This window comes from Salvelinus alpinus, chromosome 22 (genome assembly GCF_045679555.1).
Source record: "Salvelinus alpinus chromosome 22, SLU_Salpinus.1, whole genome shotgun sequence".
Taxonomy (NCBI): Eukaryota; Metazoa; Chordata; class Actinopteri; order Salmoniformes; family Salmonidae; genus Salvelinus; species Salvelinus alpinus.
In genome coordinates this window covers 18,235,658-18,301,589 of record NC_092107.1, presented here as the reverse complement: position 1 = coordinate 18,301,589, position 65,932 = coordinate 18,235,658, and the positions used below count along the sequence as shown (strand labels likewise).

General features: G+C 42.3%; 2 protein-coding genes and 1 long non-coding RNA gene across 3 annotated transcripts; 2 read left to right on the top strand and 1 right to left on the bottom strand.

The window, feature by feature from the left end:
- Positions 1-6,323: 6,323 nt before the first annotated feature.
- LOC139549168 (gem-associated protein 7-like) lies at positions 6,324-7,685 on the bottom strand. The gene is made up of 2 exons (XM_071359328.1): positions 7,558-7,685; positions 6,324-7,341 (listed from the first exon to the last, which is right to left on the bottom strand). The coding sequence occupies exon 2, from the start codon at positions 7,322-7,324 to the stop codon at positions 6,938-6,940; it is 387 nt and encodes a 128-aa protein (XP_071215429.1). The 5' UTR covers positions 7,325-7,341; positions 7,558-7,685; the 3' UTR covers positions 6,324-6,937.
- Positions 7,686-33,972: 26,287 nt separating this feature from the next.
- On the top strand, positions 33,973-34,663 carry LOC139549789 (uncharacterized). Its single transcript, XR_011669937.1, has 3 exons — positions 33,973-34,031; positions 34,292-34,449; positions 34,535-34,663. It is a non-coding gene; the product is annotated as an uncharacterized lncRNA (long non-coding RNA).
- A 375-nt stretch (positions 34,664-35,038) lies between these two features.
- Positions 35,039-45,626, top strand: LOC139549167 (uncharacterized). Its single transcript, XM_071359327.1, has 8 exons — positions 35,039-35,212; positions 35,316-35,347; positions 35,701-35,807; positions 36,406-36,506; positions 37,066-37,295; positions 43,222-43,550; positions 43,802-43,858; positions 44,000-45,626. Exons 1-8 carry the CDS (start codon positions 35,090-35,092, stop codon positions 44,278-44,280), a joined length of 1,260 nt encoding a protein of 419 aa, XP_071215428.1. The 5' UTR covers positions 35,039-35,089; the 3' UTR covers positions 44,281-45,626.
- The last annotated feature ends 20,306 nt before the right edge of the window (positions 45,627-65,932 follow it).

Sequence of the window (65,932 nt, the reverse complement as noted above, 5' to 3'; positions counted from 1 at the left end):
AAACGACAGTCCATCATTACTTTAAGACATGAAGGTCAGTCAATCTGGAAAATTTCAAGAACTTTGAAAGTTTCTTCAAATGCAGTCGCAAAACCCATCAAGCCCTATGATGAAACTCTCGCCACAAGAAAGGAATACCCAGAGTTACCTCTGCTGCAGAGGATAAGTTCATTAGAGTGACCAGCCTCAGAAATTGCTTCACAGAGTTCAAGTAACAAAATCAACGGTTTAGAGGAGACTTTGTGAATCAGGCCTTTATGGTCGAACTGCTGCAAAGAACCCACTACTAAAGGACACCAATAAGAAGAAGAGACTTGCTTGGGCCAAGAAACACGAGCAATGGAATTAGACCAGTGGAAATCTGTCCTTTGGTCTGATGAGTGAGATTGTGAGATTTTTGGTTCCAACCGCAGTGTCTTTGTGAGACGCAAAGTAGGTGAACGGATGATCTCCGGATGTGTGGTTCCCACTGTGAAGCATGGAGGAGGAGGTGTGATGGTACTTTGCTGGTGACACTGTTAGTGATTTATTTAGAATTCAAGGCAGACTTAACCAGCATGGATACCACAGCATTCTGCAGCTTTACGCCATCCCATCTGGTTTGCGTTTAGTGGGACTATCATTTATTTTTCAACAGGAAAATTAACCAACACACCTTCAGGCTGTGTAGGGGCTATTTGACCAAGAAGGAGAGTGATAGTGCTGCATCAGATCACCCGACCTCAACCCAGTTGAGATGGTTTGGGATGAGTTGGGCTGCAAAGTGAAGGAAAAGCAGCCAACAAGTGCTCAGCATATGTGGGAACTCCTTCAAGACTGTTGGAAAATCATTCCAGGTGAAGCTGGTTGAGAGAATGCCAAGTGTGCAAAGCTGTCATCAAGGCAAAAGGTAGCTACTTCGAAGAATCTAAAATATGTTTTGATTTGTTTAACACTTTTTTGGTTATTACATGATTCCATATGTGTTATTTCATAGTTCTGATGTCTTCACTATTATTCTATTATGTAGAAAATAGTAAAATGAAGAAAAACCCTTGAATGAGTAGGTGTGTCCAAACTTTTCACTGGTACTGTGTAGTGTAGATTGAGACTGCAGTCTGTCTGGGGAGGGGGCTGGTGGGCATGAGTGCGTGTGTGAGTTAAATTATAAGGTCTGCCTTTTGAAAACCCACTTTTGATGATGTGAAGAGAAAAAAAGATGAGTACAGGAAGGAGAGTAGAGGGGAGAATAACTGTACTGTAGTGTAGCAAGGACTGGAGGATAAGGGGCTTTGGAGTGAGGAGGAGGGACTGAGTGTCGGGAACCGTCCTCCCTTCCGTTCTTGTGGGAAGCTTAATATCAGTGTAGCGCTCCAGTCACAGACACAGCGTTAATGACCACAGGAAGAAAAACCTTTAAATGTATGCGATTCTGCCCCTGATTAAATAGCTTTTACGAGACTGCCACTTCTCAGTGCCAGGGCACTTTCCCTTGTAGATAAATTACCAGACATCTCCTTCGCAACTCTGTTAAAATAACCTGATTTAGTCATTTAAGGGCATGCAAGAATGTCTAGGGCATTCTTGCTCATCGAACAGGAATGTTATTCAACATAACATGTTGAAAAAAAGAGCCTTTGGCATAGCATGGTCAGTCCTGGGCCATCGCCCACACCGAGCTCCAACAGGAAACCATTTCTCAGATATTGCCTGTCTACTTCCTGTTTTTGTCTAATTAAAGGATTATTGCAGCGAGATCCTGACAGCCTGGAATGGTCCGTTAATACTGTTGGACCTGTTGTTTTCTGGCCTGGACATCTGCAATGAGGTTCAGGAGTGGTTGGGAGACCAAGGAAGGTCCCAACATGACTGGAAATATGAAACGTATTTACCTTCCCCTGGCCTTTGAACATCCTAAATGTGTAGAGGACAGAAATATGGAGGACTCCGTTTAACCCTTTTGGAGGGTTGGATGAACCCATTGTCATCATGCTTATCCACAAACTTAATAAAATGCCAGCTTTGCTTTCCTGCCCTCCTCTGATTGGCTGGGGAGTGAACTTCATTGCTTGTGAAGCGATTCAATCATCAGTTGGGAGCTCTGTTGGTGGGTCATCAGCATCATAGACAGTCATTAGCAGCATCTTCCTGTGTTTAGCCCTGTGGGAATGGGAGTGGGCCAGTTAGGGCTCTCTAGGCTTTGATGTAGATAAATGAAGATAACTTTAATCGCTTACTAATTAGTAAACCCCCTTCTTCATGTTTTCCTGTCTAGACTGAGTACATGCGATCCCCTCCCATCCTTCCCTATAAGGTCACTCAGGAAGCAAAACTATGTTCCCCTACTTTACTATGATGTGTTGGAAAGCAGTTAGTGAGCTGCTGATATGCTCAAACCGTAGACCGTATATAAACACACTCAAACCTAGGGAAGAAAGAGAAGTTGGAATTTCAAGTCATTTATGATTCAGTCTAAATAGTTGAACATGTTTCATATACACAGCCAACGTACTCAGACTCTACTGATCGATGCAATATTTCCTGGGAGATGTTGGGTTCAGGAATACATACTCTGTACAGATATAGTATTATATGGTATATTATAAATGAGCAGGCTTGAGACCTCCTGGTATGAGTGGTATTGTTTGGGTTTGGGGCCCAGACGTCTACTTGCCTGGGTCTATCTGCTGGCATGGTCCCCTGCCTGGGTCTTTATCTCCCTGGCCACTTGAGCCGGGGAAGTGAGCCTGTCCCTCACAATCACTGGAGCTCCTCCAACATACCCTCACAGGCTAGTCAAACAAACCTGGGGAATGCCGCCTAACCGTGACTGAGTCAGTCCCCCCTCTGTCTGCCGCACAGCGACACAATGGGCACATTCCAGTCAACATCCCCGGCGGCCTAAGGAGCCACCTTCTCAATCTCCTGTATGGAGAAACCAAACAACAGCATGTATGATAGAGGGCGCTACGACCCAATCACCACGGTGTTTTTCATATTATTCTAATCATGTCGTTTTTTGTTGTTGTTGGTACTTTTACCCCTTTTTCTCCCCAATTTGTGCCATCTCATGTACACCGAACGACATTCAGATGTGAGCTCAACACAGCCCTACGGTGGATTCAGAGTGTAAGACAAAAATGAGACACATTCAAGAGCTGACAATGCCCTGGGTGTTACAGTAAAAAGCATACATGCTTTGCTATCTTATTTAACCTGTATTTATCCAGATTAGCCTCAATGAGATCTAATATTTTTTTTTCACCTCGTCCACGACAGCAGCAGGGTGTAGTCTGAAAAATGTATCTCTATATGCTTTGAGTCCTCGACCTCATGCCTTATGTCAGCCAGTACTGATGAGTAATAATCGGAATAATTTCTCAACCCCAGCGCTCCTAAACCAAAAACAAAAGACTGAATCGGTGAACCCCTTATGAGGCAGTCATAGAAGGAAAACACATACATTCCTTAGAAGTAACTGCCCAACAGTTTTAATGGAGGAAATTATGGGCAGGGTATGATTAAGTGGATGTGGCCATCTATTTTTGTAAGTTATCACAGACACTTGACAGGAAGTGAGAGGGCCACAAACAGGAAGGAGCGTAATGTGCTTCCTGTTGGCTGATGGTGTGACAGGGCAGATTCCTTGTACCATCGTGACAGCCCCTCTCCGCTTGTAACACCTGCGCACAGGGATGTTTTTCCACTTGAATCAGAGAGAAGCAGACTGCCAACAAAGAGAAACTCAAGAGTAGATAACATTGAGAAACAGTGTGCCCACTATGCAACAAATGAGGCAGACCACCAGATTCAGTCCAACGCACAAAAAGAGGATTTTCATAGTGACTATTCAACCTCTTCTCACTCATAGACAGTAAACACACAGCAACTAGATGTAACGTCTAGCTCTATTGTCGATACACTACTGCAACAAGATTAACACTCAGACCACGTGTTTCACTGAGCTTGAATGGGACGCACATCAAGGAGAGAGTGCGGGCTGGGAGGGAGTTGAGCGCTGCTGTTGCTGCCTGGGAATATGAAATTAACATTGGTCGTCCTTGAGGGCTTCCTGATTTAATCACAAGGGCCCAATAACGTCACAGGATTTCACTCATACTTTAGAGGGGGGGCTGGACGGTTATGACTCACCCTCTCATTGTTGACTGTCTCCACAAAGCGGTGGGTATCATTCAGGCACAACAACAGAGGGAGACTGTGCACTGCACACCGATTACCTAATGCATTCCAATAAAATGATTTATTGGAGACCCACACAAAACGCACCTTTTAGGAAGATTAAATATTACTGATGCCTCGTCATAAGAAGGGCGTTTCGTGAGGATGATGAATCCTGACCACTACTGATAACTCATCAGGTCTGTTTCAACGGACAAACGTGTAAACTAAGATATTATATTAATCCATACACAAAGTATGTAGAGATTTGACCTTAAACACAGTCACTTATACTTGTTTAGCTCACTGTAGGCTTTCTTATTCATTTGTGAATATTCTATTTGCAGTCTTAAAGATTGGGCAGTCGAGATCATTTAGGCTAGGTCTACCTTCTCATCCATATTAAATTTAGAAAACCAGAGGTTGCAATATAATCTGTGCTGACTGGCACAATACTGAAAGGTAGGCCTACATGTCAGGGTCTAATCAAAATATATACAGTGTGGAGAACAAGCATTTGATACACTGCCGATTTTCCTACTTACAAAGCATGTAGAGGTCTGTAATTTTTATCATAGGTACACTTCAACTGTGAGAGACGGAATCTAAAACAAAAATCCAGAAAATGACATTGTGTGATTTTTAAGTAATTAATTTGCATATTATTGCATGACATAAGTATTTGATCACCTACCAACCAGTAAGAATTCCGGCTCTCACAGACCTGTTAGTTTTTCATTAAGAAGACCTCCTGTTCTCCACTCATTACCTGTATTAACTGCACCTGTTTGAACTCGTTACCTGTATAAAAGACACCTGTCCACACACTCAATCAAACAGACTCCAACCTCTCCACAATGGCCAAGACCAGAGAGCTGTGTAAGGACATCAGGGATAAAATTGTAGACCTGCACAAGGCTGGGATGGGCTACAGGACAATAGGCAAGCAGCTTGGTGAGAAGGCAACAACTGTTGGCGCAATTATTAGAAAATGGAAGAAGTTCAAGATGACGGTCAATCACCCTCGGTCTGGGGCTCTATGCAAGATCTCACCTCGTGGGGCATCAATGATCATGAGGAAGGTGAGGGATCAGCCTAGAACTACACGGCAGGACCTGGTCAATGACCTGAAGAGAGCTGGGACCACAGTCTCAAAGAAAACCATTAGTAACACATTACGTCGTCATGGATTAAAATCCTGCAGTGCACGCAAGGTCCCCCTGCTCAAGCCAGCGCATGTCCAGGCCCGTCTGAAGTTTGCCAATGACCATCTGGTCTAAACTCCACTCGCCGTGTTTGGAGGAAGAAGGATGAGTACAACCCCAAGAACACCATCCCAACCGTGAAGCATGGAGGTGGAAACATCCTTCTTTGGGGATGCTTTTCTGCAAAGGGGACAGGACGACTGCACCGTATTGAGGGGAGGATGGATGGGGTCATGTATCGCGAGATCTTGGCCAACAACCTCCTTCCCTCAGTAAGAGCATTGAAGATGGGTCGTGGCTGGGTCTTCCAGCATGACAACGACCCGAAACACACAGCCAGGGCAACTAAGGAGTGGCCCCGTAAGAAGCATCTCAAGGTCCTGGAGTGGCCTAGCCAGTCTCCAGACCTGAACCCAATAGAAAATCTTTGGAGGGAGCTGAAAGTCCGTATTGCCCAGCGACAGCCCCGAAACCTGAAGGATCTGGAGAAGGTCTGTATGGAGGAGTGGGCCAAAATCCCTGCTGCAGTGTGTGCAAACCTGGTCAAGACCTACAGGAAACGTATGATCTTTGTAAATGCAAACAAAGGTTTCTGTACCAAATATTAAGTTCTGCTTCTCTGATGTATCAAATACTTATGTCATGCAATAAAATGCTAATTAATTACTTAAAAATCACACAATGGGATTTTCGTTTTAGATTCCGTCTCACAGTTGAAGTGTACCTATGATAAAAATTACAGACCTCTACATGATTTGTAAGTAGGAAAACCTGCAAAATCGGCAGTGTATCAAACACTTGTTCTCCCCACTGTATAAAAAAAAAAAAAACATGACACTGAAAGACGACGTGACAACTGAACGTGAATATTTCATTCGGTGTGGAATACGACAAGCTCGATACTACCACCCCTTTATCTACAACATATAGCCTACTTAATGAACACATTGTCAAATTCAATGCAAGTGACAGAATGTTTATTCAAAGTAAAAAAAAAAAAATGCATATGCCCATTGGTAAACATATCTCAGCAACAGATCTTATGAAAAGGAAGACAAGAACCACATTGTCCTGTAATCACAAAATAATGGCAAGATTCAAGTTTCCAGACAATTATATCCAATTTCCACCTGAAGACATGTTTGTTTCCATCTCTTCCTAATGAAATGGACTGGACAGCTGAGTCAGAGAACCTGGTGGTATGGGTGCCCCCCTGACATACCGGTTGTAAAGACAGTGCTGACATCTCCCTCCAGTGGAGGTACATTGAATTGGAAACTACGAAACAAAAATCATAGACATATGGTATATCAGTGTTCTCAATACCTGGCTGGCCACATAAACATAACATATGGCAGTGACAAGTCTACCTCTTACTCAAAGTAACAGAATAATACATGGTAACATCTTACTACATATTCACCCAGACAGAACACTGTGTAGCAATGGAACTGTTATCATTGACTCCCCAAAACCAAATTAGAAATAACAGTTCAAATCAGATTCAGTTTGTTGGATATCTACTCAAAACCAGCACAAATAAGTGAACAGCACAAATTGGTGAAAAGCACTGTTCAGAGATCAAACGAGTATGAAATGACATCCTGGCACCTGAGCAGAGCTTCTTTCTGCACCCCAATGGGAGTCTGTAGTTCGGAAACTTGGAAGTTGAGCACGTCAATGTCCGACGCTCCAAACTTCGCCTCAACCTTGACTCTCTCGTACATGTGGAATTGCACCTGCTTATTGGTCATGGCTATGAGCGTTCTCAGGAAGCTTTCTCTCAAAGCCGACCGTGCACGCTGCTCTTCTCCAATTTCGACAGAGTCAGTCCCTGTTTCAGTCGAAGCTGAAATAGTAGTTGGACACAGCGCGACGAAACGGGGTGAGTTCGGGTCGAATCCGCGGCCATTCGGATCAGGTCCTCTCGGGAGGCGAAGCACTGTCACGAGCGTACTCATTTCGAGTTTTTGTCGCTCTGCAATCACAAATTACGACAGATGTTGGCATGATGTGCAAACAAAGTTAGTAGATTAAATTGAAGCTAAAATATAACGACACTAGTTAGCCGTGTTTACTCTGTTTTAGTTGACTGTGTTGACATTCACTAGTTAGCCAGCATGCTATGTAGAGCAAAGCTAGCTAGTTTATGTTCATAGCTAGCAAAGCGAAGTCACTCGTATTTAATACTTACCGACTCAGAGTAAGCAGATTATCTTTGAAGTTGGCCAAAGAGAACGTTTTATGAGGTTCGTTTGAGTATGCACGCTGTACATTTTGTTGTCCCTCTGTTAAATGTGACCGGAAAATGTAATGTATTTTATCTTTGGTTCCGCAGTAGGCAACTCGACACAATCTTTGACACTGATGCCGCCTAGCGAATAAATGAGGGAGCACTCTAAAGTCGATGTGCACTGTACACCAAGGTAGTAGGCAGGCTGTGACTGTAGTTAGGCTGCTGGGGCAATGTGATGCATTTAGCTAGCCTGTTTTACTGTAATGTTTGTATAAAAAAGAAATCACTCCTCCTACTTGATTGATCATACTACTGGATCAATGAGCTTGCTCCACTGAGAAATGATGAGTCAAATTGAATTAGACATTGTTGAATGTTAAATAATGTGGGCTATGTTCAGATTCAGGTGACTATAAAAACGATGAAACATTTGAATGTAAATAATTGCAGCTTATAACGAGGGGGGCTTCAAATTACTTTTCAAAGTGTGTGTGTGTGTGTGTGTCTTTTTTGGCCTCACCCGTCTGAGCGGTCGCCTGTGAATGCCCTCACCCGCTAGTACGCTGAAGCTGATTCTTAGGTTTTGATCGTCTACTACAGGACGTCTGGTAAGAATAGGCGGATGCACTTTCTGTCTCCGTTCAAGGCTTTTATTCTTCTATCTTCAACACCAAACACACACACACACACACACACACACACACACACTACACAGTACCAAACAAACCAAATATTCCTACATTCCTATGTCAAACCATAGGGTCAGATATACTGTATTGGTTAGTTAACTGCTCTTATTTTAACATTTGTTTTCCCGATTTAAATTAAAGATCTGTGGTACTGGATTGTTCATAGGCTACATTTGGTCAACTGTAGTGGCCTAAATGCAACAGTGGCCTAAACGCATTAGGCTGTTCAAAGAAATGTACTTACTGTTTATGTCTCAAATTACCACAATCCAGATGGCCTGAGCATCTCTATCTGATTTGAGTAGGCATAGGGTAACCCAGTGGTGCATTAGATAGGAATGGAGGCTGTGCATAACGTAACATCATTTCCAGACTCATTCTCCCAATGGTGTAAATGAAGAGGCACTATGGTGTCATGTTGTAATTTATAAAGGTATTTGACTTCAACCCAAAGGACCAGAGTTCAATAAACCACCATCCTATCCTGACAACTTACACTGAACAAAAAATATAAACGCAACATGTAAAGTGTTGGTCCCATGTTTCATGAGCTGAAATAAAAGATCCCAGAAATGTTCCTTATGCACAAAAAGCTTATTTCTCTCAAATTCTGTGCACAAATTTGTTTAACATCCCTGTTAGTGAGTATTTCTCCTTTACCAAGATAATCCATCCAGCTGGCAGGTGTGGCATATCAAGAAGCTGATTAAACAGTGTGATCATTACACAGGTGCACCTTGTGCTGGGGACAATAAAAGGGCACTCTAAAATGTGCAGTTTTGTCACACAACACAATGGCACAGATGACTCAAGTTTTGAGGTAGCATGCAATTGGCATGCTGACTGCAGGATTGTCCACCAGAGCTGTTGCCAGAGAATTTAATGTTAATTTCTCTGCTATAAGCCACCTCCAATATCGTTTTAGAGAATTTGCCAGTACGTCCAACCAGCCTCACAACAGCAGACCATGTGTATGGTGTCGTGTGGGCAAGCGGTTTGCTGATGTCAACGTTGTGAACAGAGTGCCCCATGGTGGTGGTGGGGTTATGGTATGGGCAGGCGTAAGCTAACGACAACAAACACAATTTGAATGCACAGAGATACTGTGACGAGATCCTGACGTCCACTGTCGTGCCATTCATTCGTCGCCATCACCTTTGTTATGAAACATTCATGAAACATTATGTTTCATGATAATGCACGGCCCTATGTCTCAAGGATCTGTACACACCTCCTGGAAGCTGAAAATGTCCCAGTTCTTCCATGGCCAGCATACTCACCAGACATGTCACCCATTGAGCATGTTTGGGATGCTCTGGTGTCGACGTGGATGACAGCGTGTTCCAGTTCCAATATCCAGCAACTTGGCAGAACAATTGAAGAAGGGTGCGGCAACATTCCACAGGCCACAATCAACATCCGGATTAACTGTATGCAAAGGAGATGTGTCACGCTGCATGAGCCAAATGGGGGTCACACCAGATACTGACTGGTTTTCTGATCCACACCCCTACTGGCATGTGTATATTTTGTAAATAACCTCTTGAACCAGTCTTCATCCTCACCTGCACTGTTAAGTAAATACCAAATACAGTATTTTTGCAGCTGATCTGTTGTTCCACTCCTCACGGTCACCACTATCTGGCCAAGTCCAGGGCCCCGCCTATCTTCTTAAAGTCTGACTTTAAACTTAGCCCTTACCTTAACCACACTGCTACCCTTATGCCTAACCCTAACCTTAAATTGAAGAACTACGAGCACATTTTTGTTGTCATAATTTCTTACAATACAACCAATTTTGACTATGAAGCTTGGCCATGTAGTGGATTTTTTTTATTCTCACCACTCAAGAAGTTAGATACAGTAGTTCAAATATATTCACTATGTAAGCAAATTTAACTTTCATTGCATTATCCAGTAACCACATCCACTTTTAATACACATCTTAATTTTTTTATATATATTTTTTCTTTCTGGCATATGGTGAAGAAAACAAATAACTAAAATGCTCATATTTGTATTTATTTATTAAGTATTCCACCAAGAAGATAGAAATGTACCTTTCACCAATGACAGTATTTGCTTTTACATCTTCAGTATGAGGCCTGGGATGGACACCATGGGATTTTCTTTGCCATGTCTTTTTCAGCAGCTTTTCTCTTTCTTTCTCTCTCTGTTTCTTTTCGTTATAGATCCTTGCCACCTCGTCCAGGTGGGCTTTCACCCTCTCCTTGTTCTTCCTGACTTCTTCCTCACTATCTCCTTTCCTAGCTCTGAGCAGCTCTTTCACTTTGTTCTTCTCCAACATTTCTCTTTCTTTCCTCTCCTTTCACCCATGCTTTGCCCTGACTCTGGGCAATTTTAGTTTCCATCTGAAAGAGAAAGTCCATATACAGTGCCCCTTGACTTTTTCCACATTTTGTTACGTTACAGCCTTATTCTAAAATTGATTAAATTGTTTTTATCCCTCATCAATCTACACACAATACCCCTTAATGACAAAGAAAAAATTGGTTTTTAGAAATGTTTAGAAAAGTATTAGAAATAAAAACTGAAATGTAATATTTACTTAAGTATTCAGACCCTTTACTCAGTACTTTATTGAAGCACTTTTGGCAGTGATTACAGCATTGAGTCTTCTTGGGTATGACGCTACAGGCTTGGCACACCTGTATTTGGGGAGTTTCTCCCATTCTTCTCTACAGATCCTCTCAAGCTCTGTCAGGTGGAATGGGGAGCGTTGCTGCACAGCTATTTTCAGGTCTCTCCAGAGATGTTCGATCGTGTTCAAGTCCGGGCTCTGGCTGGGCCACTCAAGAACATTCAGAGACTTGTCCCAAAGCCACTCCTGCGATGTCTTGGCTGTGTGCTTAGGGTCGTTGTTTTGTTGGAAGGTGAACCTTCACCCCTGTCTGAGGTCCTGAGTGCCCTGCAGCAGCTTTTCATCAAGGATCTCTGTACTTTGCTCCGTTCATCTTTCCCTCAATTCTGACTTGTCTCCCAGTCACAACTTGATTGGAGTCCACACTGTCAACTGTGGGACCTTATATAGACAGGTGTGTGTGCCTTTCCAAATGGTGTCCAATCAATTGCATTTACCATAGTTGGACTCCAATCAAGTTGTAGAAACATCTCAATGAAGATCAATGGAAATAGGATGCACCTGAGATCAATTTCTAGTTTCATAGCAAAGGGTCTGAATACTTATGTAAATAAGGTATTTCTGAATGTATTTTTTAATACATTGGCCCAAAAATTTCTTTTTGCTTTGTCATCCTTTTTACAACCCAGGGGCATAGGCAGGGGTGGGCCTGGGTGGACACAGGCCCACCCACTGGGGAGCAAAGCCTAAGTATGGCCCTGTTGTGTTTTAACAGGGTATCACACACAGAGATGTTTTTCCACTAGAGAAACTCAGAGTAGATAACATTGAGAAACAGTGTGCCTCCTTTGCAACAAATGAGGCAGACCGCCAGATACAATCAGGCCCGGATTAATGCAGTGGCTTACAAGTGCCAACGTGTTCTTATCCCCCAATCCTGATGACTGGACATTGTTTTTTCTGCTTCATATATCCAACGCAGAAGGTTCCCGTAATGCTTTAAACAAAACAGTAAGGGCACCAAACAGAGATGTGGGAACACGTTTTCGCACGTATGCACATACGGATTTGGTGTCCACAAACATTTGGGCTGTGCTGAAGACATCTACAGTTGAAGTCGGAAGTTTACATGCACCTTAGCCAAATACATTTAAACTCAGTTTTTCACAATTCCTGACATTTAATCAGAGTAAATATTCCCTGTCTTAGGTCAGTTAGGATCACCACTTTATTTTAAGAATGTGAAATGTTAGAATAATAGTAGAGAGAATGATTTATTTCAGCTTTTATTTCTTTCATCACATTCCCAGTGGGTCAGAAGTTTACATACACTCAATTAGTATTTGGCAGCATTGCCTTTAAATGGTTTAACTTGGGTCAAATGTTTCAGGTAGCCTTCCACAAGCTTCCCACAATAAGTTGGGTAAATTTTGACCCATTCCTCCTGACAAAGCTGGTGTAACTGAGTCAGGTTTGTAGGCCTCCTTGCTCACACACGCCTTTTCAGTTCTGCCCACAAATTTTCTATAGGATTGAGGTCAGGGCTTTGTGATGGCCACTCCAATACCTTGACTTTGTTGTCCTTAAGCCATTTTGTCACAACTTTGGAAGTATGCTTGGGGTCATTGTCCATTTGGAAGACCCATTTGCGACTAAGCTTTAACTTCCTGACTGATGTCTTAAGATGTTGCTTCAATATATCCACATAATTTTCCAGCCTCATGATGCCATCTATTTTGTGCTGTGCACCAGTCCCTCCTGCAGCACAGCACCCCCACAACATGATGCTGCCACCCCCGTGCTTCACAGTTGGGATGGTGTTCTTCGGCTTGCAAGCCTCCCCCTTTTTCCTCCAAACATAACGATGGTCATTATGGCCAAACAGTTATATTTTTGTATCATCAGACCAGAGGACATTTTTCCAAAAAGTACAATCTTTGTCCCCATGTGCAGTTGCAAACTGTAGTCTGGCGGTTTTATGGCGGTTTTGGAGCAGTGGCTTCTTCCTTGCTGAGCGGTGTCATGGCAATTTCCTGTATTACCAAATGATGAGAGAGCAAACCACACACCAGTCAGAGTTATACTTCACCTTTAATAATAATTAAGCTTTTGCAATAGCATTTGACTTTCAACATTTCAGTATCTCTAATGAAAAGTTGAGAGTGCCCAACATAATGGCAACTGAGATCTTTTATAGCAAAAATCCACCCCCTAGTCGACATGACAAACCACAGATAATAGGAACTGCTTCACAAATAAATACTTTTACTTGAGAGAGGAGTATCCCATAGCTAGACAGTATTCGCTATAAATTATCGTTCAGTTTGGTCTCCTAAACAAGGTTCTAATCTCATACTTGGTACTTCACAGAGTACCAAAATATTACCTCATCCAATGGCATATATCAATTGGCAATTCTAGATACTCCCATCTCAAATACACCCAAACCTGGACAAACTCACTGAAGACACTGAGCCTCTTAGGTCATATACTAGGTCAAGAAAAGGGCAACCTCAGAGGGGACATACAATGGTTCCAGACACTGCCATACTCCTTCCCCCAATGTGAAAAGGAGGGAGTGACTGGCGTACAGACATTGTATGAGATAACTAACTGGTTCCCCATTAATCACGCCATCCCTTCACATGGTTTAGGAATAGTTACAGACACATTCCCATAAGAAGACAATGTTCCATTCTGTCCTCCTCCCCTTCTGATATTCTACATAGCACCACATGGTTTAACAGATACATTGACATATGAAGACAAGCCTGACCTCTCCCCTCTCTGGGCCCCAAGTGACTAAGCCCTAGCTGAGAAGTGATAACTGCAACTGCCAACCCTATAGTCCAAAGGGAACCATTCTAATGACAAGTATCTCACAAGCATATGATGAAAATAAAACATCTTATCTATGTTACCCAACTCATTCTGATTCATCCCCAACAGCAGCCTTTCAGGTTATGTCGATATAGTACTCGTTTTACTGTGGACATAGATACTTTTGTACTTGTTTCCTCCAGCATCTTCACAAGGTCCTTTGCTGTTGTTCTGGGATTGATTTGCACTTTTCGCACAGAAGTACGTTCATCTCTAGGAGACAGAACGTGTCTGCTTCCTGAGCGGTATGACGGCTGCGTGGTCCCATGGTGTTTATACTTGCGTACTATTGTTTGTACAGATGAACGTGGTACCTTCAGGTGTTTAGAAATTGCTCCCAAGGATGAACCACACTTGTGGATGTCTATAAAAAAGATTCTGAGGTCTTGGCTGATTTCTTTTGATTTTCCCATGATGTCAAGCAAAGAGGCACTGAGTTTGAAGGTAGGCCTTGAAAAACATCCACAGGTACACCTCCAATTGACTCAAATTATGTCAATTAGCCTATCAGAAGCTTTTAAAGCCATGACATCATTTTCTGGAACTTTCCAAGCTGTTTAAAGGCACAGTCAACTTAGTGTATGTAAACTTCTGACCCACTGGAATTGTGATACAGTGAATTATAAGTGAAAATCTGTCTGTCAACAGTTGTTGGAAAAATTACTTGTGTCATTGTCACGATCGTTGTAATCATTGGACCAAGGTGCAGCGCGATATGGTTTCCACATATTTAATTAGTGAAACACACAAAAACAATAATGAATAAACGAAACGTCAATGGAGTGCTAACATGCAACTACACATAAACATTATCCCACAAAACACAAGTGGGAAAATGCTACTTAAATATGATCCCCAATTAGAGACATTGATAGCCAGCTGCCTCTAATTGGGAATCATACCAAACACCAACATAGAAAACAAAACTAGAACCCCACATAGAAAATATAAACTAGACTAACCCCCCCAGTCACGCCCTGACCTACTCCACCATAGAAAGTAAGGACTCTCTATGGTCAGGACGTGACAGTCAAGCACAAAGTGGATATACTAACCGACTTGCCAAAACTATAGTTTGTTAAGAAGTTTGTGGAGTTGTTGAAAAACGAGTTTTAATGACTCCAACCTAAGTGTACGTTAACTTCCGACTTCGACTGTATATTGGTCCGCTAATACAGGACTAGCAAAGGCCCAGTGCATTACTTTTGTGAATTTTTAAAAAACTAAATGCATTTGAGAGTTTACCAGCATTTGTAACTGGAGTCTGATAAATATCTGTACAAAACAGATCATCTGGTCGTGCTTGTGGAATATAATTATACTTGCTTGATGTATGTTTTACAGTTTCTTGAAATACTTTGCAAATGCAACTTATTTCTATGTGAAGACAACATTCCTTTTCCATTTTAGTAGACACTCTTATCCAGAGCAACTTACAGTAGTGACTGCACACATTTTCGTACTGGTCCCATGTGGGAATCAAACCCACAATCCTAGCATTGTAAGCACAATGGTCTACCAACTGAGCCACATCACATCATCATGAACCACTTGATGTCTCAATGTGCTCAATTACTGTAGTGTGCATTGTTCTTCTTCATGGTGATGGGAAGTCTACAGGTACAAACCTAGATGACCAGCCTATGTACAATCCGGTAAAGTACAGTACATTAACATTAAGTGGTTTGTAAGGATGGTAAATTAATACTGCACAAAATGTGGTCATTTTCCATGTTATTTGATCAATAAAAATATTTTATTTCATGTGGTTGTTTTGTGTCTTTGCCCGTAACTGTTTGAGGACAGGGTTTTGTTCTTTCTGGATTCTATTAGAATGACAATCACAGAGAAAGGGACAGGGCAACTCTTACAATTCCAACTATTGAATCTTGCAAGATACTGTTCTAAATGATACAACTACTTTTTTGCCAAAGTGGAGATGCTGAATAATTTTTTGGGGCCTGCGCTACAGAGGTCTATAATCTTCTGCAACTACTAGTAAAGGCCCAGTGCACTACTTTTGTGGAAAAAATTATATACTATTTTTTTATTCAGATTTTTCAGGTGGGGCTGCAGCACCCTCAGCACCCCTACTTCTAGTGGCTATGTCCACATCTTAAATATCATTATGACTTTATTATAAAGGGGTTTTTCTTCAACAGTGAATGTACCAAATATTTAATTGCATCTTGGTGCACAGATTTGTTTACGGGGGGGATCTATGATTTCTTAATCCGGCCCTGTGTCACGCCCTGACCTTAGAGATCCTTTTTATGTCTCTATTTTGGTTTGGTCGGGGCGTGAGTTGGGGTGGGTGTTCTATGTTTTCTATTTCTGTGTGTTTGGCCGGGTGTGGTTCTCAATCAGAGGCAGCTGTCTATCGTTGTCTCTGATTGAGAACCATACTTAGGTATCCTTTTCCCACCTGTGTTTTGTGGGTAGTTGTTTTTGTGTCTGCACCAGACAGGACTGTTTCGTTTCGTTCACTCGCTTTGGTGGTTTGTTACTTAGTGTTCAGTTTTATTAATAAATCATGAACACTTACCACGCTGCACTTTGGTCCACTTCTTCATGCAACGATGACCGTTACACCCTGCATTACAATCCACGTCACACAAAGCACTTCAATAACATTCATAATGGGATTTATGTCTTGTGTCTTGTGATGTATGTCTTGTGACTTGGAATCTTACTTGTGATACTCAGAATTACTTGTGGTTCGAAACAAACAGGATTAGCATTAATTGAATAGTATTGTTAAATGTCACATCCTTATGAAAATTACATTAATAACACACATTTGAATGTAAAAAAAATGCAGCCTATAATGAGAGGGCCTTCAAAATACTTTTCAAAGTGTGAGTATGTGTTTATTTCTAACAGTGTCACTCACTACTTTGTGAGTGAGTGCATTGTTTGGGACAAACAATAGGGGTTTACATGCAACATGTGGTGATAGATTTATAGATAAATATATGTATTTGACAATTTAAAACACCTTACAACCAGATATGAGGATTAAGCATTTAAACTCATAGAGGATGACACAAACATTTTTTGGGAAAAGTATTTTCATGGTCGTCCTCTTAAATAAATGGTTTAAAAAGGCACGAACATCCACATAGTAGGCCTAAACTACACAGTAGAGCTAGCCATTCTAGGCATACTTGGGTTACACATATAACACAACAAAAGAAAGGACAGGACCACATTGTCCTAGCCATAGAGCAAGACTCCCTCAGTAGATATGCGATCTCAGGCTCCTAACGTGAGTTAGATGATGGTTTGATGATGATGATGATGCCAGGTGACGCCAGATGCTGGTGACGCAGTTGGCTCAGCATCTCTGTAGCCTGTACTTCGTGCTCCTCCACATGTAGCGCCCACTTGGGTAATGCCTCTGCTGCTGCTCCAGTGCAACAACAAAAAAGCCCATACCACACACACTCAGTCCAGAGCAGTAGTCATCCTCACTTTGAACTCTATGCCATTTCCATAATGCAGTCAGGTCTTATTGATCAAGAAGCAGCTGGTGCTGAGATGCATCTTTTAAATTCAAACATTAGCCAGGGGCTAGCTACAATGGTTCCACAAGCAACGGTTTTGAGCTTATGCCGCGACCGTTTGTGGTAGATTGTGGTAAATTGCATCATTCTGTCTTGTGTCTTGTGACTTGGAATCTTACTTGTGATACTCAGAATTATACTCCGCTGTCCTCCCTCACGACGCCAGGACAGCGGAGTCAATCACCACCTTCCGGAGACACCTGAAACCCCACCTCTTTAAGGAATACCTAGGATAGGATAAAGTAATCCTTCTCACCCCCCCCCCCCCCTTAAAAGATTTAGATGCACTATTGTAAAGTGCCTGTTCCACTGGATGTCATAAGGTGAATGCACCAATTTGTAAGTCGCTCTGGATAAGAGCGTCTGCTAAATGACTTAAATGTAATGTAAAAATTCTATCATTGCACCACACTATCACAGGGGGAGATGCTGATCTATCAGTAAGTAGCCTTAACTGTTGCACAAATTGGCTATCTTTTTGTAAATGAATGGATGTGTGAATGTTTCAGTCCGAGAGTCTTACTCTCTGGCACTAGAGTCCTGCATCAGGCAAAAAATAATAATTACTATTGAGCAACTACATGTTGACTAACAATTTTCAAAAAATAGGCACAGTGTGCTTTTGGTTTCTCTCCCTCTTAAAACAGAAATAACTCTAAATTACCAACTGGCTTTATTTACCACAGTGTGAAAGAGTGATAGACCATCTATATAAAGTGAGTTTCTGAAACAAGGAGTCCTTCTTTGCTGATGTGAAGAAGAAACTGAATGAAAGAGAGTCCAGCGAGGATAAGGGGAAAAAGGTTGCCCATATTTTCAAGTCCTGAGCTACTTCATAAATGTACTAGTTTATTTTGGCAATTGAATATATTTGTTTAGGCTTGGCCTATTTAGGAGGCTATTACGAAACATAAAGCTACATTTGTCAGCATAAAGCTGAGTGACTCACTCATTCGTGGCTTTGGATTTAAAAATAAATAAATACCAACAATCTTACTGATAGTCTTTAATAAAGAAATGTTTTGACCAAGTTAATCTGATCATGTGTGTGTTCAAATATTTGTGACTTTGTGGTTACAATGAAGAATGTAAATGAAAATGTAGGATGTAAATAATTTCTATTGTAATACTTCTGAGAGCCGATCCATTACCCAACAAATGAATATCAGTTTATTTAGTCTAATTGTTTTTATGACTAAAGACAGTAGGTTATTTTCCTCTTTTCCTGCATTAATTAATTTGTCTGCATGTCTATTCAACATTTGGCTAAAAAGAAACCACGCCATGAATTAAGAACAGATATATTTTTTTTGTTCACAATGCAATGCGGCACATTGACATAAATATACTAAAATAATAACTGAATTTCTTAAAATTGCTGTGCAGGAAAGGGATATCATCCACCGTGCCTGGTCACAGGCTCGCAGCTGGCTTCTCTCTGAAACCAGGTGGACAGTAGGCCTTTTGAAGCGATAGAGGAAATCAACAAGATCCACAAGTATTCTTTCACAATAGCTGGCCTTATGTAATCTGTAAGGCACAAGTATCCTATTTTTAGAAAATTGCCAGTCCACATGTCAAGTGTAATTGCGCCATTGTATTTACCCAAGTTCTCTCTCAACTCCGGGAGCACCCGCCAGCTGATTTGTTTATGCCTGATGCAGGACTCTAGTGCGATAGGAGAGAGACTGACTGATACATTCACACCTCCATTCATTTACAAAAGGATAGTCTAAGAGCTCGGCTAGGTGTAAAAAATCCCCCAATTTGTGCCACAGCTTAGACTACCGATAGACAATGTTGTCAGTCAGAGTTGAGTCCTATTGTAAAGTGTAGCGTCATGGCCAAAAAGGGCAAACTTGCAATGTATTCGATGCTTAAGTACTCGGAAGTTTTACATTTCTAACTCAATATCACAGACCAGATTTTCCCTAATGAAAAACGCATCAACCCCTACAAATATGTGAATTTATCGACATAATAATTCAAACTAAATGAGCTGTAGCGAGAGGAGAGACTGCATGCTAAAGACAATCAGAAAGAATGTGTCTTTAACGCTGCCTTATAACTTATTTGGAACGAGGAATGAGGGGTTCAGCCCTATGTTGTTCTTGCTTCTGTTGCCTATTTGAGTGTTTGTTTAATATCCTACTGATTCTGTGATCACCAAGCCTTATGCAATCGCAAAATGTTGGATAAAGCAATTTCAAGTTTTTAAACTTTGCTATGCTGTATTAAAGGCTTTACTTTTTAAAAATTAGAACAGACTCCCTGGTTTTACTTCTACTTTATTTAGCATTATTTACACTGTTCCAAACTAGCAGATAAATTATATTGTAATCTAACAGCACCTGTTAGTCATGCAACAGTATCTCTTGCGCTTTTGACAACGATTTCACACGAGGCCTAATTCACATGATATGCCTAAAATAAATGTATTACAATTCAATTCATGAGTTTTTGATTCTAAGAGAAAGGTTATATTCCATTATATTCTTAAAATATGTGTAGACTGAATATACACAAGTGATGTCTGCTAAATTAACAAGCTGATGGTGAAGCCATGAAGCCTCCTCTACTAAGCACAGATAAGAAAATCAAGACCTGATATATAATGTAGGTGTTTAATCTATTACATTTACTTGTGGAATGTTACCGAATAGATAACAATAGAAATCATAATCTGGTGACATTGTTAGAGAGTCAGGCAGAGAATGGATTGAAAGTGCACACACAATAATGCTGTGGGCCAGGTGTAAATGGTTTAGTAGCCTTTCCAATAAATTGGAATACAAAAGAAGCCATCCCCCCGTGATGGGCACTCAGCAGGACAATAGACTCTTGCCGAGTTAAGGGACTTTAAATGCATGTCACTTCCGCCATCTCTTTGCAAAGTCCACCACATGCACTGTTTTGTAACCACATCTGGATAGATCCATAACGAATTACCATAGGAATAAATATCACTGAATAACAGAAATATTGGAATAAAGTAGGCTAATGCAATTGAAGGCAACAAATTGTTGCTTACTGGAACACCCAAAGTCATCCAATTGTTATAATAGGATTTGGAGCAATAGCCTACCCGTGTGTGGTCAACTATTTCAGCACCGTTTCACGCTGCTTTGAGACAAGCATGGGGGCTGGTCTTGATAAATCAATCAGATTTTTATTTTTGTTTGGGTATTGGTTAGACTACAATTAGGGTGTGGAAATGTTAGGATTATTTGACTCTTCACTTGCAATCTCTTAGTAACCTCGGCCAACTCCCAACCGGTCACGCTGTACAGCGCCATATATTCCTAATGGAAAGCCTGAGGCCTACATAGGCTACTGTAAAATGCATTTTTGTTTTTCTTGGAATAGAAAAACCATAATATTAATCAATTTAATGAAGCTACATTTATAACAGTATAAACAGCACAACAAATAAAATAATAATTTCCAAACAAATTATAATCAATCCCATACAGTCTGTTTTAGGTTTTAAAGTCTAGTACAGCCAATATAAAAAAAATAGTAAAATGCATTTGTGAATTCAATCGCTTTAGCCGACATGTTGCGGTTGTCACGATCGTCTTGCGGAGATTATCTTCCGGCGCCGAAAAGAGATGGCTGCCTCGCTTCGTGTTCCTTGGAAAATATGCAGTATTTTGTTTTTTTACGTGTTATTTCTTACATCGGTACCCCGGGTAATCTTAGGTTTCATTACATACAGTCGGGAGGAACTACTGAATATACGATTAACGTCAACTCATCATCGTTCCTACCAGGAATATGACTTTCCCGAAACGGATCCAGTGTTCTGCCTTCCACACAATACAATGGATCTGATCCCAGCCGGCGACCCTGTGCGACGCCGAAAAAGGGGAAAACGTGGCGGTCTCGTGGTCAGGCTTCGGAGACGGGCACATCGCGCTCCACTCCCTAGCATACTACTCGCCAATGTCCAGTCTCTTGACAATAAGGTTGATGAAATCCGAGCACGGGTAGCATTCCAGAGAGACATCAGGGATTGCAACGTGCTCTGCTTCACGGAAACATGGCTAACTCAAGGGACGCTAACGGAGTCGGTGCAGCCAGCTGGTTTCTTCATGCACCGCGCCGACAGAAACAAACATCTTTCCGGTAAGAAGAGGGGCGGGGGGGTATGCCTTATGATTAACGAGAAGTGGTGTGATCATCATAACAACACACAAGAACTCAAGTCGTTCTGTTCACCTGATCTAGAACTCCTCACAATCAAATGTCGACCGCATTATCTACCAAGGGAATTCTCGTCAATCATAATCACAGCCGTATACATTCCCCCCCAAGCAGACACATCGATGGCCCTGAACGAACTTTATCTGACTCTTTGTAAACTGGAAACCACACACCCTGAGGCTGCATTCATCGTAGCTGGGGATTTTAACAAGGCTAATCTAAAAACAAAACTCCCTAAATTCTATCAGCATATCGATTGTGCTACCAGGGCTGGAAAAACACTAGACCATTGTTATACTAATTTCCGCGACGCTTATAAGGCCCTCCCCCGCCCCCCTTTCGGAAAAGCTGACCACGACTCCATTTTGTTGATTCCAGCCTACAAACAAAAACTCAAACAACAAGCTCCCGCGCTCAGGTCTGTTCAACGCTGGTCCGACCAATCTGAATCCACGCTTCAAGACTGCTTCGATCACGCAGATTGGAATATGTTCCGCATCGCGTCCAACAACAATATTGACGAATATGCTGATTCGGTGAGCGAGTTCATTAGGAAGTGCATTGACGATGTCGTACCCACAGCAACGATAAAAACATTCCCAAACCAGAAACCGTGGATTGACGGCAGCATTCGCGTGAAACTGAAAGCGCGAACCACTGCTTTTAACCAGGGCAAGGTGACCGGAAGCATGACCGAATACAAACAGTGTAGCTATTCTCTCCGCAAGGCAATCAAACAGGCCAAGTCTCAGTACAGAGACAAAATCGAGTCGAAATTCAACAGCTCAGACACAAGAGGTATGTGGCAGGGTCTACAGTCAATCACGGATTACAAAAAGGAAATCCGCCCCGTCGAGGACCAGGATGTCTTGCTCCCAGACAGGCTAAACAACTTTTTTGCCCGCTTTGAGGACAATACAGTGCCACTGACACGGCCCCCTACCAAAACCTGCGGGCTCTCCTTCACTGCAGCCGAGGTGAGTAAAACATTTAAACGTGTTAACCCTCGCAAGGCTGCAGGCCCAGACGGCATTCCCAGCCGCGTCCTCAGAGCATGCGCAGACCAGCTGGCTGGTGTGTTTACGGACATATTCAATCAATCCTTATCCCAGTCTGCTGTTCCCACATGCTTCAAGAGGGCCACCATTGTTCCTGTTCCCAAGAAAGCTAAGGTAACTGAGCTAAACGACTACCGCCCCGTAGCACTCACTTCCGTCATCATGAAGTGCTTTGAGAGACTAGTCAAGGACCATATCACCTCCACCCTACCGGACACCCTAGACCCACTCCAATTTGCTTACCGACCCAATAGGTCCACAGACGACGCAATCGCAACCACACTGCACACTGCCCTAACCCATCTGGACAAGAGGAATACCCATGTGAGAATGCTGTTCATCGATTACAGCTCAGCATTTAACACCATAGTACCCTCCAAACTCGTCATCAAGCTCGAGACCCTGCCCTGTGCAACTGGGTCCTGGACTTCCTGACGGGCCGCACCCAGGTGGTGAGGGTAGGTAACAACATCTCCACCCCGCTGATCCTCAACACTGGGGCCCCACAAGGGTGCGTTCTGAGCCCTCTCCTGTACTCCCTGTTCACCCACGACTGCGTGGCCATGCACGCCTCCAACTCAATCATCAAGTTTGCGGATGACACTACAGTGGTAGGCTTGATCACCAACAACGACGAGACGGCCTACAGGGAGGAGGTGAGGGCCCTCGGAGTGTGGTGTCAGGAAAATAACCTCATACTCAACGTCAACAAAACAAAGGAGATGATTGTGGACTTCAGGAAACAGCAGAGGGAGCACCCCCCTATCCACATCGACGGGTCAGTAGTGGAGAAGGTGGAAAGTTTTAAGTTCCTCGGTGTACACATCACGGACAAACTGAACTGGTCCACCCACACAGACAGCGTTGTGAAGAAGGCGCAGCAGCGCCTCTTCAACCTCAGGAGGCTGAAGAAATTCGGCTTGTCACCAAAAGCACTCACAAACTTCTACAGATGCACAATCGAGAGCATCCTGTCGGGCTGTATCACCGCCTGGTACGGCAACTGCTCCGCCCACAACCGTAAGGCTCTCCAGAGGGTAGTGAGGTCTGCAGAACGCATCACCAGGGGCAAACTACCTGCCCTCCAGGACACCTACACCACCCGATGTCACAGGAAGGCCATAAAGATCATCAAGGACAACAACCACCCAAGCCACTGCCTGTTCACCCCGCTATCATCCAGAAGGCGAGGTCAGTACAGGTGCATCAAAGCAGGGACCGAGAGACTGAAAAACAGCTTCTATCTCAAGGCCATCAGACTGTTAAACAGCCACCACTAACATTTAGCGGCCGCTGCCAACATACTGACTCAACTCCAGCCACTTTAAAAATGGGAATTGATGGAAATTATGTAAAAATGTACCACTAGCCACTTTAAGCAATGCCACTTAATACAATGTTTACATACCCTACATTACCCATCTCATATGTATATATACTGTACTCTATATCATCTACTGCATCTTGCCATCTTTATGCAATACATGTACCACTAGCCACTTTAAACTATGCCACTTTATGTTTACATACCCTACAGTACTCATCTCATATGTATATACCGTACTCTATACCATCTACTGCATCTGCCATGCCGTTCTGTACCACCACTCATCCATATATCTTTATGTACATATTCTTTATCCCTTTACACTTGTGTGTGTGTGTAAGGTAGTAGTGTGGAATTGTTAGGTTAGATTACTGTTGGTTATTACTGCATTGTCGGAACTAGAAGCACAAGCATTTCGCTACACTCGCATTAACATCTGCTAACCATGTGTATGTGACTAATAAAATTTGATTTGATTTGATTTGATTTGATTTGAGAGAGAGAGGACCAAGGCGCAGCGTGTGCAAAATACATTCTCTTTTATTTAGAGAAGGAAAAAACAAGAAACGAACACTGATAACAAACTAAACAAAACAAGAAACGACCGTGAAGCTAACGACGTAAGTGCATAACACAAGCAACAAACGTACAACATAGACAATTACCCACAAAACCCAAATGCCTATGGCTGCCTTAAATATGGCTCTCAATCAGAGACAATAAACCACAGCTGCCTCTAATTGAGAACCAATCTAGGCAGCCATAGACATACAAACACCTAGACAAGACACTGACCCATTAAACGTACAAACCCCTAAACAAACCAAAACTCATACATTCCCCATGTCACACCCTGACCTAACTAAAATAATAATGAAAACAAAGATAACTAAGGCCAGGGTGTGACAGTACCCCCCCCCCCAAAGGTGCGGACTCCTACCGCACAACCTGACATTGAAGGGGAGGGTCCGGGGTGGGCCTTATTATGGCGGCGGCTCGGGTGCCGGACGTGGCCCCCACTCCACCATTGTCAATACCCGCTTTGGTGGCTCTGGTAGATCCTGGCTGACTGGCGGCTTTGGAAGATCCTGGCTGGCTGGCGACTCTGGCTGCTCATGGCTGGCTGGCGGCTCTGGCTGCTCATGGCTGGCTGGCGGCTCAAGTACTGGCGGTACTGGCGGACGGCTCTGGCTGATCCTGTCTGGCGGACGGCTCTGGCTGATCCTGTCTGGCGGACGGCTCTAGCGGCTCGGGACAGACGGGCAGCTCTGACGGTGCTTGGCAGACGGGCAGCTCTGACGGTGCTTGGCAGACGGGCAGCTCAGACGGTGCTTGGCAGACAGGCAGCTCAGACGGTGCTTGGCAGACGGGCAGCTCAGACGGTGCTTGGCAGACGGGCAGCTCAGACGGTGCTTGGCAGACGGGCAGCTCAGACGGTGCTTGGCAGACGGGCAGCTCAGACGGTGCTTGGCAGACGGGCAGCTCAGACGGTGCTTGGCAGACGGGCAGCTCAGACGGTGCTTGGCAGACGGGCAGCTCTGACGGTGCTTGGCAGACGGGCAGCTCTGACGGTGCTTGGCAGACGGGCAGCTCTGACGGTGCTTGGCAGACGGGCAGCTCTGACGGTGCTTGGCAGACGGGCAGCTCTGACGGTGCTTGGCAGACGGGCAGCTCTGGCCGGCTGAGGCACACTGTATGCCTGGTGCGTGGTGCCGGAACTGGAGGTACCGGGCTAAGGACACGCACCTTCAGGCTAGTGCGGGGAGAAGGAACAGGGCATACTGGACCCTGGAGACGCACATTAGGCCTAGTGCGTGGTGCCGGCACTGGTGGTACCGGGCTGGGGACACGCATCTCCGGGCTAGTGCGGGGAGCAGCAACAGGACGCACAGGACTCTGGAGACGCACAGGAGGCGTGGTGCGTGGTGTAGGCACTGGTGGTAATGGGCTGGAGACACGCACCATAGGGCTAGTGCGTGGAGGAGGAACAGGGTTCTGGAGACGCACAGGAAGCCTGGTGCATGGTGTAGGCACTGGTGGTACTGGGTTGGGGCGGGGAGGTGGCGCCGGAAATACCGGACCGTGCAGGCGTACTGGCTCCCTTGAGCACTGAGCCTGCCCAACCTTACCTGGTTGTATGCTCCCCGTCGCCCGACCAGTGCGGGGAGGTGGAATAACCCGCACCGGGCTATGTAGGCGAACCGGGGACACCATGCGTAAGGCTGGTGCCATGTAAGCCGGCCCGAGGAGACGCACTGGAGACCAGACGCGTTGAGCCGGCTTCATGGCACCTGGCTCAATACTCAATCTAGCCCGGCCGATACGAGGAGCTGGTATGTACCGCACCGGGCTATGCACACGTACAGGAGACACCATGCGCTCTACTGCGTAACACGGTGTCTGCCCGTACTCTCGCTCTCCACGGTAAGTACAGGGAGTAGGCGCAGGTCTCCTACCTGACTTCGCCACACTCCCTTTTAGCCACCCCCCAAGAAATTTTTGGGTTGTACTCGCGGGCTTCCAGCCTTGCTTCCGTGCTGCCTCTTCATATCGCCTCCTCTCGGCTTTAGCTGCCTCCAGCTCTTCACGAGGGAGGCGATATTCTCCCGGTTGTGCCCAAGGTCCCTTTCCATCCAATATCTCCTCCCATGTCCATGAATCCTTTATGCGCTGCTCCTGTTGCTGCTTTACACGCTGCTTGGTCCGATTCAGGTGGGTCATTCTGTCACGATCGTCTTGCGGAGAGAGAGAGGACCAAGGCGCAGCGTGTGCAAAATACATTCTCTTTTATTCAGAGAAGTGAAAAACACGAAACGAACACTGATAACAAACTAAACAAAACAACAAACAACCGTGAAGCTAACGACGTAAGTGCATAACACAAGCAACAAACGTACAACATAGACAATTACCCACAAAACACAAATGCCTATGGCTGCCTTAAATATGGCTCTCAATCAGAGACAATAAACCACAGCTGCCTCTAATTGAGAACCAATCTAGGCAGCCATAGACATACAAACACCTAGACAAGACACTGACCCATTAAACGTACAAACCCCTAGACAAACCAAAACACATACATTCCCCATGTCACACCCTGACCTAACTAAAATAATAATGAAAACAAAGATAACTAAGGCCAGGGTGTGACAGGTTTATTCATTGTTAAATTATTCAAGGCTGCCTTTGTTATTTCGTTTCATAACTAAAATGCTTGACTGTATTTCAAGACATGGATGACTTGTATGCTGTGTGATGACATGCACAAATGAATGAATGATTTATTGATATACTGTGTATTGAAGTACAGTAGGCCGTTATGCCAATAAGTAAGTTAGGCTAAAACAGCTACAGTAAACAGGACTCGTTGGCCCATAGTTCCATGTCATTTCAATAACTTAGCTTCTCAAAGATAGCCTCTGGTGGTCCAACTAGCATTAATGGCAACAATGGCTGACGGTAAAATACTATGATGTCATGCACTCCAACATGCCATACCATTCCCACAAGCTGTCCTGCTGTATGACACAACTTTTAAAAGGAAGAAACACTTCATGTGCAACCTGTGCTGGTTGCTGAGTAACCCCACAGTTGAGTAAGGCTGACTAGGTCAGTAATAGGGCAATTCCATGAAAAAGTCAACCTGAGTACATACAAATAAAGTTAGTAATTTCTTAATGGAACCACTTTCATAAATATTCCACACTACTGTTTGTCCCAAGCAACACGACTCAGCAAGTAGGAATGTGCCCACAGTTATTATTTTAGGGGAATTCCTACAGTGCCAACACAGACTCTTTACAATCATGTGATCATTGCATCAGCTTAACCCATTACAATCCAGGGTTGCTCCAGGCAGTTTAGTCACCTCAACGTGCTCAATTTCCACATAATTTATTACAAGCTTTAGTTGAGGTTTAGGGTTTAGTGAATGATTTATCCTAAATGTAATGCTTTTTAAAAACATATTCCTTGCCACCCATTCTGAAACCAACTGCAGTGTTGCAGTGATCCTCGACTTCGGTCATTTACAAAATAGCCTCCAACACTCAGCAAACTGGATGCGGTCTATCACAGTGCCATCCGTTTTGTCACCAAAGCCCCATATACCACCCACCACTGCGACCTGTATGCTCTAGTCGGCTGGCCCTCGCTACATATTCGTCGCCAGACCCACTGGCTCCAGGTCATCTATAAGTCTTTGCTAGGTAAACCCCCTCCTTATCTCAGCTCACTGGTCACGATAAAAACACCCACCCATAGCACGCGCTTCAGCAGGTATATCTCACTGGTCACCCATAAGCCAACACCTACTTTGGCCGCCTTTCCTTATAGTTCTCTGCGGCCAATGACTGGAATAAATTGCAAAAATCGCTGAAGCTGGAGACTTATATTTCACTCACTAACTTTAAACATCAGCTATCTTAGCAGCTAACCGATCGCTGCAGCTGTACATAGCCCATCTGTAAATAGCCCATCCAATCTACCTACCCCATCTCCATATTGTTTTTATTTACTTTTCTGATCTTTTGCACACCAGTATTTCTACTTGCACATCATCATCTGCACATCTATCACTCCAGTGTTAATTTGCTAAATTGTAATTACTTCGCTACTATGGCCTATTTATTGCCTTACCTCCTCACACCATTTGCACACACTGTATATAGACTTTCTTTTTTTCTATTGTGTTATTGACTGTACGCTTGTTTATTCCATGTGTAACTCTGTGTTGTTGTTTGTGTCGCACTGCTTTGGCTTTATCCTGGCCAGGTCGCAGTTGTAAATGAGAACTTGTTCTCAACTAGCTTACCTGGTTAAATAAAGGTGAAATTTAAAAAAGCTGTAGTAGCTGTTATCCTTTATAAGAAACATGATCAAATAAAAAACACACACACATGTTGAGAAGTCTTTTGACGACCCCTTGTTATGAGCTGCAATTCTTTACATTAAAATGTGTCAACTCTATTCATGTACTTTTCAGTCAGCCTTCCCTGACTCACCTGTGGTTAAACTCAGCCTTAAGAAAGAGCTTTGTAAATGTTGTACACATTTTAGGTGTTTAATTTTTCAAGTGTTTTTAATAAAAAAATGCAAATTTAGTCAGCTTTTTTGTTTTTGATAAGTCATTGAGTTGTTGATTGAATATATCTGATTGTTTTTACCCAAAGAGTTGCAGGACTGATTGCAGGTTGACTTGTCTGGTTTGACTAGCTACACCCCCATTCCACACTACTGTTTGTCTCAATCAACGCAACTCACAAGGTAGGAATGTGTCCAAAGTTGATGAGAAGATTATTTTAGGTTAATTCCTACAGTACCAACCCCGACCCTTTTTACAAAAACAGATTCAGATAACATCACAGTTTTAAAACAAGTTTTATGAAATTCTAAACATTGTGCCATGGGGCAGAGAGAATATTTAGTAATTGTATAACTAATTTCATGCAATTCTAGATATTTTGCCATAGGGTGGAGAGAAACGTTTGCAGTTTTTATTATGATATCTGAGTGAGACTGACTAACAAAATCAATCGGGGCCCCCGGGTCGGTAATTCGACCGTGCTGCTCTGTAATTGCTGATCCACATGTTTATATGTACATTTTCTTATTCCATTCCTTTACTTAGATTTGTGTGTATTAGGTAGTTGTTGCGGAATTGTTAGATTACATGTTAGATATTGCTGCACTGTCGGAACTAGAAGCACAAGCATTTCGCTACACTCGCAATAACATCTGCTAACCGTGTGTATGTGACTTACAACAATTGATTTGATTACTACGTTAAGGCTACCAATCGAAAATATGTTAGTTGACGTGGGCTAATTGAGTGACTGTCATTGACTGATATAACAAGAGACAATTTAGGAGGAGTAACATCTCATTAATCTAGTTAAATAAAGGTAAAAAATAAAAAAATAAAATTTTTCCTGTCATACTTCTGATTTTCTTTTAAAATGGATACTATACAATCACAACACAAAACACATAGAGCAACAAATTCATTTATTCTCTTACTACATTCTTTCTTATCAGCTTGGCAACAAGAGATCCAGCAGGAAAGTCCCCTCCAGAACAACCAATGACATTGCATCCATACCGTCATTTCTACTCCCTTCAATGGATGTCCCATGAACTGTCAATGACATGTTGAACAATAACTTTCCCCTTGTGTGTGTGTGTTTGTGTCTGTGTGTGTGTATGTGGGTGTGCTTATGAATCCATTGAAGTTGATGGTTTTCCCCCTGGTAAATTGTGGATCCGGTTCTACTGACAAACAAATAGCTTCACTTTTTCCAGTTTATTAACTTCCTGTGCATTACCTCACCCTGATTTGCACTTCCTGCAGAGGTGGCTCTGAGCCACCCACTCTGTTTCCACACCTTCAGTTTTGTCTGTCTCTCGCATTCTTGTGATCAGTATCTGTAGCAGCTGTGTGTTGACCTTAGTCATCCAAATATATCTTCTGCTTGCCAGTGGTTAGTGTCTGAATCTGGGACAACTGGTACTCTGTCTGTATAGTCCTTCTCCAGGTGTGTGTGTGTGTGTGTGTGTGTGTGTGTGTGTGTGTGTGATGGCTACCCAATTGTATATTGTTGTAATGGACTACTTATCTCAGTGCTTCTTTTATCTATCTTTATGGAAAGAGTCACCATGACCACTACACTACTAATGTTTGGTATGATAAGATAGAATAGAAACTAAAACATGATTTATTGTCTATTAAGTTTGGATTCGGTAGCCTACCTCTCGTGGCATGAAAAACAATTGTCACTGTTTGCAGTGTAACAATTCTAATAAAAGCAATGAAATAATTTGAGTTGCCTCCTCCGCTAATTCTCCCCAAGAAAATGTATTGTGAAAATGACGATTTTTAGCCCACACCTGATATTCTAATTAGGTTTGGGCCCTCCCGTGTTTAGGTTTGCGCAACATTGTAGCCTGTTTGAGACCAACGCTTGGCTGTTGTGGTAAGAGAGAGAGAAGTCTCACAGAACTAGAATGAGATATGATCTCTCTCTCTCTTTCGCTGCTCTGATAGACATGAGCCTGCAAATTTAATGTCTCCAACGTTGCAAGTCATAATTTTTTGGTATTTGTTTTACAATGATTTAATATGCAGTTAGTTAGATTTTTTTCCTGATGGCCTATAGAATAATAGCCATGGGAAGGTCGCTGAAGGTGCTGCATCACCCCCTGATAAATTGAAATACATTTGCCAAAATTATACAATTAGCCTACTGCTGTCTGCACAGAAATAAATGAAATATTTCAGAATAACCTACTATACCAAAGAGTGTAATTCAGCCACAGAAGATCAATAGCTTTTAAAAATGTATCTAGCTGTGGATTGTGTGTAGCCCAATCACAAGGCATTTATAGCCTACAGTCAGGAGCCACCTAACATCAATCAGCTGATTTTTGCGTTACGACTGTCAATGAACAGCATGCAGCCAAATAATTTCACAGTAATGATTTCAAATACAGTCACGGGAAAACACTAAACACAGGTTGGAAAGCAAATGGCTGCTGCTGAAAAGAGAAGACTCTAATCTGTCTGTCGGGTAAAAATATTTGATCAACTTCCAAATGGGTCTATGGCGCGAAAAGCACTGTGTTACAAAGAACTCATCATTGGGTGAGTCAGTGGAACTAGAACGTTTTTTTTAGGACAATAGTTTCCTCCTCATATTGCTCTATATGTGGGTCTCCACTCGTCGGCCTAGGATATTGATCGATTCCAGACGAGGTCGTTTTTATCTATGTCAATTTGTCAGTGTCAAAGTAGCCTGTCATTTTTGATGCATTAAAGAAAGATTCCGCTTAAGTCTCTAGTCATGTTAAATGACGTATAGTTGCATGAAATGCGTTTATAAAGGCAAACATTTTCGCAGACCCTAGGCTACTAAAAATGTTCCCCATGTGTACAACTTCTGTAAGCTCCTCTGCTCTAGGCCTACTCTGTGCCACTACGCAAATGCGATGGTATGCACACAATCCTCTTTTATAAAGGTGCGTTTTCCCACCCCCCTCTTACATTTTGTTACGGCACCTGCAGATTTACAAATGAAGCACTGCCCGACCGGATGGCAGCATTTTGAAGGATGGGTGCAGTGGGTGTTGTTGTTGAAGACCTGGAGTGCTTTCCTTGTGTGTGTACATTTCTTGGAGGTGTGGCTGTTCACTGGAGATTGTTTTGCTGGCCTGATAGACACCTTGTGCCAGTTTACTCATGTTCCTGACTGAGAGCTTCCCATACCAGGAGAAGATGTTTAATGTGAGAACAATCTCAATCAGTGGTCTGTACACTGTTGTCAGTGTTAGCCCAAAGACCGGCAGATGGCAACATCTTACCATCTAAAGGGAATGTATGCAGCCGGTTATGCACTTGTATCCACAGCCGCGGGAAGTAGAGGTGCTAAAATATATAATAACAGCGGTCTGATATAGCCATCTGCAGCGCCATTAAATCGAGTTAAGGAAGAAAATGGGTGGCTCTTAGAAAAGTCTGTTGATGTTTTCAAATATGGAGCAATAATCCCTTTTTCCACTGCCACTGGAAAAGCAGGTCCCAGCCAAACAATGACTCTTACAACATATAAATGATTGAGATGGGGTCATAGTATGGACATTTTGGGATGACAAGGTAATTGGATATTGTTGTCAGGGGTGGTGCTTGTAGGTGTGGCTGAAATTGACTACTTATCTCAGTGCATCTTAAGCTTCCATCTATGAATGAGAGTGCTTTATGGAAGGAAACACCATGACAACTCCACTACTGATGTTTGGTATGTGACCATCACTATCAAACTCTGCACATTTGCTAGAATTTGTGTGTACAATCTCTGGACTTCCATTCCTTAACATTTGTTTGTTTCATTTGTGCAGTTCTTCTGACTCTACCCTGCTACAGCGCACATGGTAAGTGGAAAGCACTATCATCTCCTGCATCTGTTTGTATGAATTAATGGGGCCAGCTGTTGAGAGGTGTAGGGCTGTATGGGCTACTATTCTGCCTCTCAGATTGATGTGTATCCAGCAGAGATAGTATTGTAATGTGGACTACTACTCTCCCTCTCAGATTGATGTGTATCCAGCAGAGATAGTATTGTAATGTGGACTACTACTCTCCCTCTCAGATTGATGTGTATCCAGCAGAGACAGTATTGTAATGTGGGCTACTACTCTCCCTCTCAGATTGATGCGTGTACAGTAGACAGCAGAGATAGTGTTGTAATGTGGGCTACTACTCTCACTATCAATGCGTGTACAGTAGACAGCAGAGATGGTGTTGTAATGTGGGCTACTACTCTCACTATCAATGCGTGTACAGTAGACAGCAGAGATGGTGTTGTAATGTGGGCTACTACTCTCACTATCAATGCGTGTACAGTAGACAGCAGAGATGGTGTTGTAATGTGGGCTACTACTCTCACTATCAATGCGTGTACAGTAGACAGCAGAGATGGTGTTGTAATGTGGGCTACTACTCTCACTATCAATGCGTGTACAGTAGACAGCAGAGATGGTGTTGTAATGTGGGCTACTACTCTCACTCTCAGGTTTATGTGTGTACAGTAGACAGCAGAGACAGTATTGTAATGTGGGCTACTACTCTCACTCTCAGGTTTATGTGTGTACAGTAGACAGCAGAGACAGTGTTGTAATGTGGGCTACTACTCTCCCTCTCAGATTGATGTGTGTACAGTAGACAGCAGAGACAGTATTGTAATGTGGGCTCCTCTTCGTTGTTTCCTGATAGTACTTCGTTTTTCAGACGTTTTATCATAGAATTATCTCCATGTGTTTTATCCTATCAACTTCAGTCACTGAGATAGGCAGTTGTAAAATCCAAAAATGCTATTTTAAAACATTATATATATATTTTTTTTTACCGTAAAGCGATTTACAGTTACAATATTGTCTTAGTGAGTGTTTTTCAAATATCACACTTAGAATAATAGCATGAGCTGAGATAGCGCTTTTCACAGAATACGTAGCCAGGACATTGTCTTGATGTGGGGATGTTACTTGTCTCACAGGGCAGGTCAATCCTTTTGGAATTCCAGTCTCCGTCCATGCTGAGAAGTTCTACGGCACGTGAGTATAGCAAATGCCCTTATTATCTCTGCTCTGGTTAGAAGCTGCCCTTGGGCCCAGATCTTTAGTGGGGATATGTAAAACTGACCTTAGAACAGTGTTTAGGGGCAACTTCATCCTACTACCTTTCTTTAATTAAGATGTGTCATCATGATGTAAGTGTGAGCATTGCGACTCCACTTTGTCTACGTCTAGTTAATGTGCTGCATATAGGTGAAGATAATGCCCTCTAGACATGAAGATGAGCCTCTGCCTTTCAGGTCTCCCAGAGAGCACGTCTGCGACGGGGTTAATTATAGCGGTCTAGATTACACCTGCTGTGAAGGAGTACGGCATAAAGGGGCGGGGCTGTCCTGCTGTGGAAAAAGGGCCTTCGGCCTCACCCAGGCTTCCTGTTGTACCTATTCACTCAAACCTGGTAACTGGGTTGAAATCATAATTTTTTCAGCACCTTTTGAATTGATATGCTGTTTGGGTGTTTATCTGTGATTCAACCGTTGCAGGTCAGTTAACTCTGAATGTGAGCCAGCTGGTGTCAGATTGCTGTGGGTTGAGGGCCTACGACCCACTCAACCAACTGTGTTGTGACTCACGGATCCTAACCAGGACCCAACCTCATGCCAAGTGTTGTGGAAAAGGTCAGTGAGGTCCGGTTTATTGACATCTTTTCTGTCATCATCATTGATGATGTATTTGTGTTTGTTTTATTCTTCACAAAGGCATAAACAGATGTGGTGTTGTAGTGTTTATTTTAGACTTGGCTCTCAAACTGTCCTGTAGAGGTTTGTCTACTTCGAAAGCTGTTTGGGAGATGTTTCCCAATTCTCTCATGCTGACTCCCTGTGACAACATCCTTTCCCACCTGCACTTCACGGCTTCTATGTTCACTCCCTCCCCTTCACAATGTCAAGCTTGTAACACTTGAGCACCTGAAAGCACTTCTGTGCTTTAAACAGTACATCTGATCAATTGTTATTACCTGTCCCACAGACCTTTACGATGAAGACCACCAGCTTTGCTGTGGAAAAGTTGGCGAAGGAAGGAAGGTCCTGACTAAAATGTCCAGCCACCACCGATGCTGTGGAGACCACCAGTTTGACCAGCGAAGCCACTGCTGCTGCTCTGAACCACTATCCCCAAAGCCTCTCAATGCAAGCTGCTGTGCATCATCAAGTTCTAATGTTAGTAAAAAGCCAACCTGCTAGTTTTGTATGGCTGTAATGAAACTTCACATTATGATAGTTTGTCATCTTTGTGTGTATTTTATTCTCTCTTTTTTTTCAGTACAGGGGAATTGATGCGAGTTCTCCAAACTGGTAAGGTTGCCTTTGGACTTGAACCATATAATTAACAGTCAGGTTTTAAAAATAATATATTTGATGTCTAATGGCTCAATGCCACAGTGGGGTTGGCATCCATTTTAAAACACACACAAAAACACACACTACAGGTCAGCTTTTCTGAATGTTCTTTAATAGATTTCAAGGAGTGGTGGAATAATTAGAAACATGACGATGGATGATGTTTAAACAAATAGTTAACTATGCTCGCCTGTGTGTATTTGTATACATATACACTGGTATGTTTATGGTCTGTTTACGTGTGTCTTTATGTGCATGTGTTTGTATTGCATCTAATTGTGTGTGTCTGTTTCCCCACATTCCTCCAGTATGCCAGGGGAGAGGCCAGAGGGTTGCTGTGTGAACCCTACATCTCGCCAGGGGCAGCCTCACTCCCACCACCTGATCTCTGCGGGAAAACGCAGCCACACCACAGGTACTACAGACACCATAAAGTGTCCTACTAGTGTGTTTGTGTGCACGCGCGTGTGTGTGTGTGTGTGTGTTTGGGGGGCAGGTCATTTTTGGCTGGGTCCCAGAGCACGTCTCCCTGGCCGCTTATTTACTGATGGTATCCTCGAGCTGGAATCTGGGGAAACACTGAACCTACCGCAGATAACGAGGAGAGGAGTTTTTTCCCACTTTATTTGACTGTTTAAAAAAAATCTTTGTATGGTCTTTATTCTTTATAAACATATAAGACAGAGAAGCACACGCAATGGAGAAATTGGAAATGCATTCACTGAGACTTCAATAATATATGTGTCTATGTATTTATATGAATTTATATATATATATATGTATTTATATATAGGTCCATAATGCACCAAATACAGTATGTAGGTGAAAGAGGAGTCTATTTTCTAACAGATGACCAGTTTTGTTCAGCAGTCATCACACTGTATTGTAAGGATGTTGATTTTACCGTATGTACAGTATATGATGACAGGTTAGAAAGATGGCTTACAATTCTTGATCTAATCATCACCTCCATCACCATCTCTGTCCTTCCTCCTTCCCATCTCTCTAACCAGATGTCTACAATGGTGCAGGCTGTGGCTCTCAGGTTTACAATCCAGACATCAAAATCTGCTGCGCCGGGCAGCTGTCCAATAGGGTGCCCGGAAAAAACCTGGTGAGTCCATTAACCCACAGAGCTTAGGCCTACAGCTAAAGCCTAGTTCATTGAACGTCCTCCGCTACATTAAAATGAGTTCTCCTCATCTCAGTCAAATTGAAGTTAAACAGCTAAATCATCCATCTGTCTGTTGAGTTGCTGTTGGTCAAGGCATGAAGACAATGCTGTACACTACAGGGATGTATCTGTGTATTTTTTAAATGGTCAAAATAACTAAAAGCGGCATTATAAGACAAGGCTGAAACTATATGTTGTCCACAGACCCATTTCAGTTCGCTCAGAATGTTTAGACAGGGCCCCAGTTGGTAGTGGGTGTCTTATACTCCAAGCCAATGTCCTAGAGTGCTGTTTGATCTAAAAGTCTATCAGGGAGAAAATCTGCCCCATGATTTGCCAGTAACAAGGACTATTTTATGATTGTGTGTGAATTTAGGGAATGTACATGCTATGGTGTGTTTGCATGAAATTGTCTGTATTAATGTCTGTATTTGTGTCTATTATTCATGTTTTGTGTGTGTTGATACCCTGCTGACTGGTGTGTGTGCGTCTCTCCCAGTGCTGTGGTACAACTCCATATGGTGTAGTGGACCGAGGGGTGCTGTGCTGTAACCAGACGTTGCACCGTGGGGTGGAGGCTGGGCACCAGTGCTCCCCAGGTGGCCACTTGTATCTGCCATCCTGTGAAATGGTGTGTGAGTCACGCGTTCATCTTGATGATCCAGGCAAACACTGCTGTGGAGAACAGACATACAACCCTCAGGATGAAATCTGCTGCAACGGACACAAGTGAGTTGCTCTGTAGGGTGAAACTGTAGGTAGTTGAACCTAGCCAGGCAGTTTATCCCAAAGACGTGGGTGGGGTTATCACTTTCTGCAAGCCCAGTTCAGAGTGCCTAAGGGCTAACTATTACATCAGTTGTGAGTGACGCATTTGAATCTACTTTTGTGAATCCCAAATCACTCCCTTCCCTTCACCCCTCCATTTGCACGTTAACACGCACCTCCTCGAAGTGTCTCAAAGCTGAGGGAGTGAACATTATCGAGGGTGTAGGGGCCAATTCGAACACCCAGCAAGGCTGCCGGCTCCTGAGTCAGGTGGTATCCCAACATGCACTGAGTTTGCTCAGTTTCATGCAGCAGAAGGAAAAGGCGTTTCTAATTATGAGCCATGTGTATTTTGTTTGTCTCTGATTTCAAGGTATGAAACATAAAAAAAATAACAAAAAGTTTAAAAAAGTTTAATTGTTACTTCGGTATATACACTGCTCAAAAAAATAAAGGGAACACTTAAACAACACAATGTAACTCCAAGTCAATCACACTTCTATGAAATCAAACTGTCCACTTAGGAAGCAACACTGATTGACAATAAATTTCACATGCTGTTGTGCAAATGGAATAGACAAAAGGTGGAAATTATAGGCAATTAGCAAGACACCCCCAAAAAAGGAGTGATTCTGCAGGTGGTGACCACAGACCACTTCTCAGTTCCTATGCTTCCTGGCTGATGTTTTGGTCACTTTTGAATGCTGGCGGTGCTCTCACTCCAGTGGTAGCATGAGACGGAGTCTACAACCCACACAAGTGGCTCAGGTAGTGCAGTTCATCCAGGATGGCACATCAATGCGAGCTGTGGCAAAAAGGTTTGCTGTGTCTGTCAGCGTAGTGTCCAGAGCATGGAGGCGCTACCAGGAGACAGGCCAGTACATCAGGAGACGTGGAGGAGGCCGTAGGAGGGCAACAACCCAGCAGCAGGACCGCTACCTCCGCCTTTGTGCAAGGAGGTGCACTGCCAGAGCCCTGCAAAATGACCTCCAGCAGGCCACAAATGTGCATGTGTCAGCATATGGTCTCACAAGGGGTCTGAGGATCTCATCTCGGTACCTAATGGCAGTCAGGCTACCTCTGGCGAGCACATGGAGGGCTGTGCGGCCCCACAAAGAAATGCCACCCCACAACATGACTGACCCACCACCAAACTGGTCATGCTGGAGGATGTTGCAGGCAGCAGAACGTTCTCCACGGCGTCTCCAGACTCTGTCACGTCTGTCACATGTGCTCATGTGCTCAGTGTGAACCTGCTTTCATCTGTGAAGAGCACAGGGCGCCAGTGGCGAATTTGCCAATCTTGGTGTTCTCTGGCAAATGCCAGACGTCCTGCACGGTGCTGGGCTGTAAGCACAACCCCCACCTGTGGACGTCGGGCCCTCATACCACCCTCATGGAGTCTGTTTCTGACCGTTTGAGCAGACACATGCACATTTGTGGCCTGCTGGAGGTCATTTTTCAGGGCTCTGGCAGTGCACCTCCTGGCACAAAGGCGGAGGTAGCGGTCCTGCTGCTGGGTTGTTGCCCTCCTACGGCCTCCTCCACGTCTCCTGATGTACTGGCCTGTCTCCTGGTAGCGCCTCCATGCTCTGGACACTACGCTGACAGACACAGCAAACCTTTTTGCCACAGCTCGCATTGATGTGCCATCCTGGATGAACTGCACTACCTGAGCCACTTGTGTGGTTTGTAGACTCCGTCTCATGCTACCACTAGAGTGAGAGCACCGCCAGCATTCAAAAGTGACCAAAACATCAGCCAGGAAGCATAGGAACTGAGAAGTTGTCTGTGGTCACCACCTGCAGAATCACTCCTTTTTTGGGGGTGTCTTGCTAATTGCCTATAATTTCCACCTTTTGTCTATTCCATTTGCACAACAGCATGTGAAATTTATTGTCAATCAGTGTTGCTTCCTAAGTGGACAGTTTGATTTCACAGAAGTGTGATTGACTTGGAGTTACATTGTGTTGTTTAAGTGTTCCCTTTATTTTTTTGAGCAGTGTATATTGTAAAACGATGAGGTAATTTGTTCATTTAAATATCATGCTCATTTTATTTAAATGTGAAACATGAATTGCATCATTAAAGTAATGAGTGTGTCCTGAAGCTGATGGGTTCATTGATCCTCTTGACGTCACCCTCTGAGTTTCGTCAGCGACACCTGACAATAAATAGCCCTCCAAGCTGGTAGGGGTGTGGGGCTGGTTTGGGATTCACTGAATGATGTACAACGGCTTCAAGACGCTGATCTAAAGTAAAAGTTTGAATACACTGCCCTAACCAAAAAAGAGGATCCAAAAAAATAGATAATTTAATTGATTAGCTAAATGGATGGACTCCCCTCTTGAGGATTGCAGAGTCTGCTGGTTTTGGGCATCTCCAGTGGTGGTGCGTGGGTAAAATCACTGGGGAAACCGAGCCAGAAAAAATTGCCATATTACAACCTATGTGTTTTGATAATTGCGTTGTTTGCTCTCTAACCTGTTAGTTCATCTGCCTTGTGACCATGATGCAACCTCTGTCCAGTGAAGTCCACAAAGCATATTACATGTTCAAGCAAGTTAATGCTTCTGACATTTTCGGACTACTAAACAGCTATTGATTTAGAACCACGGAGAGTTACCGCAATTCGCAAAGAAAACAGGAGCTGCCTCCACTATTCCAGCACCATTTCAATATCATCAAATCACCTATGCTTAGTCTAATGCAGTGACAAGTAAAAGATGCCCCAATTTTTTTTTCTCCCAATCATCATAAGCTAAATATGATGTGGCTGTCCATGTTTCTGATTTGTGTGTTTGCGTGCATAAGTTTGTGCGAGTAGAAAAAATATGTTGACTCACCATACTTAGAGAAACACCATTGCCATCTTCCTCTCTTTCATGGTCTGTCATAGAGTACACACTTTTATTTTTTGTTTTCCTAGTCCACCTGGCTAAAATGCTTGCTCGCAAGTTAACATTTGCCTTTTTACATCTAGTTACATATTGAACTTACAGTTGAAGTCGGAAGTTTACATACACCTTAGCCAAATCCATTTGAACTCAGTTTTCACAATTCCTGACATTTAAAACTTCTTACGGCTGAAATCCTGTTAACGGGATCGATATGACAACAGCCAGTGAAAGTGCAGGGCGCCAAATTCAAACAACAGAAATCTCATAATTACAATTCCTCAAACATACAAGTATTATACACCATTTTAAAGACAATCTTGTTGTTAATCCCACCACAGTGTCCGATTTCAAAAAGGCTTTACAACGAAAGCATACCATGCGATTTATGTTAGGTCAGCACCTAGTCACAGAAAAACACAGCCATTTTTCCAGCCAAAGAGAGGAGTCACAAAAAGCAGAAATAGAGAGAAAATTAATCACTAACCTTTGATGATCTTCATCAGATGACACTCATAGGACTTCATGTTACACAATACATGTATGTTTTGTTCGATAAAGTTCTTATTTATATCCAAAAATCTCAGTTTACATTGGCACGTTATGTTCAGTAATGTTTTGCTTCCAAAACATCCGGTGATTTTGCAGAGAGCCACCTCAAATTACAGAAATACTCATAATAAACATTGATAAAAGATACAAATGTTATGCATGGAATTATAGATAAACTTCTCCTTAATGCAACCGCTGTGTCAGATTTCAAAAAAGCTTTACAGAAAAAGCACACCATGCAATAATCTGAGTACAGCGCTCAGGCACCAAAACAAGCCATACAGATACCCGCCATGTTGTGGAGTCAACAGAAGTCAGAAATAGCATTATAAATATTCACTTACCTTTGATGATCTTCATCAGAATGCACTCCCAGGAATCTCAGTTCCACAATAAATGTTTGTTTTGTTCGATAAAGTCCATAATTTATGTCCAAATACCTCCTTTTTGTTCACGCGTTTAGTTCACAAATCCAAATTCATGAGGCGCAGGCACTTAGTCCAGATGGAAAGTAAAAAAAGTTATATTACTAAATCCAAACTGGCTTCCCTTGACACTGTTTCTCTGGTGAGATACAGTGGCTTGCGAAAGTATTCACCCCCTTGGCATTTTTCCTATTTTGTTACCTTACAACCTGGAATTAAAATGTATTTTGTATCATTTGATTTACACAACATGCCTACAACTTTGAAGATGCAACATATTTTTTATTGTGAAACAAACAAGAATCAAGACCAAAAAACTTGAGCATGCATAACTATTCACCACCCCTCCCAAAGTCAATACTATGTAGAGCCACCTTTTGCAGCAATTACAGCTGCAAGTCTCTTGGGGTATGTCTTTATAAGCTTGGGACATCTAGCCACTGGGATTTTTGCCCATTCTTCAAGGCAAAACTGCTCCAGCTCCTTGAAGTTGGATGGGTTTCGCTGGTGTACAGCAATCTTTAAGTCATACCACAGATTCTCAATTGGATTCGGGTCTGGGCTTTGACTAGGCTACTCCAAGACATTTAAATGTTTCCCATTAAACCACTTGAGGGTTGCTTTAGCAGTATGCTTAGGGTTATTGTCCTGCTGGAAGGTGAACCTCCATCCCAGATTTAAATCTCTGGAAGACTGAAACAGGTTAACCTCAAGAATTTCCCTGTATTTAGCACCATCCATCATTCCTTCAATGATATGACAACAGCCAGTGACAGTGCAGGGCGCCAAATTCAAACAACAGAAATCTCATAATTAAAATTCCTCAAACATACATGTATCTTATACCATTTTAAAGGTAATCTTGTTGTTAATCCCACCAAAGTGTCTGATTTCAAATAGGCTGCAATGTAAAACTATGATTTATACCTGAAATATGCACATTTTTCTAACAAAACATATGCTATACAATAAATCTGTTATAAGACTGTCATCTGATGAAGTTGTTTCTTGGTTAGTGACTATTTATATCTTTATCTGGTCGAATTTGTGATAGCTACCTATGCAGTAAAAAAATGGTGAAAAAAAAAGTTGGGTCTTTTGCTATCGTGGTTAGCTAATAGAAATACATATTGTGTTTTCCCTGTAAAACATTTTAAAAATCGGAAATGATGGCTGGATTCACAAGATGTGTATCTTTCATCTGGTGTCTTGGACTTGTGATTTCATGATATTTAGATGCTAGTATTTACTTGTGGCGCTATGCTAGGCTATGCTAGTCAGCTTTTTTACTGATGAGGGTGCTCCCGGATCCGGGATGAGTACCAAGTAGAAGTTAACAAATGATGTGACTTCTGAAGGTAATTGGTTGCACCAGATCTTATTTAAAAGGCTTCATAGCAAGGGAGTGAATACATATGCACGCACCCATTTTCCGTTTTTTATTTTGTATACTTTTTTTGAACATGTTATTTTTTTTCATTTCACTTCACCAATTTGAACTACTTTGTTTGTTCATTACTTGAAATACAAAATAAAAATCGATTTAAATTACAGGTTCTAAAGCAACAAAATAGGAAAAAGTCAAGGGAGAAGAATACTTTGCAAGGCACTGTATATTCATCCTCTTGTGAATTGAAGGAAAAAGAAGAAAACACAGACATGAGAGATACATTTATTTTATGTTTTATTCTTTTTTTCTTGGTACATTTGTTTGTGGAAGGCTGGCTTCCCATGGCATCCATGAATGCACCCCATTGGTCATCTCTCTTCATTGTTCAATCTGTTGATTCAAGTAATCAATGGGATAAAAATCATAATTCTTATAGCTAGAACTCTCCACATTCCATTTCCTTGCTATTCATTGAAATAGAATGGGTAAAATCCAATCAATTATAAATAATCATCATTACACATGGCTCTGAGTTCACCCAACATGACAGCACAATAGGCACCAAAATCTGAGAGATATGGGCTCTTTTGGTATTGGGAGGTTAAATATCTTTCTCTGCACAGACACCGCAGGTTGGGGAACATGTCCTGCTGTGGAGGGAAGGCCTACGACCCCAGCAGTGGCCAGATGAAGTGCTGTGCAGAGACTCTGTACAACCTGCAGGTTCAGGACGGGCTCTCAGAGGAGGCCCAGTGCTGTGGGAATGTCCTGATGGAGGCCGTCTCCACCCAGACCTGCTGCTCTGCCCCAGGACTAGACCTGCTCTACCCTACCCAGCTAGGGTTCACCTGCTGTGGGCACCGCTACCCCAACTCCTCCCTGTGGTCTTGCTGTGCGGGGGTCCTGCACCCAAGGACTGAACGAAACACCACCAGCATGAACATGATTCCAGGTCAGTGGGAACAGGATACACTCCAAACCTGACTCACATTTTTCATCGATCTATGATTTATGTCACAGTTTGAGTTGCGTCTGTTTATCTCTGAAAGGCAATACGAAAGATCAACCCACAGCCCAGATGGGTGATATGATGATTCTATATGTAGTTCATAAATGATGAAGGGGGTGTGTTTTGATAGGTCCCTGCCTGGATTCTGTCTCTGTCTTAGCCCGTTTGATTAGACTCTTGTTCATTATCCTCAGGACTTAGGATTCTACCACTGGGGGACCTGAAGACGAAAACGTTGTGTGACAACAAAGGTAAGGCCTCCAGTTTGAAGCACAAGATGAAAGGAAACATGACTCAATACTTCGGCCTTTAGCAAGAACCTTTAGGAAGCAATTGAATCTACTTTTAAGGGAAGCACAACACTGATCTAAATTGTGTGTGTGTGTGTCCAGTTCTGCTAGGGACAGTGGAGAGTGTGTCTGTGAAGATGAACAAGCGGTTCATCGTGATGGTGAACGTCATGTCCATGCAGGCCCGGCGTGGCCATGTCAACGCTCTGCCTTCCCCTCACTACCTCACATTACCCGACCACTGCAGCTCTCCTGAACTGGTGCCGGGCAACACTTACCTCTGGGCGAAAACAAGACATTTCTCAGACACCATAAACATAATCGCTGATCTCAGCGACCATTCCTCCCCTCTCCATTCCATCCTCTTAAGGTGCTCAAAATGATACATTTAACCATGTTGAGGGTATACAGTGTTTGTTTATAAATAATGGCAAAAAAAAACAGTAACATTTCACTTGACACCCAGTGACACAGTCATAACCATTTCATAATATGTCATAACAGCTGACAACCTGTCATAACGTTTATGATATGGTCATAACACTGTCATGACATATATTTAAATTTGTGACATATATTGAGTTATTTTATAGCTGGTTATGACACCTACATAAGAGCGTAAAAACTCACAAAACCTACTACGGTAGTTATTTTATGGCTGGTTATGGCACCTACATAAGAGTGTCAATCATGTTTTTTATCATAGGTACACTTCAACTGTGAGAGACGGAATCTAAAACAAAAATCCAGAAAATGACATTGTATGATTTTTAAGTAATTAATTTGCATTTTATTGCATGACATAAGTATTTGATTACCTACCAACCAGTAAGAATTCCAGCTCTCACAGACCTGTTAGTTTTTCTTTAAGAAGCCCTCCTGTTCTCCACTCATTACCTGTATTAACTGCATCTGTTTGAACTCGTTACCTGTATAAAAGACACCTGTCCACACACTCAATCAAACAGACTCCAACCTCTCCACAATGGCCAAGACCAGAGAGCTGTGTAAGGACATCAGGGATAAAATTGTAGACCTGCACAAGGCTGGGATGGGCTACAGGACAATAGGCAAGCAGCTTGGTGAGAAGGCAACAACTGTTGGCGCAATTATTAGAAAATGGAAGAAGTTCAGGATGACGGGCAATCACCCTCAGTCTGGGGCTCCATGCAAGATCTCACCTCGTGGGGCATCAATGATCATGAGGAAGGTGAGGGATCATCCCAGAACTACATGGCAGGACCTGGTCAATGACCTGAAGAGAGCTGGGACCACAGTCTCAAAGAAAACCATTAGTAACACACTACGCCGTCATGGATTAAAATCCTGCAGCGCACGCAAGGTCCCCCTGATCAAGCCAGCGCATGTCCAGGCCCGTCTGAAGTTTGCCAATGACCATCTGGATGATGCAGAGGAGGAAGGGGAGAAGGTCATGTGGTCTGATAAGACAAAAATAGAGCTTTTTGGTCTAAACTCCACTCGCCGTGTTTGGAGGAAGAAGAAGGATGAGTACAACCCCAAGAACACCATCCCAACCGTGAAGCATGGAGGTGGAAATATCATTATTTGGGGATGCTTTTCTGCAAAGGGGACAGAACGACTGCACCGTATTGAGGGGAGGATGGATGGGGCCATGTATCGTGAGATCTTGGCCAACAACCTCCTTCCCTCAGTAAGAGCATTGAAGATGGGTCGTGGCTGGGTCTTCCAGCATGACAACGACCCGAAACACAGAGCCAGGACAACTAAGGAGTGGCTCCGTAAGAAGAATCTCAAGGTCCTGGAGTGGCCTAGCCAGTCTCCAGACCTGAACCCAATAGAAAATCTTTGGAGGGAGCTGAAAGTCCGTATTGCCCAGCGACAGCCTCGAAACCTGAAGGATCTGGAGAAGGTCTGTATGGAGGAGTGGGCCAAAATCCCTGCTGCAGTGTGTGCAAACCTGGTCAAGAACTACAGGGAACGTATGATCTCTGTAATTGCAAACAAAGGTTTCTGTACCAAATATTAAGTTCTGCTTTTCTGATGTATCAAATACTTATGTCATGCAATAAAATGCTAATTAATTACTTAAAAATCATACAATGTGATTTTCTGGAATTTTGTTTTAGATTCCGTCTCTCACGGTTGAAGTGTACCTATAATAATCACAGATTTCCCCTTTAAGCTATCAGATGTTTAAGTTATTTTTATTTGCTTACAAAAATCGACCACCGTTTATGGTCTCTCAGGAGTCATATCTCAGGATAAGCCATATTTTAGGATGTTTGTCTGGGTGGTGTTTTCTGTTATGACAAAAGTTCCTTTAATGTTAATGCAATTGTATTGTCTTCGATTCCCTCCTTCAATTCCATACTGAAGCTATTTCTTAATTGAAAGTTAACTTGTTCTACGTGACACTAACATCGTAGGAGTAAACCTGTGAAGGGATTTGTGGTGGTGGTGGGTGGGAGCAGCAGGTCGTTACATGCTCGCCCACTCCTACAAGTTGCCTCTGAGGCTCGTTACACCAATGCAATAACATCCCAGGGCACTGTGCCAATGAGCAGAGTATGTTAATGAATAAAGTATTGTGAAACTCTATGTAGAAATGAGACGGAATGCTTATTATGTAGTTAATAACCGGCTGGTTCATCACAACTGACTGAATCTGAGGTGACCTCAGACAGAAGAGACGTTGCCTGAAAAAGGAAGTTGGGTCGCCTCGAGCCATGCTTTTCCTCAGGGTACACCTTTACACAATGAGGTTGAAGCTCGTGGGGCCGGAGTTGAAGCCCATCAAAGTTGTTTCACCATGGCACATGATCGGTAAGTGTCACAATTCAAATTTTACATTGATAAGTTGTTTTGTAATGGTTGATTTGTATTTTTTTTGCACAGCAGAGCTCAATACTACAGACTGTGTTTGTCAGTATTCTTACAAATATGAAAATCTGCATACTGTATTACATAGATACTTTGAAGAATAAAGTAATCTTCTCTTTAACACTTTGAAGTTCGTCCAAGATGGCATAGCAGTCAGACGTCTTTTTGTCCTCGTCTTATCGTGTCCCGTATATATATATATATTTACACCTTTCTTCGCAGCTCCCTCTCACGTGAACGCGCCTCTTCAATGCGTGATCACCTCGTGGCAGTGGTCACTAATTCCTGTCTCCTTCGGCCCCCCTTCACATTAGAGTCATCAGACAAAGTTCTATTGACTGTTGACATCTAGTGGAAGCCGTAGGAAGTGAAAACTCATCAATATCTCACTGTGATTTCAATGGGACCTTGGTTGAAAATCTGGCACCCCCAGAAAAAATACAAACAGGAAGTGGAACTTCTCAGGTTTTTGCCTGCCATGTGAGTTCTGTTATACTCACAGACATAATTCAAACAGTTTTAGAAACTTCAGAGTGTTTATCCAATATGAATAATAATATGCATATATTAGCAACTGGGACTGAGGAGCAGGCCGTTTAATATGGGCACCTCTGTGCACCTTTCATCCAAGCTACTCAATACTGCCCCTTCAGCCATAAGAAGATATCATCCTAACCAACTTGCCCTCTAAATACACCTCTGCTATTTTCAACCATGATCTCAGCGATCACTGCCTCATTGCCTGCATCCGTAATGGGTCAGCGGTCAAACGACCTCCACTCATCACTGTCAAACGCTCCCTGAAACACTTCAGCGAGTAGGCCTTTCTAATCGACCTGGCCGGGGTACCCTGGAAGGATATTGATCTCATCCCGTCAGTAGAGGATGCCTGGTTATTTTTTTAAGAATGCCTTCCTCACCATCTTAAATAAGCATGCCCCATTCAAGAAATTTAGAACCAGGAACAGATATAGCCCTTGGTTCTCTCCAGACCTGACTGCCCTTAACCAACACAAAAACATCCTATGGTGTTCCGCATTAGCATCGAACAGCCCCCGTGATATGTAACTTTTCAGGGAAGCTAGAAACCAATATACACAGGCAGTTAGAAAAGCCAAGGCTAGCTTTTTCAAGCAGAAATTTGCTTCCTGCAACACAAACTCAAAAAAGTTCTGGGACACTGTAAAGTCCATGGAGAATAAGAACACCTCCTCCCAGCTGCCCACTGCACTGAAGATAGGAAACACTGTCACCACCGATAAATCCACTATAATTGAGAATTTCAATAAGCATTTTTCTATGGCTGGCCATGCTTTCCACCTGGCTACCCCTACCCCGGTCAACAGCACTGCACCCCCCACAGCTACTCGCCCAAGCCTTCCCCATTTCTCCTTCTCCCAAATCCAGTCAGCTGATGTTCTGAAAGAGCTGCAAAATCTGGACCCCTACAAATCAGCCGGGCTAGATAATCTGGACCCTTTCTTTCTAAAATTATCTGCTGAAATTGTTTCCACCCCTATTACTAGCCTGTTCAACCTCTCTTTCGTGTCGTCTGAGATTCCCAAAGATTGGAAAGCAGCTGCGGTCATCCCCCTCTTCAAAGGGGGGGGACACTCTTGACCCAAACTCCTACAGACCTATATCTATCCTACCCTGCCTTTCTAAGGTCTTCGAAAGCCAAGTCAACAAACAGATTACCGACCATTTCGAATCCCACCATACCTTCTCCGCTATGCAATCTGGTTTCAGAGCTGGTCATGGGTGCACCTCAGCCACGCTCAAGGTCCTAAACGATATCTTAACCGCCATCGATAAGAAACAATACTGTGCAGCCGTATTCATTGACCTGGCCAAGGCTTTCGACTCTGTCAATCACCACATCCTCATCGGCAGACTCGACAGCCTTTGTTTCTCAAATGGTTGCCTTGCCTGGTTCACCAACTACTTCTCTGATAGAGTTCAGTGTGTCAAATCGGAGGGTCTGTTGTCCGGGCCTCTGGCAGTCTCTATGGGGGTGCCACAGGGTTCAATTCTTGGACCGACTCTCTTCTCTGTATACATCAATGATGTCGTTCTTGCTGCTGGTGAGTCTCTGATCCACCTCTACGCAGACGGCACGATTCTGTATACTTCTGGCCCTTCTTTGGAGACTGTGTTAACAACCCTCCAGGCGAGCTTCAATGCCATTCAACTCTCCTTCCGCGGCCTCCAATTGCTCTTAAATACAAGTAAAACTAAATGCATGCTCTTCAACCGATCGCTGCCTGCACCTGCCCGCCTGTCCAACATCACTACTCTGGACGGCTCTGACTTAGAATATGTGGACAACTACAAATACCTAGGTGTCTGGTTAGACTGTAAACTCTCCGTTCAGACTCACATCAAACATCTCCAATCCAAAGTTATATCTAGAATTGGCTTCCTATTCCGCAACAAAGCATCCTTCACTCATGCTGCCAAACATACCCTTGTAAAACTGACCATCCTACCAATCCTCAACTTCGGTGATGTCATTTACAAAATAGCCTCCAATACCCTACTCAATAAATTGGATGCAGTCTATCATAGTGCCATCCGTTTTGTCACCAAAGCCCCATGTACTACCCATCACTGCGACCTGTACGCTTTCGTTGGCTGGCCCTCGCTTCATACTTGTCGCCAAACCCACTGGCTCCAGGTCATCTACAAGACCCTGCTAGGTAAAGTCCCCCCTTATCTCAGCTCTCTGGTGACCATAGCAGCACCCACCTGTAGCACGCGCTCCAGCAGGTATATCTCTCTGGTCACCCCCAAAACCAATTCTTCCTTTGGCCGCCTCTCCTTCCAGTTCTCTGCTGCCAATGACTGGAACGAACTACAAAAATCTCTGAAACTGGAAACACTTATCTCCCTCACTAGCTTTAAGCACCAGCTGTCAGAGCAGCTCACAGATTACTGCACCTGTACATAGCCCATCTATAATTTAGCCCAAACAACTACCTCTTTCCCTCTGTATTTATTTATTTATTTATTTTGCTCCTTTGTACCCCATTATTTCTATCTCTACTTTGCACATTCTTCCACTGCAAAGCTACCATTCCAGTGTTTTACTTGCTATATTGTATTTACTTCGCCACCATGGCCTTTTTTTTTGCCTTCACCTCCCTTATCTCACCTCACTTGCTCACATTGTATATAGACTTTTTTTTCTACTGTATTATTGACTGTATGTTTGTTTTACTCCATGTGTAACTCTGTGTTGTTGTATGTGTCGAACTGCTTTGCTTCATCTTGGCCAGGTCGCAATTGTATATGAGAACTTGTTCTCAACTTGCCTACCTGGTTAAATAAAGGTGAAATAAAAAATTAAATAAAAAATGTTAGGGGTGGACTCCTCAAGATCTTAGGTGTTTTATTACAATACCTTTTGTTGTAAATTGTAAGTTATTGTAAATAACCTAAATGTTGTACTAATGTTTTTACATTTGTATAATGTGTTTTCTTGCAGACATTGTGTCACGGCCGTGAAAAGAAGAGGACCAAGGTGCAGCGTGGTAAGCATACATTTTCTTTTATTTAATAAAAATGAAGCCGAACAAAACAATACAGAACAAACACTACAAAAACAAACCGTGAAGCTAAAGGCTATGTGCCCTAAACAAAGTCAACTTCCCACAAAGACAGGTGGAAAAAAGGGCTACCTAAGTATGGTTCTCAATCAGAGACAACGATAGACAGCTGCCTCTGATTGAGAACCACACCCGGCCAAACACAAAGAAATAGAAAACATAGAAATAAAGAAACTAGAATGCCCACCATAGTCACACCCTGGCCTAACCAAAATAGAGAATAAAAGCCTCTCTATGGCCAGGGCTTGACACATTGGCCGTGTGAAAGTAAGTTGTTGTTAGTTGTTAGTAAGTTGGTTTGTAAGTATATAGCACATGTAACTGTCTTGTATTGGAGGTATCGTTTATAAGCATGTATTTTATATTTTTCCATTTGTATATTGTCTGTGAGTTGAATGAGTTTGCTTTCTGGTAAATATTTGAAACTTGCTCGAATTGGATGTGAATGTTTACATTTGCATAGTAAATGTATTTATTGCAAGTACAATTTTAAATTGACTGACATTAACTGTTCAGTTGCCCACTTCCTTACTGGTTCTTATCCCTTTTCCCTAGCCATTACTCTTTTGTGTCCAATTCCAAATCAAACTAGGCGGTGTTGGTTTGGAATTGGACATTGGTTTCTAGTTAGGGTTTACATATCTGGAGGTTCTAGATTTGTGTAAGTAATATGGCAGAAGTGTCCCGGAGCCCATTACACAGCAGGTTGGAGACACACTAAACAAATAAGGGCTTAATTAACCTTTGAGGCTTGTACCTTGATGTGGTGAGAGAGCTTTTTAACTAAACCAGGTGCATGTTATTGAAAATGAAGTAACCTTTGTTTTTGATTTTTCACCCTGCCTCCTCCCCTCTTCCCTTTAGTCTGCTTTTGGTCTCCAGGGATTCTGCCATGTTCCAAAACGGAGGCGACAAGACGATAACCAGCTTGAGTAAAATTTAAGCCCCTCTTCCAAGACTGGCTGCCTGTCAAGGACAAATGACAGCAAGAACTAGCCGCAGCACCTCCGGTCTCTTTCTCTCCTCTCCCTCCAGACGAAATTCTGCATCTAGTGACGTCTGATTGCTCAACAATCTGCCCACTCACATCCTCCCTTCTCCATTCCAGGAGACCTCCTGCCCAACAATCTGCCCACTCACATCCTCCATCCCAGGAGACCTCCTGCCCAACAATCTGCCCACTCATCCTCCCTTCTCCATCCCAGGAGACCTCCTATTCCTTGCCACCCTCATCAAACCCTCTGATGTCAAAAGTTACAGACAGGTATCCTTTGTTTCTTTTCTATTACTGCCATTAACATTATAGCATGTCTAATTAAAACATTTATTTCAATTAAATCAATCAATAACTGTATTTTTACATACCTGATCTACCTGTAACCTGTGTGTTTACGTCTCTGTCTCCTCCCCTGTTCCCTTTAACTCTGCTCCTGTTCTCCAGGAACTACAGGCAGAAACCCTTACTAACACCCAGACGTAGATCCACCTAATGTCCTCTGTTACCACCCTCCCAACTTTTCATTACATCATCTACAGCAACTGTTGTCATAATCTGCTAAGAAGGTTTGCTTGCCATATCATACTGAGCACATACAGTATGTGAGATGCACAGATGAACTGAAAAGACTAGCAGTGCAAATACTCTGAACAAAGAGCTGCAGTGCCTGGACATCGCAGTCTCCCTCTTCAAGTCCCCCTTCCAAGACAGGCAGAACCTCCCACCCACACAGCAACCACCTCCTCTCTATTCCACACACCAGAATTCAGTATTTCAGTCTATGATTGCCAAGTGAGTGTACTAAAAATATTTGAAAATAAATGGACAAATCTTGAATATTGCCAGGTTGGTTTTCACAGCTGTTTCATTGTTGTAAATTGTAACACATCCCTTGATGGAATTTTAGTGCAACATTATTCAGTGTTGTATTCTAGGACCTACAGTTGGTACATATATTAAAACACATACAGTTGAAGTCGGAAGTTTACATACACTTAGGTTGGAGTCATTAAAACTAGTTTTTCAACCACTCCACACATTTCTTGTTAACAAAATAGAGTTTTGGCAAGTCGATTAAGACATCTACTTTGTGCATGACACAAATGATTTTTCCAACAATTGTTCACAGATTATTTCACTTGTAATTCACTGGATCACAATTCCAGTGGGTCAGAAGTTTACATACACTAAGTTGACTGTGCCTTTAAACAGCTTGGAAAGTTCCAGAAAATGATGTCATGGCTTTAGAAGCTTCTGATACGCTAATTGACATCATTTGAGTCAATTGGAGGTGTACCTGTGGATGTATTTCAAGGCCTACCTTCAAACTCAGTGCCTCTTTGCTTGACATCATGGGAAAATCAAAAGACCTCAGAATAAAAATTGTAGACCTCCCCAAGTCTGGTTCATCCATAGGAGCAATTTCCAAACGCCTGAAGGTACCGTGTTCATCTGTACAAACAATAGTACGCAAGTATAAACACCATGGGACCACGCAGCCGTCATACCGCTCAGGAAGGAGACGCGTTCTGTCTCCTAGAGATGAACGTACTTTGGTGCGAAATGTGCAAATCAATCCCAGAACAACAGCAAAGGACCTTGTGAAGATGCTGGAGGAAACAGGTACAAAAGTATCTATATCCACAGTAAAACGAGTCCTATATTGACATAACCTCAAAGCCCGCTCAGCAAGGAAGAAGCCACTGCTCCAAAACCGCAATAAAAAAGCCAGACTATGGTTTGCAACTGCACATGGGGACAAAGATCGTACTTTTTGGATAAATGTCCTCTGGTCTGATGAAACAAAAATAGAACTGTTTGTTCATAATGACCATCGTTATGTTTGGAGGAAAAAGGGGGAGCCGAAGAACACCATCCCAACCATGAAGCTTTGCTGCAGGAGGGACTGGTGGACTTCACAAAATATATGGCATCATGAGGAAGCAAAATTATTGAATGTCAAGACAGCAGTCAGGAAGTTTTAAAAATGTCTTTATATTTTTTATTTATTGAATTTTCGAAACATACAATACACTTGCAGTGAAGCTGCTCAATATCTACATCATACCAGTCATCCAACAGATTCCCATTCAGAGCGACACACAGCAGCATCTCGTGTCAATGCCCAGAGAATGAACTAAAGAGAAAAAAGGAAAAGACAGAAGAAAACAGCAAACAACAATGCAAAAATATTAATTTAAAACATAGGACATCAAGGACAACTTAAAATCATAACAGCAATGCCAACTGTACATGTTTGTATGCATGTCTGGCACTATTACATGTATGTGTGTGTTGTATGTGTTTATTTGAATGAGAGTGTGTGTATATGCATGTGTAGAAACACCTGCACGGCATCAGCCTCAGGCAAACCGGCATTAGTTGTAAAAGCACTGCCACTTAGTGTCATTCAAATGTACTTTTTTATTATGTTTTATTTTGACTTAATTAAAATAAAATAAAAACTTTTTTCTTTGACCATCATTTTATCTCTCACACAACAACTCCACTCCCACTTGGCTCCAATTCCACATAACGACCCTCAGCTTCCCTCAGCCCATCCCATCTATCTCTGCTGGCCACCCACTTTGGGTTTCTACGCAACACATATCTTTCAACTATGCTGTGATGTTTAACGTACAATTTCAATCTATCTAATAAAATAGAATCCACAGATTGCGAGTTGAAGATAAATACTTTTACTAAGATTATTAGTATATCAGGAAGTTAAAGCTTGGTCGCAAATGGGTCTTCCAAATGGATAATGAGCCCAAGCATACTTCCAAAGTTGTGGCAAAATGGCTTAAGGACAACAAAGTCAAGGTATTGGAGTGTCCATCACAAAGCCCTGAGCTCAATCCTATAGAAAATTTGTGGGCAGAGCTGAAAAACTGTGTGTGAGCAAGGAGGCCTACAAACCTGACTCACTTACACCAGCTCTGTCAGGAGGAATGGGCCAAAATTCACCCAACTTATTGTGGGAAGCTTGTGGAAGGCTACCCGAATGTTTGACCCAAATTAAACAATTTAAAGGCAATGCTACCAAATACTAATTGAGTGTATGTAAACATCTGACCCACTGGGAATGTGATGAAATAAATAAAAGCTGAAATAAATCATTCTCTACTATTATTCTGACATTTCACATTCTTAAAATAAAGTGGTGATCCTAACTGACCTAAGAAAGGGAATTTTTACTCTGATTAAATGTCAGGAATTGTGAAAAACTGAGTTTAAATGTATTTGGCTAAGGTGTATGTAAACTTCCGACTGTAGGTGTAATGAGCTATGCAATATTTTTTTTTTGTCATATTAGAGGACTATTATTATATTATTTCAGTGTAGATAAGATAAGCTCAAAAGGAAAAATGCCAGATAAGCTAGTGTATCACTCAAATGGATTTGCGTATGACTGGAAATACAATTTTGTGTCCCTCCTTCTTGATGGCGGAGAGAAAAATTTGCATTTTAAAGTGAATTTCCTGCAATTCTACACATTTTACCATGGGGTGGAAAGACATTTTCATTTTTTAAAGCTAATTTCCTGAAAAACAACTTATTTAGCCTTGGGGCTGAGAGAAAATGTTTGCAGTTTTACAGCTTATTTCCTGCAATTCTACACATTTTACCATGATATCTGAGTGAGAGTGACTAACAAAATCAATGGGAGACCCCTGGAGGTCAGGGCCCCTGAGCATGTGCCATGCGTGAACGGTCGGTATTCAGCCATGATTGCTACAAGTTTAGATAGATGGGTAGACTAATTTACCAATCAATTTGTTTTTGCTGACATGGCAAATGAAGTAACTCTCAGTGACTTTTTTAAATTAACCTTTATTTTGACAGGGAAGTCATACTGAGACTATTGTCTCTTTTACAGATGAGTCCTGCATAAATAAATCAAACACATACAATATACAAAATGACAAAACATATGAAGAAAAACAAACACATTTATCAACATAGAGGTCTCCGATCAGTTCAGACCAATGGAGTGTGGGAGGGCTAGCGGCCTGGGGTCCTAAGCGCCCGCTTATGTTGCTTAAAACATCTTGGAAATAGGGGGCGCCATATTCACTTTTGGATAAAATGGTGCTCAAATTAAACGGCCTCGTACTCTGTCCTAGATCATATGATATGCATATTATTATTACTATTGGATAGAAAACACTCTGAAGTTTCTAAAACTGTTTGAATTATATCTGTGAGTAAAACAGAACTCATTTGGCTTCCAAACAGGAAGTGAAAATTCTGAAATGGGTCTCTGTGAAAGGCATTGCCTATTCAATTGCCTTGTATTTATGGATCTGTATGTTGGCTGGACACCAACATGTCCAGCCAACATGTCAGAATTCAAATAGGCTTTTCGGCGAAAGCAAACGATGCTATTATCTGAGTTAGCACCATTGTAAACAAAGAGAGATAAGCATATTTCAACCCTGCAGGCGCGACACAAAACGCAGAAATAAAAATATAATTCATGCCTTACCTTTGACGAGCTTCTGTTGTTGGCACTCCAATATGTCCCATATTCATCACATATGGTCCTTTTGTTCGATTAATTCCGTCGATATATATCCAAAATGTCCATTTATTTTGCGCGTTTGATCCAGAAAAACACAGCTTCCAACTTGCTCAAACGTGACTACAAAATATCTCAAAGGTTACCTGTAAACTTTGCCAAAAAAATTCAAACTACTTTTGTATTACAACTTTAGGTATTTTTTTACGTTAATAATCGATCAAATTGAAGACGGGATGATCTGTGTTCAATACAAGATTAAAACAATCTGTAGCATGCTTTCTAGTCATGCGTCTCTATCTAGGACACTTCAAGTGACTTTGATTCAAAATGGCCGTACTTCTTCATTACACAGAGGGAAAACCCTCAACTAATTTCTGAAGATTGTTGACATCCAGTGGAAGCGGTAGGAACTGCAAGAAGGTCAATTAGAAATCTGTATTCCCAATGAACATCCATTGAAAAGAGAGTGACCTCAAAAAAAAAGAAATCTGAATGGTTTGTCCTCGGGGTTTCGCCTGCTAAATAAGTTCTGTTATACTCACAGACATGATTCAAACAGTTTTAGAAACTTCAGAGTGTTTTCTATCAAAATCTACTAACAATATGCATATCTTATCTTCTGGGAATGAGTAGCTGGCAGTTGAATTTGGGTATGCTTTTCATCCAAATGTGAAAATGCTGCCCCCTACCCTAGAGAAGTTAATGCAGATCTTAATTGACAGGAACTTCTTAGTCTAAGACTAGGCTTCGTCTCTAACTGTGTAACAAGCATGTAGTGTGTCACAAACAGCTGACTATTCACCCTACACTCAAACTGTGTGGTTTCTCATTTTTCCTCACGGACCTGTAGCTGCAAGCCCTTATGCTGACCTCTCCTGTCACTTTGTCCCTGTTCGAAACTGTTTTGAATAAAAAGAATGAGCAATCATAATGTTAGCTAGCTACTGTAAAATGCATGTCTTAAAATACGTTACAGCTTTGAGTAAACATCCTTGTCTGTTCTGATAGGCAACTTGGCTACACTTACCTTCATAGTTGAAAAGGTAACTGGAGACATAAAGTTTGAAATCTTTTTCCAACTTGGCGGTCGGTGCTTTGCTACTTGTCTTGGCCAGACGATGTACATCCGTCAACGTTATCTGTGGCAGCTCTTGCAAGCACCTTGTATAAAACAGTGTCATGGTTGGTAAGGAAGGGGGGCTTTGACTAATTGCTAGCCACCTTACTAGTTAGCGCATCAATAGCTAGCTAAGTAACAAAAAACCCACAGAAGACAATCAAATTACAAAAATTCCTAACTGAATGGATCAACACAGTTTTCATCAAGAATGATAAAGAATTGCTATAGAAATATTTTAATATACTGAGGTAATGATAAAACGAGCGACTTCAAGGCTAGTATGGCTACAATCAGGCTGACAGGAGGCGATCGGGACAAGAAGCTATGTATGGGGTAGGAAGTTGTGTGGAAGTGGCCGTTGCTACGTTGTACAAAAGGTCTAGAATCATCCCCCACCCAAACTCTGACCGTTTCACTCACCCTAGCAGAGCTGGTTAGGCTGTTTTCATGTTATCCAGAGCATTGGTGACTGTAACTGTGCTCCTGGCAACAATTTAAGTACACTTTTTTGGTGATGTTTACTGACACCGGCCATATTCAACCGATGTTGAGCATTCGGATATCAGTTATTCTGTGCTCTGGCACATTCAGACGAAAGTACTCTGAAACAGTTGTTGCAGTGAAGTTCTATTGAAATGGATACTTGCATAGTCAAGTCTTTTGTTAAGTTTAATAATCGATTCATTAAAAAAATGCCATGTTAGACAGGATTACCTACTGACCAGCTCAAATAGACAGAAGAGTGCTATATGGCTGTGAGGACAGACACTGGGAGACAAAAGCAAGTACAGGGAGTGAATATTTAATAAATAACCGAAATGAAACAAAACACGGACAGTGTCTGGACAGGGGAAACATAACGACATTAATGCTGACACGGGGATCTAACTGAGGAATAGACAGATATAGAGGCAATCAATAAAATGATGGAGTCCAGGTGAGTCCAATGAAGTGCTTATGCACATATCGATGGTGACAGGTGTGCATAATGATGGGCCGCCTGGCGCCCTTGAGTGCTAGAGAGGCTAGTCTGACGGGCCAGCTGAGGCGTGGATGCCCGACGAGCCGGCTGAGGCGTGGAAGCCTGTCGAGGAGGCTGAGGCATGATGTGCGATAGGAGCCTGATGAGCTGGCTGAGGCATGATGTGGGATAGGAGCCTGATGAGCTGGCTGAGGCGTGGAAGCCTGTCGAGGAGGCTGAGGCATGATGTGCGATAGGAGCCTGATGAGCTGGCTGAGGCATGATGTGGGATAGGAGCCTGATAAGCTGGCTGAGGCATGATGTGGGATAGGAGCCTGATGAGCCGGCTGAGGCGTGGGAGCCCGACAAGCCGGCTGAGGCATGATGTGGGATGGTAGGCTGCCGAGCCACCCGAGGCAAGAAAACCTCTCGAGCCAGCGAAGGCATGGAAGCCTGACGAGCCAGCTGAGGCATCCCCGGTTGCGTCGGCACGACATAACCAACCCCATCAAAAAACAAAAAAACTCCCTGATGCTTCCAATATTGGTATCTGCATTCTGTGAGGACAGACGCTGGGAGACGAGAAGCAAGTACAGGGAGTAAATATTTAATACATAACGGACATGAACCAAAACAAGGACAGTGTCTGGGCAGGGGGAACAAAAACAAGATTAATGCAGACACAGGGAAGAAACTGAGGAAGTGACAGATATAGGGGAGGCAATCAATAAGGTAATAGAGTCCAGGTGAGTCCAATGAAGCGCTGATGCACATAACGATGGTGACAGGTGTGCGTAATGATGGGCAGCCTGGCGCCCTCAAGCACCAGAGAGGGGGAGCGGGAGCAGACGTGACAATGGCAGACCAATACAAATTCATCTTCCCTCCTCCAAGAGGTGTACGTAACAATTGACTTCAATACAAATCCTAGGAGGTTCATAGGCCTCACCCCCTTCCATAGACATGCATGGTAATTATGACCACTTCTGGAGAACATCCTCCAACCAATCAAAGCTTTTGGATGGACAACATGTCAGTTCATATTGCAATCATAGAATTACGATCAGAGAATTAATCTAGTAAGTTGTATTGGGATATTGCTACAGAGCATTATGGGGGTTCTATGTAATGAAAAGCTTGGTGACATTGTTGGATAGAGATTAAGAGTGAAAAGTGTTAGTTGAGCATTTTTGGGATATTATTGAATTCAAATTAGTTTTTTCAAATTACAGGAGACGGAGGTATATTATAAATTGTTTTCTTGATTTTATAACTTTATTTTTGTGTCAAATTTTTTTTACATTTGCCTTGTTAACTTCAGTCGCTAGCTAGCTACCAGCGAGAGTGTGCAGTTTTCTCCGCCAGAATGGTAGAATGGCCAAAGCTGCCGAAAATGTCATGGACTTTTTGTTGAAGAACCCCTTTCATTCTCTGGGGTACTGTGGTAGGAGAATCAGAATTAGCTAAGTAACATAGATAATTAAGATGTCTTATCTGCAGAATATGCTTATATGATTTAACTGTTGAACTCTTGTTATTAGAATGTCTCCCTTTGTGTTAGCAGCTGCACTTCCTTCCCCATATGGACCCTGGGGCCAAGAGATGGGAGGAGTCAGGCTTGTCGATCACATGTCCCTGTTGCTATGCAGAATATCAGAAAGAGAATAGGGCAAAGGAAATGTGTATTTAATATGAACCATGTGAAGGGATGGTGTGAGTAATGGGGAACCAATCACTTTTCTCCACATTGTCTGTGCGTCAGTCACTCCCTCTTTGGGCCTTGGAGGAGATTGTCCTCTCCCTTGGTTCCCTTTTTAGCAAGGTGGAGACTAAGTAATGAAATATGTCCTTTTGGTGTTTGGAATTGTACGCCATTGTATGTCATCTCTGAGGTTGCATCTATCTTGTAACCCATTAAAATATTAGAGGTTAATGCAGCGCATTCTTTCACGTGCGCTCAAGTAGGCTTTCCACTTTCCTCCAGTATTTATTTAGCAAAGATGATAACACATAATCACTCCAGACAGACACAAGAAAAAACAAATGACGTAAATGTTGCAGCAGCCTAGGCTACACCGAAACATTAGAGATCTAACTTGCTGTATGGGAGGAAAACGAGACTATTTTTCAGTCTGATCAACTGTAGTCTGCTAATAAGAGCAGCTGCATACAGTCTATACGCCCTGTCCATCTGGTCAGGGTAAACTAATTGGTAATGTTATGTATTTAATAGTCCATTTGTGTGTCAGGAGAAAATGTGAATGTGATCAAATGTAGTTTATATTCAAAATCGGGCTGGTTAGGCTGCCTATACGTTTTTAACCCACAATTATTAACTGGAATGAATCAGTCAACATAGTAGTGATGACAGATGTGAGTAAATGTTATGTAAGGCCTATAGTTGCATAGGCCTGCATCATGGAAACATGCATAAAGCAAGCTCAGACCTGTGAGTTCTGTTGTCTGGGTAGAAGTAGTCCCCCTCCTTACATAGTCTAAATATAATTCATATGAACAAATCTAAGCTAGCTGCAGTTTGACAGGTTTTCATCCCCCCAAGCCCAGGAGTTATTTAAACCATATGACCCGATTAGGAAAAACTGGTCTCATCCTAGCCCATATAAAACCTTTTAACAACTGATTAATCACTGTCATACTTTACAAGGTTCAGAGTTTTCCTAGTTAGATTAACATATAAGGAAAAACTCCAGGCCCCAGAGTGTAAAAATTGCCCCACTGCTCTGGGACCTATGATGTAACCAGTCTGTTTGCAGTTGTCAGGTATGTGGATGATCAGGGCTTTAGTCAGGAACGTTTCTTGGGATACTTTGATGTGTCAAGTGGGCGAGATGTGCAGTCTGTTTGACTTTATGAATTTTGAGATGTCGGAGTTTCACTTCATAGAGAAACTCTTTTGTCCAAACTTACGACGGCGCAGCTGTAATGTAATGTATCTGCTATTTGTATTTCCAGCTAAGTCCCTTCCTGTTCCCTGATTAAGAGGTGATGACTCCACTCCACTCCACTGCCATTGTCAACTCTCTCCTGACATGAACTGAAGCCACGTCTCATGTGCCCGCTCATCCACTGGCACATTGAATGTTTCTCCTCCAAGCACTGAGTACCCCTATCAATTTTCTCTCATTACTGTATGTAGAGTCAATCACACACACAAACACATTATTACACAATGATTTTACTTGTTGCATAGACTAACTCATTCTTAGATCTTTTGTCTGACTGTGTAGTGTGTTGTGTGGCTGTTTTTTGTCTTCCCAGTCAAATCCTGTACTGTACTGGTCAAGCCTCTTAACACCTCAACTCATGCTGTCACGACTTCCGCCGAAGTCGGTCCCTCTCCTTGTTCGGGCGGTGTTCGGCAGTCGACGTCACCGACCTCCTAGCCATCACTGATCCATTTTTCATTTTCCATTGGTTTTGTCTTGTCTTCCTACACACCTGGTTCCAATCCCATCAATTACATGTGTATTTAACCCGCTGTTTCCCCTCATGTCCTTGTCGGAGATTGTTTGTTGTATGTAGGTGTTTATTGTTTATTCTGGTGTGCGACAGGTTTTGCACCCTCTATTTGTTATTTTGTATATTCTGGTTTTCGGAGGTTTTGATGTTTATTTAACAGCTCCGTTTTTACCAAGTTCATTCTCCTGCGCCTGACTTCCCTGCCACCAGCACGCACCACATTACACATGCATCATACCCTCAGTCAATCACTGCTCTGATCTGTGATCAACATTCCCATTGCCTGTAATATTGTACTATAAATGTCTTTATAAAATGTTTTAGGTAAAAAAAAAAATTGTCTTGCCGATTTTTTAAATTTATTTCTTAAACACATTTTGTCGACTCAGTGAGTTCCGCGCCTGATTTGTATCTTAGTCATCGACATAACAGACCCTGGATCAGTTATGGAGAGGAAACGAGCAGGAAATATCAAATAAGACATTTGCTGTAGTATTTAGTCTTTTCATTTATTTGCACACAATTAGCTATTTAAAATGATCAACTTGGATTAGCTAACACAACATGACATTGGAACACAGGATCGATGGTTGCTGATAATGGGCCTCTGTACGCCTATGTTGTCACGACTTCCGCCGAAGTCGGTCCCTCTCCTTGTTCAGGCGGCGTTCGGCGGTCGACGTCACTGGTCTTTTAGCCATCGCCAATCCACTTTTCATTTTCCATTTGTTTTGTCTTTGTTTTCTACACACCTGGTTTCTATTCCCTAATTACATGTTCATTATTTAACCCTCTGTTTCCCACATGTTAGTGTGTATGTCACGCCCTGACCTTAGAGATCCTTTTAATTCTCTATTTGGTTAGGTCAGGGTTTGACTAGGGTGGGCAATCTATGTTTTCTATTTCTTTGTTGGCCGGGTATGGTTCCCAATCAGAGGCAGCTGTCTATCGTTGTCTCTGATTGGGGATCATACTTAGGCAGCTTTTTCCACCTGTAGTTTGTGGGATCTTGTTTTGGTACTGTGCTGTTTAGCCCTACTAGACGTTACGTTTAGTTTATTTTTTTTTCTCTGTGTTTCATTTAATAAATTAAAATGTACGCCTACTACGCTGCACCTTGGTCCGATCCTTCCATTGACGAGCGTAACAGCGTGTTTATTGATTGTTCATGGCGGTACTTGTCGGCTGGTTATGTTTGCCGGGTTATGTATATACGCCCGTTCATTTCGAGTGACCTGTATTTCTCGGCACTTTGAGTATTGTCTGTATACTGGTGCTGTCGTGGAATGAAATACCTTTTACACTAATTTCTGGTCTCCTGCGCCTGATTCACTGCACCAGTTAACCACCGCCTGACATAGGTAGATATACCATAAAAAAATTGTCAGTTTCTGGCTACAATAGTCATTTACAACATTAACAATGTCTACACTGTATTTCTGATCAATGTTATGTTATTTTAATGGACCAAAAAATTTGCTTTTCTTTCAAAAACAAGGACATTTCTAAGTGACTGCAAACTTTTGAACGGTAGTGTATATGAATAGACATGTCTACTCTCTGACTTTCTCCAAGTTGCTTTCAGTGAATTGACTTCTTTATTAACACAGCTTATCTTTGTCTCCATAATCACCTTTTATTGTCAGTTTATAACCTTCGCCAGCTCAAATTAGTTTATTGTCCCTGAGTTTACTCAGGGAATATTGGCGCTATGCTTTACCCTACACACAGTAGTGGTATGAATGACGCTTATTTGTAGAGGATCTAGAAAATAGGATACAGTATATTCAAAGTCTCTAAAACAGCATGAAATTACATTTGACATGTAGGCTTATGCATTCCTGTCTATGATCTGTTTTAAACAATTTGTTTTAAACAAAAATATGTGATGCTCAAAACGTTTTATTTTCTCTGCATAGGTCATAGAGAGCATAGATCTGCTGTGTTAGAACTGTTTTAGAATAATGTCACGTTGGGCTTTCTTTGAGACACTTTCAGTCAGAGCTTCGTACATCAAACAGGAAGAGGCTGTGTGATCCACTTTAGAATGGTGTGATTAACTGGGAAGGTTTCCAAGGAGTCGGACCATCTCCCACAACAAGACCCTTGAAGGTGAGAGGGAAAGATCATGCATTCACCTTATTTGTTGGATATGTAACAATTATTTACTTAACAAACAGTAAGATATTTCTGTCCTGCTAATGTTGAGTTTTATGGTGTCCACTCTAGCTTCCGGGCAGGTAGTCTGGGTGTCGTGGACATTGGTTAGCTGGAGCTGACAATTGATTGACCTGGTGATAAAACCTACAGATGGTATTCCAGGGACAGGATGTGGGGTGATTATAACTGGGATAGAGAGGAGAAGAACAATGCCTCAGTGTCTCCTCTTCCTGGCATCTGGGGAACTAAGTGAAACACCATCCTATGTAAATAACCAAGGTGGCTTATGGGAATGTTAGAAATGACTGACTAAGCAATCTTGGTATCAGCTACATAAAAACGGTACAATGTATGTTAAGGCTCTCAGCCTAACAGTCAGAACAAGACTGTTGGGCTGACAGTCTCATTATTGCAATAATTAATCGATATTAAATAAAGATGATTGTTAGAAGTAATGACCAAGTCTCTCTCAGTACTGAATTTCCATGACAAAGGAAACATGTGAAAGATGCATTTTCTGGCTCCCTTTCCTCAATTTTTTTTGCGAAGTTCTCCCCTAAATAGTTTGTACCACAAGTTGTTTCCATTCCCATTCTGGACCACTTCAGAATTCCTGACTGTTTCAAGCAATTTCTGGGCACCAGTGTCAACCAATTATTTTGATATAATTTCATTGTGGTTTCTTCAATCCCTTACAGATCAGTGATTACTTTTCGGAAGAGAGGAGGGAAGTATGCTTTTTTGACCAAACCCTCTTGTGACACCATCACATCAGTTCCTCCACTTAATATCAGCAAGACTATAATTATAAGATTATAATGTGTTCCTAGTGTATACAGTTGTTTGCCCTGTAACTGCATACCTCTATGTATGGAACTGGACAGCTTTGATTGATGGTTGTTTATGTAGAATTGAACTGATCCAAATCTTATTTTTCTTTCATACAGTAGTTCTGTTACAATAAATGAAATAATTCCCACCAAAATGCCTGAACTCCATTAATTATTTGTTTGTGCTAGTACAATGTTTTATGTGCTATATCTCAGTCAATATCTGATAGATTTAAAAACAAATTTTGGAGTATCTTCATCCATTGTCCAACTGTTGCATTTATTAGGATAGCTTTTATTAAACTTTATATATATATTTTATGACCGTTGCGGTGTTGACAGAAGCTCCTCTGTCTTCTCTGTCAATCAGACCGATTTCAGATAAAAAGCAAAAAAAACTTTTTGACCTCTGTGCGTGAAGGTGTACCTTGAGGAAAAGTATGGCTCATGAATACAAAACTTGCTTGTTCAGGCAATGTCTCTTCTATCTATGAGGTTACACTACCTCAGATTCATAGTAAGTGACGTTTATCAACTCCATAATAAGCTCACAATACTTTTTTCACCTAGCCAAAACGCCCAGCGCCCTGCGATGTTATTGCATTTCTTCGTTTCTGGAACATGTCCTAGAGGCATCTTGTGGGAGTGGGCGAGCACTTAACGAACATCTTATCCAATTTGTTCTTCTTAAATCTTCTACACATTATTTACCAGCTGCCTCCTCTGATTTCAAGTGTCATAAAATGGTATGTATGCGGGATAGCATAACGGGAACCCCCCTCAAAGCCACATTTATTGATGCATGATGAAGTCACACACCTACATACAATGTTTGCTTAGAAAATTGGCTTTATTTCCTGCCGTTTCACAACGTGATGCAATCACTTCACATGCAGGTTTACGCCTACGATGTTAGTGTCACATTGATCAAAGAGATAACTTTCAGTGAAGAAATAGCTCCAGTATGGAATAGTCATTATTAAGACAATAAAATTGCATTAACATCAAAGGAACTTTTATTATAATATAACAGAAAACACTACCCAAACAAACATAATAAAATATGGTCGTTTTTTGTAAGCAAATAAAAATGTATTAAAGATATACTGATAGTTTAAATTAATCTGTGATGGCTACATACATTTTTCGGAATTTTAATTTAATGATATACAAATAGACTCTTGAAGAATATAACGTATGCCTCATGAGCTTAGTTAAACTGTCCTACCCCATCAGAACACAAAATATAAGCTGTTTTTTAAGCCATAGTTTGTATGGCCTCAAAACATGTATAGCCTCAAAACATGGTCAAAAGTATAATTTTGAGCACCTGGAGAGGATGGAATGGAGAGGGGAGGAATGGTCGCAGAGATCAGAGATTAAGTTTATGGTGTCAGAGAAATGTCTTGTTTTCACCCAGATGTAATTGTTGCTCGGCACCAGTTCAGGAGAGCTGCAGTGGTCGGGTAATGTGAGGTAGTGAGGGGCAGGC

Excerpts from the sequence above, each read along its gene's own strand:
- LOC139549167 (XM_071359327.1), top strand. The coding sequence starts at position 35,090 with ATGTCCAGCCACCACCGATGCTGTGGAGACCACCAGTTTGACCAGCGA. Across the intron at positions 35,213-35,315 it reads GTGCATCATCAAGTTCTAAT|TACAGGGGAATTGATGCGAG; the intron begins GTTAGTAAAAAG and ends CTTTTTTTTCAG. Across the intron at positions 35,348-35,700 it reads GATGCGAGTTCTCCAAACTG|TATGCCAGGGGAGAGGCCAG; the intron begins GTAAGGTTGCCT and ends ACATTCCTCCAG.
- LOC139549168 (XM_071359328.1), bottom strand. The coding sequence starts at position 7,324 with ATGAGTACGCTCGTGACAGTGCTTCGCCTCCCGAGAGGACCTGATCCG.